The 72089-nt window shown below is 33.8% G+C and overlaps 2 long non-coding RNA genes across 4 annotated transcripts; both read right to left on the bottom strand.

Moving 5' to 3' along the window:
* Positions 1–14267: 14267 nt before the first annotated feature.
* LOC141580820 (uncharacterized) lies at positions 14268–50707 on the bottom strand. Of its 3 annotated transcripts, none has more exons than XR_012513170.1 (4): positions 49133–50707; positions 27882–28009; positions 21046–21131; positions 14268–17533 (listed from the first exon to the last, which is right to left on the bottom strand). It is a non-coding gene; the product is annotated as an uncharacterized LOC141580820 (long non-coding RNA). The 3 variants fall into 3 exon arrangements; XR_012513171.1 differs by lacking the exon at positions 49133–50707 and having other exon boundaries at positions 14268–15870; positions 16534–17533; positions 27882–28381; XR_012513169.1 differs by lacking the exon at positions 49133–50707 and having other exon boundaries at positions 27882–28381.
* Positions 50708–50713: 6 nt separating this feature from the next.
* On the bottom strand, positions 50714–62738 carry LOC141580819 (uncharacterized). The gene is made up of 3 exons (XR_012513168.1): positions 62635–62738; positions 54897–59220; positions 50714–51572 (listed from the first exon to the last, which is right to left on the bottom strand). It is a non-coding gene; the product is annotated as an uncharacterized LOC141580819 (long non-coding RNA).
* Between the last annotated feature and the right edge of the window lie 9351 nt (positions 62739–72089).

The following is a 72089-nucleotide window of genomic DNA, read 5'->3' as shown; positions in this document are numbered from 1 at the left end:
GTTCATGAGAAGTATTGGTCTATAGCTTTCCTTTTAAGTTATGTTTTTGGTTTTGGTATCAGAGCAATTTTGGAAAGCATTCTCTCTTTTTTAATTTTCTAGAATATTTTGTGCAGAATTAGTAATTATTTTTCTTTCCAGTAGAATTTATCAGTGAAACCATCTGGGTCTTGAGTTTCATTTTTGAAAAATTTTAAGCCACAGTTTAAATTTTTAAAATAGATATAGAGCTACTAAAACTATTTGTTACTGAGTGCACCTAAGTAATATTTCTTACATATAATTTGTTTATTTCGTATTTTTTTTAATTTACAGGAATAAATTTGGTTAATATATTATTTCATTTTCCTTTTAATACCTTCAAGATACGTAGTGTCACCTTTCTCATTCATAGCAGTGTTAATTTGTTTCTTTATTTTTTGCTTTTTCTGAAACAACCTAACTAGAGGTTTACTATTTTCTTAAAAGAAACACACATTTTGGTTGCACTGATTTTTTCAAAGGTTTCTCAGTTTTTTCTTTCATCTTTATATCTCTTTTTCTAATTCTTTTTCTAATTATTTTATGTGTGTTTTTTTGTTCTTTTTCTAGTTTTTTAATTTGAAAGCCTAAGTCACTGCTTTCACTTGCTATATGAAAATTTAGTGCTATAAATTTACCCTAAGTACTGCTTTAGCTGCTTCCTACAAATTCTGACATGTTGTGTTTTCATTCATTTAAATAATACTTGCTAATCTCCATTTGGATTTCTTCTTTGATTCATGCTTTTTTTTTTTTTTTTTTTTTTATTGCATTTTAGGTTTTGGGGTACATGTGATGAACATGCAAGATTGTTGCATAGGTACACACATGGCAGTGTGCTTTGCTGCCTTCCGTCCCCTCACCTGTATCTGTCATTTCTCCCCATGCTATCTCTTCCCACCTCCCCACCCCCCGCCCCTCCCCCATTCCCCCCCAACAGACCCCAGTGTGTAGTGCTCCCCTCCCTGTGTCCATGTGTTCTCATTGTTCAACACCCGCCTATGAGCGAGAATATACGGTGTTTGATTTTCTGCTCTTGTGTCAGTTTGCTGAGAATGATGGTTTCCAGGTTCATCCATGTCCCTATAAAGGACGTGAACTCATCGTTTTTGATGGCTGCATAATATTCCATGGTGTATATGTACCACATTTTCCCTATCCAGTCTATCATCAGACCTAATACCATAAAAACCTTAGAAGAAAATCTAGGCAAAACCATTCAGGACATAGGTGTATGCAAGGACTTCATGACCAAAACGCCAAAAGCAATGGCAACAAAAGCCAAAATAGACAAATGGGACCTAATCAAACTCCACAGCTTCTGCACGGCAAAAGAAACAGTCAGTAGAGTGAATCGGCAACCAACAGAATGGGAAAAAATTTTTGCAGTCTACCCATCTGACAAGGGGCTGATATCCAGAATTTAAAAAGAACTAAAGCAGATCTACAAGAAAAAAACAAACAAGCCCATTCAAAAATGGGCAAAGGATATGAACAGATACTTTACAAAAGAAGACATACAGGAGGCCAACAAACATATGAAAAAATGCTCATCATCACTGGTCATCAGAGAAATGCAAATCAAAACCACATTGAGATACCATCTCACACCAGTTAGAATGGCGATCATTAAAAAATCGGGAAACAACAGATGCTGGAGAGGATGTGGAGAAATAGGAACACTTTTACACTGTTGGTGGGAATGTAAATTAATTCAACCATTGTGGAAGACAGTGTGGCGATTCCTCAAGGACTTAAAAATAGAAATCCCATTTGACCCAGCAATCCCATTACTGGGTATATATCCAAAGGATTATAAATCATTCTACTACAAGGACACGTGCACACGAATGTTCATTGCAGCACTGTTTACAATAGCAAAGACCTGGAACCAACCCAAATGCCCAACGATGATAGACTGGATAGGGAAAATGTGATTCATGCTTTATTTAGAAGTGTGCTATGTAGTTTCCAAATATTTGGAGACTTTTTTCTGAAATTATATTGTTATTGATTTGGAATGTAATTCCTTTGTGGTTTGAGAACATACTTTTTATGAATGGAATCTTTCTGAATTTGTTGAGAGTTGTTTCATGTCCCCATATATTATCTGTCTTGATAAGTGTTCTATGGGCACATGAGAAGAAAGTACATTCTGTTATTTAGATTGAATGTTTCATAAATGTCAATTAGGTCATACTAGTTAATAATATTGCTCAAATTATTATCTCCTTGTCAATTTTCCTTCAATCTGTTATTGTAATAGTGAGATATTAAAATATATATCAGTTATATATATATCAGTTATATATTTCAATTGAATATATCAGTTCTTGCAATAGTGAGATTGAAATCTGACTATAAATGTGGATTTGTTAATTTTACCTTACAGTGAAATTTTTAATTCATGTGTTTAAAGTTCTGTTAAGTGCAGAAGATTTTAAGATTCTTACATCATTTTGATTATCTCTTTTATCACTATGAAAAGATCTATTTTATTATCTTTATAATTTTTTGTTCTAAAATCTGCTTTCTCTGATATTAACATAGCCACTCTAGCTGTTTTTATTATGATTAGTAAAATACAGATTTTCCATTCTTCATTAATTTGGATTAAATGAATATTTTAATGACTATTTTATTCCCTTTGTTGGGTTTTTTGTTTTTTTTTTTTGTTTTTTTTTTGAAAACTTCTTGTGTTTTTCATTTTAATGGTTGATTTAGGTTTTATAGTATACATATTTAACTTATTACAGTTTACCTTCAAGTGATATAATGTCACTTTACATATAGTATAAGAACCTTGCAGCAGTGTACCGTTTCTCCTCTTCTGACCTTCATACATTTATTGTCATATATTTTGCTCTTAGATGCCATATACCCCAAAATACATTGTTATTTTTGTTTAAATAGTCATTATCTTTAAAATAAAACATGTAAGAAATATAAGAAAAATCTAATGAAAAAAAAGTTTGTTACTTGTGTAGTTAAAATTATATATTTTTTTCATTCCTTTGTGTAGCCCCTTATTTCAATCTGGTATTATTGTATTACTTTCTGAAGGGCATCCTTTACTGTTTTGTAGTGCAAGTATGCTGCTAATGAATGCTTTTAGCTTTGTATCTCTGAAATTTTTTATTTTGTTTTTGTTTTGAAAATGTATTTTCATGGTGTCTAAAATTTTAGGTTGTCAGAATTTTTTTTTTTCCTTCATAATTAGAAAATAGTGCTTTTCTGGCTTCTTGCTTGCATTATTTCCAACAAAAAAAAAATCTGCTGGCATTCTATTCTTTGTCCCTTTGTTAGTAATATGTCTTTTTCTCTGACTGCATTTATGCTTTCCTCTTTCTCACTGGATTTGATCAATTATATTATGATGTTTCTTAGTATAGTTTTCTTTATATTTCTTTTCCTGTGCTTGGGGTTCGTTAAACTTTTTAGATCTGTAGGTTTACAGTTTCCATAAAATTGGAAAAATTTTTAGCCACTACATCTTCAAATATCTCCCACCCACTCATCTTTAAGGTTTCAAATTGCATGTTTATTTTCTTGCTTAAAGTTGTCTCACAGCTTTCTGAAGTAATTTTTCAGTTTTAAAAATTGTTTTCTTCTCTATGTTTTTTTTGGCTAGTTTCTGTTGCTATTCTTTATTCAATTTCACTAACTCTATCTTCTACAAAATCTGATCTGCCACTAATCTCATCTAGTGTAAACTTTATGTCAGATATTTTAGCTTTCATTTCTAAAATTTTGGTTTGGATGTCTTGTTTGGTTAGTGATTGTTATATATACTTGATGTCTCCCCTTAACTTTCTTAAATATATAAAATAATCAGAATAACTCTTTAAATATTTTTGCCTGACATTCTAATGTCTATGTCAATTCGGAGTCAGTTTTAATAAATTGATTATTCATTATTTATCTTGTTTTCCTGATCTTTGTATGTTTTGTAATCTTTTACTGGATGCTAGACATTGGTAATTTTACCTTGTTGATATTGAATATTTTGTATTCCTATAAGTATTCCTGAGTTTTACATTGGAATAAAATTATGTTACTTGGAAACATTTTGATCTTTTTAAATATTCTATTATAATTTTTAAGGCAGATATGGAACAGTGCTTAGTCTCGGGTTAATTATTCCTCACTACTGAATTGAGACCTTCCTGAGTCATCTTCTGAGTGTCCCAGGAATTATGAGTTTTTCCAGTCTAGCTGTGGGAAACACGCATTATTTTCAAAGCTGTGTGATCCTTGGCATTGTTTCCATCAATCCTTCTGTTTGATTCTTTCTCTGACCTTGGGTTGTTTCCTCATATGCAAGTTCACATCATTGATACTAAATATTTTCTGTCACTCTCTGGGGCTCTCTTTTCATGCAGATCACTTTTTTTCTGGAACTTCGTCCTAGAAAATCTACCTCCCTTAATCTCTCCAGACTCTCAGCTCTGTCTCCTCAACGTGGGGAGTAGGCTAGTTTCTGCCTGAATTCCCTGGTGTTTTCTCTCCCTGTAGCATAGTTTGGACATCTCTCAAGGCAGTAAACTATGTCAATAATAGGGCTTACCTCACTGATTTCAAGTTTCTCACTGTCCTGTGCTGCCAGATTCAGCACATTGTTTTGAAATTTTAAATAAATATATGTGTGTGTGTGTGTGTATATATACAATATACATATATATACGATATACGTATATATACACACATATATACATATATATATACTTAAATATACATATATAAGTATATATATGTGTGTGTGTATATATATACATACATATATACACACACAGATATACATATATATGTGTATATATACGTATATATGTATATATATATACACATACACATGTGTATATATGTATATATGTTTGTGTATATATACACACATATATATGTACATATATATACCTATACCTATATATGTCTGTATATATGTGTATATATACACATATATATGTGTACATATATATACCTATATATGTCTGTATATATATGTATATATGTCTGTATATATACAGACATATATATGTGTGTATATATGTATATATGTGTGTATGTATTTATACACACACCTATATGTGTATATTGTAAAGACAAGATAGAGAGATAAAACTTCCGAAAAAAAGATTAAATCTACTATTATGTGCAACAGTTAGAGGTAATGTATTTTTTATAGAATTCAGCCTGCATTACAGAAAGGCAAGAAACCTGAATAGAAAACAATATAATCAGTTTATATATATATATATATATATATATATATATATATACACACACATATATAAACTGTATATATAAACTGTATATACATATACTGATTATATTGTTATATAGATACAGTTTATATATGAATATATATGTATATATAAACACACATATATACATACACATATATATATACATATATATGTGTATATATACGTATATATGTATATATAAGTATATACACGTATATATATGTGTGTGTATATATATATAAGTATATACACGTATAAGTATATACACGTATATATATATATACACACACACATATGTGTGTGTGTGTGTGTGTGTATCTATTTATATATATGTATATATGTATTGCCTGGTTTTTAGTTTTTTGGATCTGGAATGTAAAGCTTGTCTCTATTATTTTATGATGCCTAGAGGTAGAAGACTCATTTTATTTGTTTTGTTTTGCTTTTGTCCGTGGAATAAAAGCAAGGTCATTGCAGAGAATTAGAGAAAGTGAAGGGCTTGAGGTTTAACAAGAGTAGTAAAGATATGAAATAGTTCTCTTGGAGAGTAGTGAAAAAATCTACTCCTAAAAATATTAAGATTTCTAGGTATTTATTGTAGAACTATGTAGTTTCAAAATAAGGGGATTTGTGGAAAGATTTAAAAGATAAATACACATAAATTACAACAGCTTGAGTCTCTTATGATAAACCTATTTTCATTTTTTAATCTGAATCCCAGTACTCGGCCTTGCATGTCCAATTTCACTCAAAGCTTAAATGAAAACAGATTTAATGACTTCAGTTACTTAAAAAACAAATGCTTTTAGATGACAGTATGCAAAGGAAAAAATCAAGTGAGCTGATGGCTTTAGCAAATATTTTATTATAAAAATATAACTTTAACAATCTGGATTACTAATGTAAAGGACATGTTGAATGAAATGAATGCCTTTAAAATGATTGCCTGCTAAGTTGATTGTGAAAAACTGATTATATTGTTTTCTGTTCAGGTTCTTTGCCTTTCTGTAATGCAGGCTGAATTCTCTAAGAAATATATTACCTCTAACTGTTGCACATAATAATAGTTTTAATCTTTTTTTCTGCAAGGTTTATCTCTATCTTGTCTTTACAATACCTTTTGATGAATTTATTTTGTGATTTCCTTATGAATTGTTTTTTTCCAGACATCAACTATAGTAACACAGCAACCTATATTAGCCCTTGATTTACATTTTCTTTGTTTTGGTGTCATTTGTAGTATTTCTAGACAATATTTTCACTTCGAGTTATTTATTTTATACCACTAAATCTAAGGACAAAGCTTGAACTTGAGAAAGTGTTTTTTGGGTGTAAGACTCTCACATCTTGTTTTTTTCTTAATCGTTTTCAACATATGTAATATATATTTACTAACTTTGCATAGGCACTGATACCGTTATATATTTTTTAAATTTTCTAAACATTTCTATGTATTTATTTTTAACTGACAAATTATTATAGTATGTATTTATGGGCACAACATGATATTATGATATGGCTACACAATGCAGAATAATTAAAGCATGCTAATTAATGTATCCATGACCTCACCTACTTATTTTTCTGGTGAAAGCATTTGAAATTTACTGTCTGAGCTATTTTGAAATATGAAATATCTTAACATACATTATTATTAACTATAATGTGGTCACCATGCTATGCAATAAATCTCAAAAACTTATTCCTCCTGTATAATTAAAACTTGGTATCCTTTGATGGATGTCTCCTCACCTTCACCCCTTCCAACTCTGGTAACCACCATTCTACTCTCTACCTATATAAGTTCAACTACTTTACATTCCACATAAAAGTGGAATTTTCCAAATTCTATTATGTCAAGGCAGACCAGTGATGGAAACAACAAGTAATATCATAATATATGATTCAGGACATCATGTAGAAATTATTTTTGTTATTAAAACAAGATTTATACAAATGAAATGAAAACAAATATTTTTTAAAAATCTAAAACAATCTACTTGCTGGATTACTTTAACAGATGATAAAATTTTTAGATATTCAGAAGAAAATAAACGATTGTGAAATGGAAAAGGAGTGCCTCATTATGGACATGCTGGTGAGAAAAAAAGTATAATATAAATATCATGGAGCGGTAGTAAGCAGAAGAAAAGGCAGTGGGGCAATGAGGTGAAAAGACACACTGTTGCTTGGAGGGGCATAGCTTGCAGGAGGGTTGGTTTAGCTGAAATAAGTTTGCATTCGGCAAACATAAGAGTAAAGGTGAACTTCGGTGAGATTATAAAAAGCCTTAAACTCTGGGCTAATGCAAGCTTCAGACTGTTTCAGAGGAGGCATGATTGGCCTGTCAAAGGCTATCCCCAGTATTAGTTGGTGAAAAAAAAATACTTCTTTTTCAAAGTAACAGCAAGTCATTAATTTATGCTCATGGGCGGCCAAAAGTTCCAGTTTGGTCAATCTTGCCAACTTAAAAGTGTTAGCCCAACTTGATCCCTGCAATCTCACCATGTGATATTTACTTCCCTGAATTCTACAAATTATCCATTAAATATATTACTTACAGGCATCTTGATTTAATCTTGGATTAGATGAACCTCAAAGAAAGAATTTTCCTTTCTTCCTAAATGTTCACCTCTATTATATTGAAAGCTTCATCTGACCATTTTGCTTATTTTTAAAATGCTTCTCTGCTATAATTATTTCCTACATTGTGACACAATCTAAGAACTGTGCATACATTGAAGAAGAACAAAGCAACCCAGAAATTGGGGAGCAAACTCAGTATGTGCTATAATTTTCTGCTCCGAAGAGATAAACTGATCAATGACATGCTACAGTGATTTTGCCAGAAAGCGTGTTTGTTGTTTTGGCTTTAGCACATTAAAACTAGCAATGGTTCAATAAAAAGGGGTCATGTTAAGAATTTTCTTACCAACTATAAAGTTCCTTGCTGGTTTCCTAGATAGATTTCCCCCAGGAAATCTGAGCTCAAAAGGGAAATTTCTGAACTCAAGAGAATACTCGTTCATTTGAAATACTATGAAGCAGCCCACAACACAGTGAATGAAACATCAAGAAAATGTAAACATCTTTATGGTGGTGGAATTCCCTAAATACAGTGCAAGGCTCTTCTGATACAAAACAGCTGCTTCATGTGTATCTACAACCAGGCGCAAGGAGAAAGTCTGCTCAGACACCTAAGTCATTTCAAATCAGTTTAAAGCGTCTTTGGCGCCCTTAAATATTAATGAAAGTCAACAATCAGTGAAGACTTTGCCCTACAGGGACTGTCACTGGTCAGCTTCTTGCTGTTTGTTTCTCAGTTAATCAAATTACTGTATCATTGGTGCAGTTGTACCCTTCATCATTAATGATCAGTGTCTTTGGAAAAAAAAGAGGATGTTCTTGGCATAATGACACATTAATCCTGTGGGAGACTGGAGGGGGATTACTCTTTTGCCCAGATTGCCCTCATGTGTGAGGTAGAGGTATAGATGAAGATCAGTGGCAGAAATCAACCTATAATAAGTCTAAAAGACACTTCGGGTTGCATTATCCCAGCCAGACAGGAAATACACAGGCAAAGAAGAAAAGGAAGCTATGAAAAGAAGAATATAATGATGTTAATTTCTTAATTTGTTTCCTCTGATGTAGGATCTAGATATTAGTATCATTCTCAGTATGTGTGCAAGTCACTTCAGAAAACTCACTCCTGCAGTAGAGCTAATTGTTACCAAAATGAAAAATATGTTCTGAGTGTTACTGAAACTACCTATTTGTACTTGGCAAAACATATCTTTTTGTCCAGCATCAAAATGGTTAAAATGAAGAAGCCAGGTTATTACACATTTCAATTCCAGAGTCAAATATAAAAATTTCTATTATAGGGACAATTAATTACATCTCAAAATGGCAAATGTGCATCCTTGTCAGGTAGAGTGTACTCTGATGGCCTTTCCTCAAACACTGAATGTGGAGATTTGATCTCTTCTAATGGTGCTGAGAAAAGGGTAATTACGCTATGGTCAAAGCTAATTTGCTTTCTGCCAGATGAACTGTTGTATTTTATTGTACGCTGACATTTTAAAGTAATTACGGCACTGTTGACCTTAGACAATTCCAGTTGTATCGCTGTCTACAGCTGCAGCGCTCGGTCTACCTTTGGCTGGCAGACAGTGGCTGTAACGAGGTAATGACACGGACAAAGAGCACCATATGGGGCTCCTTTGAGATACACAAAGCCCAGTGAAAGGAAACAAGAAAATTTTAACATCATCATTACAGTCACACATCTTTACAGCTATAAAGGATCCTGTCCAAGCATGCTTGCGTGTATGCACATACACACACGGGCACCCAAATAATCTAAACACTTTGCCTGCTTGTACCTTAGGTGTGTGCGTGGGTGTGTTTGAGTGTGTGTGTGCATGTGTGTGTGTGTGTGTGTGTGTGTATGTATGTGTGTGTTTCTTTTGTAAATGGCAGCATGCATCAAGAAGAAAAAGAGGTCAGGTAGAACTGAACGTGACGGACTGGTCTTCCAGTGACACGAGTTCAAAGGCTAAAGACTATTGATTGAGATAAAAGCCCAGGTTCTTATCTAATGTTAAAGACACTCCTTGTTGTCTGAAAGCTGTGCACATAATTAGGCAGAAAGAAGAGCCCTTCAGGCAGCAAATCACTATAAACCAAGCTTCATTAAAATAGATATTAGTTCATTTAAAGGAAGAAGTTATTATTCATTAATATATTTGAATGAGCTATCTGGCTGTCTTTTCTATGGTAAGAAAAAAAAAAAAAACGTGTTCAGAGTTTGGCCTGGTTAATGTATCCCTGCAAAGTTAGCAAAATAGATTAATATCACTCACAAAGAATAATGCTTCATCCTCTTCAAGCAAAAATGCACAGGATACTGAACTATGGAATTATTGCCAAGAAAAGGTGGAAGAAAACTGAGCTTTACCATCATTTTAAATATTTCAGTCTATTTATTTGGGTAGGTAAAAATGGACTATGGAAATGTGAGCTCACTTACAATAAGCCAAGGAGGTTGCCTCCAACATAGCTTATGGCCCACTCATGTGACAGTTACATGGAGCAAAGGCAAATCAAGGTATTTCCTTTTGAATTACATTTCTGTCATTCAGGGTTTCTCCCTTAGTAATTATTGGAAATGTGCATGAGTTACTATTTCACTGAAGAAAAAAATTAATACAAATTACATTACAGAGATGGTAGGGTTTCCTGCAGAGACCTCAATTTCATTTAAATTATGAGGATTGTTTTTCTCCTAAATTTTTGTTTCTTTGTTGTTTTTTTTTTTTTAATTTTCATGAATATTTGGACATCTCTATGCCAATAGATTTTGGCTTTTTTAAAGGAAAACTGTCCCTGGCAAAGTTACTTAACAGTTCCCATTCAAAACTGGAATTATATGGAATTAAAATATCTGTTCAAATGATCATTTCTGAAATGTTCATTTGGGAGATACATAATTTAAAATTTTTCTTATTTGTAGCCCCAGTAAGAAAGAAGTTCTAGAGTAAACGGACTAATCTCTGTTTAAGTTGTGCTTTACATTGCCTTTAAAACTTAAGATAAACTGATTGACCTATACTATATTCACTGTAAACTGCTTAGCAAAACAGTGATGCTTTAAAATATCCTCATTTAGCTTTTAAATTCCACTTGAAACTCCTATTATTATTAAAATGACTTAACTATTCTGGCACTATAATTTAGAAATAAATACATCCACTCAAAATCATATAAAATATCTAAACAACCCATTTTAGATATGGAGGAGTAGCAATATGAAAGCATTCTAGGTTTATGAACTGGTACACTAAGAAACTAAAAATTCCAATACTTTTTGTCTTTGTAGGTTGACACCTGAGTCCAGCAATAGGAAACATAGCTGGAAATATAAAGAACCAGCCTATTTGTATTCTAATTTGTGGTTTTAGATACAGTACCTCACACCTGGAAGCTCTTTGTTTTGTCTGTAAATAACCTGAATTTAAAACCCTCACTGTATTTATTGAGTTAAATAGCACAGAAGCCTACCATTTAATACTTTTGGAACCCCATCTCATACTTATTTCTTCAGGAGTATACATAGTGCTATAAAATTGGTATTTTTACTGTCTAATTTTATTTGCTTTCCAAGTCATAAAAGGTGCAGAAAAGATAACGAGGGAAAAGGAGAGTTTCCTAGAGATGCATTTAAAGAAAAAATAAAAAAAAAAAAGGAAAGAAAACTCTTGGTCATATTTCTCAAAGAGGAATGGGTGAGAGAGATACATGAGGCCAGAATAGTCACAGAAACAAAAAACGAATTCTGATAGATTGAGAGTAAGTGGGAGAAAGAGAGAGAGTGACAAGAAGTAAGAAATCACTTCCTTGAATTAAGAGTGAGCGATGTAGCCGGAGAAGCAGAGAGACAGATAGATGGAGTTTTCTGCACAGATAAAGAGAGAGTTACACCATGAAAGCAGAGAGACTGTAAAAGCCCATTGCATAATAAAGAAGGCATATTGCATGCAAAAGGGAACATTCATGGTGATATCTGCGACTTGAACCCATAAAAATCCCAATTATTTTGAAGCTGATGTATACAAAAATAAATGAATGAAAGAAACAAAAATAAAAGACAGGATGGCTCTGAGTTCTAATCCTCACCACTGATTTTTTACTGTTATTTATCCAAAGCTCAATATAATATGCGAACATCAATTCTTCTATTCTTTTCTGTAAAGTGGGATAGGCAAGGACGTTTTGAAAAATTCTGAAATAGTTGCTAGACTGGCACTTTAATACAACATCTCACTAATTCTGCTGGTTATTTAAGAAATCAGAATTTTTCAAAGGTGACAGAGAGGCATGTCTTGCCTATGCAATGAAGATCGTAAAACAAAACCAGAATTGGCAAGAAGGACAGCTTTCTGGAAGGTGGAAATTTTAGAGCAGGTACTTAATAGTCCTTGGAAAAGTTTTAGAGATGTTATGGAAGCAAAGTGATTCTCCCAACTCTACTTAAAATAAGCTAGTTTTCCATGCAACGCTATTTTGGGCCATAAAAAGACAGTGATTCTAATCAAGTATATAGATTCATTAAGGACCATACTAGATCGAGGTCAAATATGTGACCCTCCAATCTGAGCACACTTAGCTGAGGCAATACTATCTCATGATTACTATCTTGAATTTATTGTCCATGAAATAGGCTGTTGCCTGCTTTTCTATCAAAACAAATATAAAGACTAATCCAGCACGTAAAAATGTAAGTCAGACTATTGAATCTTTTTAGCTGGACTGGATATACTGCAGAGCCAAAGAAGTCTGCATAACATTGTTTTAATGTCATCCATAAAATAATGTATTTTCTCTCCTAAGGACCTATTGCATACAGTGACTTTCATTAATTTCAGGATATGAAAATCAGTCTTTGTATAGCTGTCTTTCCTTAAATGTTTTCTGTGTAGGAAAGTTTTAGAAAGCATCAATATTTTGACTATCCAGATCAAAATTGGGTCTGAAAACAAGAGCATAGAGTTCTGAGGAAAATATAAAACATTGAAAAATCAATGTTGTCAAAAAGAATGAGTGAAAAATTGAATATCAATGATTTGGAGAAAATTTTAGCATATCTTAAAAGGAAATATTTATGATTTTTTCATAAATGTTTAAGCTCAACAATCCTCCTATCAAGTAGACTTTTATTCGACAAATGATGACTAAAAATTAATTTGACACTGATTTAATTAAAATGCTAGGTTTACAGATTTAACATTTTTGGATTTAATGTCTTCATAAGGCATTTATAGAAGGGTAAAAAAGAGAAGTAATTTAAGATAAGTGAAACATTAATTAAATTAAACCAAATCTTTAATTATTCTTAATTTTTTTTTTTTTTTGCATGAAGTTTGGCCTTTAAGAAAAACTTTTTGCCTTTTCTGTCACAGGTAAATATTTTTTGCTATAATTCAGACAGCTACAATTTGCTATTGTGCCAGAAAACTGTTCTGGCATTATCTAATAGCTGGTTGCTATTAGATAATGCATTTTACATAGATTAGCCTAAATTAAGAGTCAGGAAGAACATCTTTTTTCCATTTTATTTTTTTTTTTCTTTTCTGAATGATGAGTAACTGTCAGTGTGTGGACACCTCTTTTCAAGGAATGTGTGAAGCTGTCACCCTGCTACGTTGGCAGGACAATCCAGATGTTACACAATATTAAATCTGGGGCTCAGCATCGTGATGATTGTCAACTGAGAACAACCTAATTGTATGACTGAGTCTTGGTAAAATGACAATTTTTGGAGAGTTAAAGGATGCCAATAGCTTTTAATATTTCAAACCAATATCTTTCTTGTGTTAAGTTTGCAATATTTCCTCATAGGATAATATTAAAAATATTTAAAAATCCATTCCGGAAGAGAATTGGCTGTAACTTGTGATCAGATTTCATTAGTACTTACAGAATAAAAATTCTTGTATTTTCGAGGTTTTCTCTAATCATAACTATCAAGTCTGAGGAATTCTGATCTGAAGACAATGTACGTGCCACACTGACATCAGAACCTGTTTATGCAGGTAATGGCTGGTTTAGGATACCTCTGAACTGTCACGTACCATTTGAATTAATGAGGCCATACAGGTCTAAGGTCCCGAAAAAGGCCTCTCTAGATTAGGGTCTATTAAACCTGCCACAAGCTGCTTAGTGTTATAAAAGTGACAACAGAGGCTCTTTGGTTTAGCATTCTTTTCTTTTCTTTTTCTTTATTTTAAATATTGAAAAAAATAATTTCCCATTCTATAGGAAACACTCTACTAACCTACAGGAATTTGAGTCCTTATAGGATGAAATTCCTATAGATTTATTAGACATTCAACAAATCTTTTAAGAACATCAATACTCTACACACAAAAAAATATCAAAAATAAAAATTAGGTAGAAAAGCACATTTAAGAAACTGCACAGTTAAGTTAATAAATGAGGCAGTTCATATCTCGCTTTCTTTGGTTTTTAAGATTATTAAAAGTTGCTAAACTTCAGCAAATTAAAATGATAGAAACCTTAACAAACTGGGCTGATTAATCAGGGATAAGCAGAAGCATTATCCATTATCTCTATTTAAGCATAATTCAGCATTTAGTCGGAAGAATAAAATATCATGGTACATTCGTATTAAAAACACCATCAACAAATGAAGAAATGATAATTAGCATTCTTTAAAGATCACTGAAGTTAATATCATTCCCCTAATGGTAACTTTATTGTCACAATATTGGGTTCATATTTTGGTGTGCATTTTTTGTTTGCTTCCTGTATGATTTTCAAACTCTCTTAAATGGCCACAGTTTTTCTGGACCATGACTATTATTCCATTAATAGACTTGTTTTTTTGCTTAGGAAAATTTGAGTGTAAAATCAATTTAATGCTCTCAAACCTATTAGGTGCTTACCCTTTAATTTGCTGCACATTATCATTAAATGGTCAAAATATGAGGTTATTTTTGGAGTGATTATTATGATGGTGATAAGGCCTGACACTTGCGCCACTTCAAACACGCAACCACCAACAGTTCCGTCACAACAAAAGAGCTCCCAGCATAACACATTTTAATAGTCAGAAGAGTTGTGAATTCACAGCTTTGCACAGCAGGTGTGGCTGCACATCTTTGCACCCCTAAACACACTTGCTCATCTAATCTGACAGATTAGACAATGGCACAAAACCCTCATCACCGATGTCTAAACAAAGACTTCATTTCGGAAGAGACAAAGCTTCATGCAGACTGCGTTGCCACTAATAACTTTTCTAAGCGGAAAACAATGTACATTTTAGTAATGAAAAACAAACTGCAGCAGGGAAGATGAATGTCTTGGCTTTTCTGACATTTTAAATAATTTGCTCTCCCTTCCCTTTTGCGCCTTTAATATTTACCTTCATATCAATCTTTATGTAATTTTGTTAATTAGCCATGGTGCTGACATCAGAAAAACGGAAAGCATCACAATCACAGGCCAGGACCTTCAAACCCATGTCGTAAGGGAAAAACAATTTTGCTATTCTTTATGAGTAAAATATAGTAGAAAGCAGCACCTTTCATTAGAACCAGAGGTAACTTGGACTTTGGGGTGCCCACACAATAGTGAAAATACACTCAAAGGGTCGTAACCTGATTTCCTAGGCCATGTCATCACAGCTGAACATTAAAAGTGATAGTAGAGATGTGCATATTTGCCATAAGGACCTAGACTGAGCATGAATACGCTCGGGAGGCTTATTTGGAAGCAGCTGCACTTATCATGAATCAGGAAAAGGAAATAGCAGCCCTGGTGTGCTGTAGGTCAGTCAGAAATGTCGACTTGAGAGATTCGTAAATCTCTGGCATGACTTCAACCACTGACTTGTAGAACCTCCTTCTAGCGTTTTCCTATCATTTAAAGATTATATAAGGTATATTGTGAGTGTGTTCGATGAAAATATTAATTTAGAGAGAAATCCTGTAAGTGCTCTGAAGCCGCGGCTGCTGCGGTGCAGTTACACTTCAAACAGGACAGGCTGCTGGTTTTGTCAACAGTAGGAGGTCATGGAAGGCTGCCAAAGAAAACAAACCTTTTTCAGTAAAATACTTTCAGTTCTAAGTAGTCACACAATATCTCTTGCACTGTTTTACTGCTGATATTTAAACTTTGATAGATTGTCTTTTGCTGACAATTTCTTGAGTCAGAAATCTTAATCATAAAATGAAGTGTGGAACATACACTAGTGAGACAATTAATCACAGCAAAGTCTGTCTGGCAAGTTCAAATAACTTTTTGGTGTTTTTGCTTTGGCATCAAGAGGGGAGGGTTATGGCAGGAGGGAATGGTGAAAGTTACAGGATGAACTATTTCTCCTTCGTCTTTGCTGTTGTTCCCTGAATGAGCCTTGACATATTTTAGTAAGGAAAATTCTGAGCCTTTGAGGAAAATGACAGAATTTTTCCATTGAAGAAACAGTTTTATTAATAATTATAATAAGGTGCAACGTCATTTTTATTGATTAATATGGCATAATTGATCCTAAAATAAAGGTATTCTACATCTGCCTCTTTGTGTAATTGGATACAATATTTAAAATATGAGAGGAAATACACAATGCATATTCAGATTTGTCATACACTTAATAACTTAAATTGGAAATTAATTCACTGTAAAATATTGTCCAGGTAAGGAATGGTAAAATTTTATGTAATCGATTTCCAAAACCACCTCTCACCTTTAAGGCAAGCATTCTTCTGGATAATCAGTTACTGCAATTTTCATTTGCATTCTCTGACTCTCTTTGATTTGAAAGATACCTCTTTTGAAAATAAAAATCCATTTAAGGCCTTCTATCCTGTGGTTAGAAAATAAAAAACATGGTGACTATAGTTATAAACACCAAATTCTATTAAATGGGTACAGGGTACTAGCAAGTACATTTTCCATTTTCATCACTGTAATTCATAATGAGATTTTTGTTTGACTCTTTTATTTTTACGTTAGTATTATTCAAGCTCTAAAGATGTATAAGAATATGTGCAAACTTAAAATAATATAAATGAGAATTTCACGTATTCTTAATTATATTCTGGAGGTGTAAGATATAATTAATATCATAGAGTGCCTGGAGTACCCAGGCAGAAACAAAATGAGAATTTAAATGTCAGTATTACATGAGTGTTGATGCAAAACTCACAGTTCTCTCTCTCTCTATTTCTCTCTCTCTTTCTCACTTGCTCCTTATTTTTTTTTTCAGAGTGCGGTTCAAGTGTTTTAATACTTATCTTGGTATCTTGACTGGTTTTTAAAGTAACCTGTTCATGGAGAACTCTGACACCTTCCGTGCAGGCATTATCAGCACAGTGCTATCTGTAAGCTATGCATGGCCACCTTTATTGTTTTACTGTTTTAAAAGCTATGTTCCACTTTAAAATTACATTAAGAATATAAATTTCAACCCCAAAATTATGATTCTGTACAACAGAGGTAGAATGTATGCTTTGTAGCACAAGATCCCTTTCATTTAATATTAAGCATTCATCCTCTCACATTTTTCTATTTTTGAAAACCATTTGAAATGAATAGACATACACCATAGGATTCTAGACCCTGTAGAATCCTAGGGCCTGTGGCAGACTGAAGCCTAGCAGCCTCTTGTACAGACACTGCCAGCAGAATATTTGAAGTCGATGCAGCTTAGGAAGAGGCTGATCTTCACAGAAAAGGCAGAATTTCTAAAAAAAAAAAAAAAAAAAAAAAAAAGTTTTTAAAGCTATTTTACTCCTAATCATAGACAAGCATTAAAGATCTTAAAACATGACTGTGATCAGGCAATTTTTTTCTGGCATACTTTTTAAGTGAAGACTAGTGTCTGCACAATTTAGGATGAAGGCTTGACATTCTCATACATCCCATATGGTCTCCTTTTGAAAGGTATCATCTATATGATGTTCCTGAGTACCAGTCTGTTCTATTCGTTAATATAGCTGACATTAATGGAAAAGCACAAAGATTATTCTGAATTGATGTGAAATATGCCTGGTCCTAGCTGTTTTCTGGCTTGACTGAGATTGGCCATCATGTATCCAGATTCATCCCTTCATATTAGTTTACCGACAAACTCTTACTTTTTCTTCTACTTTTTATAAGTATCATTGCTTGCTTCTAACCACACGTGAGAAAAAAAGTTGTCACTAAGTACTAAGGAAACAGAAAGAATGAAAGATATAACATTCTTAACCATTTGTTTTCTTTAACATAATTAGTTAAGAGTTTTAATTCAAGTTTTAGCTGTCAATCAACTCTACTTAGAATTTCACCATTTGGTCAGCATAAGATATTTAATATAAAGTTCCGATACCATTTATTTAGTATTAAAGATATTGATTTCACAAATTGAAACTGAATTTCTAATCGTTTACCATTAAGAAATATTACACTGATGTGATAGAATATAGAGTTTTTGGATATTTCACTTAATACAACTATAATACCAAAAATCTTCACTGTAAAAATTTTGCAATTGTTAATTTGGTGGATAATTAGCATTCTGTGATTGCTATCATGTGACAGAATAAATATTGGGCCACAAAGAAAGGGATAGCAGAAGGGAAAACTACAGTGTGAGAGTTTGGGGATACAGTTGGCAAAATCAGAAAACAAGGAAGTTTATTTATCTGCTGATACCTGCGAATAAAAATCAATAATTTCTGCTGCCATCCTATCACATAGATGCACATTTCCTCATATAGTAAATAGTTGTAGATCATTAATTAGAGTTCAGGTATTATGTTTTTGGCTGAGGTCAGCAGGCTAAGCAAGATATAGTCCTTATCTTCAAGAGAAACTTAAGAGTTTAACTAGGAAAATTCACAGCAGTTCCTGGAGCCCCAGTAAAGCATTTATGACCCTCTGTGGTCATGGTCTGCAATCCCAATCAGGTCCACAGGGCTGCCTGAAAGTTCTTTGATTGTTCTGGTCAGCTCTCTCACCCATTCTTCTCAACAAATGTTTCAAAGCCAGTCCCCTCTCTTCAAACCATTTACCCTAACCCCAATCCCTCTACTCCCGTTCAGTAGGAAAAATAAAAGTCATCAAGAATCAACTCCTTTCACTTGCTGATATCCAGCAGATACCTGTGCCAAGTCCTTTCCCCTCTCTCCTGCCACTTTCATTACTGGACCAAAATTGCTGTCATCAGTGCTGCACATGGATAAGTTTTAGTCTTTCTCTTATTTGACCTTTGTGTAAATAGACACTTGCAGGACTCCATTGTTGTTGAAACATATTCTTCCCCTTGCCTCCCCCTTTCTCTCAGGCTTTTCTAAATGCTATACTTTTTCTCAAACGGCTTTGCACATTCCTTCTCTGGGAACTTTGCCTGGTTGCTTTCCTTTGCTTGTCTCTTAAATACAGATTTTTAAAAAAGTGTTTCTATCTTTAAAATGTATGAAAGAATTATTATAAAGCCTGGCATAGCAAGAATGATCAAGATTTTTGTTTGTTTGTTTGTTAGGGACTAAACAGATTTTTTTTTTAAATCCTGTCGCTTTTCCTCATATTTTTCACTATATTTTAGGCAACCACAATATTTAGTTAATGACCATTGTGTACACGGCATCAAACTATGGAAGAACTTTCATTCCTGTGTACAGGATTAACTTTTTTCTGTGCATTAAGTGCTGCTCACACTAAGCCTTTGCAATCATTATTAGCATGCAAGAGTTCCTACCTGTTATGCAACAAAGCAACTTTTCATTTAGTACCATTGCGGATCATAGTCTGTGCTCTCTTCATACACATTTTCATAAACCTTCCCAAGTATTATGACATGCATACATCCACACACCTCAGTATCAAGGTTAATACCTCAAGAATTTGTATAGATGCTTTGGAAACCATTGGTCCCTAAAGTTTTCCATAAAAACTAAAATATAATGTTACTTATTAAGTTCATTTTATCTGCAAGAGTAGCTTAGTCTGAAAAATATACTGAATATGTGTTAAGTGGCCCTACTTTAATATATGTAGCGTACCCCTTTTCATTACGTTGAATATTAAAGATATCACTTCTGTGCATGCTGCAGCCATGCTGCAGTGGCAGTTGGACTGGGGCATGGCATCCTGCAGCACAGAAACTGTCATAAAAGCTTTACTAAGAATGTTTGCATAATTGATTGTGAAGTATCCTCAGTTGCCATTGGTTTTTTACTTTATTTGTGAAGACAGGAGTTCTTAAATAAATAAATAAAACCATCATCTATACAATAACTATTAAGGAAGTACAGATTTTGAGTAACATTAACTTTATGCTCAGGGCTTGCACGGCACCCAGGCAGGTTTGCTAAATTAAATAGGTTTTAGTCTTTTACTCTTGAAATGTTCTTGATAGATTCATCATCGGGGTTATTTATGCTTCCTTGTGACAGCAAAATATTGAACTGTAAGCGTTAGCGGAAAGAACATACATCGAAGAGATCATGAAAATGATGACTGGCTTCTCTGCAGAACTAATGTTCTTGTGAATTATTTTCCTTACAGAAAATGTTATTTTTTCCATTAGTAAATTAAGAAAGGAAAAAAAAAATTAAAGTAAATTAAAATTAATGGGGAACTTGATCTTTTGTAAATCTTTAGAATTTGGAGATTTACCCACTTGCACATGGCTTGTTGACGAAGAAAGTCTTACAATTATGTGCTATGACAATGGAGTGAAAGGAAGACTCAACTAAAATCCCTCTACTCAATCACTCTACTCTTTTACAGGCAGTACCTATGTTTTACTCTTCTCATTCACCAGGGCCTGCCAGCAGAGAACGGGGCTGGGGAGGTGGGGGCAGTGGAGAAGTAAAGATATAACCTGCTGGAATGGAGGTATAGACATTAGAGAATGTGTTTTCCTGTCTGTAGTGGCATTTGACAGAAAAATTAGAGCAGGCACCATCTTCACTTTTATCCTTCCCCTCAAATAACCTCTTGTCACACTATCTTCACAGGGTATGGGGACAGAATAAAGAGGATGCAGGATGGTAGTGATGGGGGTTGGACAGGGTCTTGCTAGAGCTCCAGATATCAGCTTCACAGATCTTGCTGCTTTGCCCCCTTTGAAGATCTCTATTGTACAAAAGGCTTGTCAGTATCCCTGATAACTACTAGGTTGATCATTTAACCCTCTTATCACTTAAGAGCTATCTCTTCCCTCAATGCTGAATCATCACAGCGAGCAAGAACAAGACATGCCACGTACATGAAAAGGGGGCACAATAAATATGATGTTTAGAGGAAAGCAGGAAATGGTAGTTTTCATTGATCTTCAGAGTTAGAAATATAGGCCTGAAAGGAAACAACAGAGATGTGAGAACTCTATTTTAATAGCTGTAAAATTTGAGACATGATCATGTATTGAACAAGCTCCACTGCAAACTGAGAAATATACTCTATTAGAAAGAAATTGTTAGGCATAATTTGGCAAATAATCAGCACTCTGGATAATTTAGGGGTTTGTAGATTCAAATTTTAGATTGTTAGAAATTATCTGTGTTCATTATACAAATAAGAAAATTGACTCAAAGAGGCCAAAATCCCAAACTACTCTAACAATGCCAGAGCTGAGAACACTTTCTCCATCTATCTTAAAACTCAGTCCACCATGTCACATCCCCTGTTTCTAAACCTCAACTAGGTGTCCTCTGAATTGAATCAAAATTACAACCTTTACTTAGGAATGTTTACTTAACCATGGCATATTTTACATAGAATACTAATAAATTATTTCATATAAATATTACCTTCCTCCCTTTTGACAAAATTATTATTGTAAAGGTTGAATACCTTCAGAAAGTAGTTTCTTAAAGCCATAAAACCACTAAGCTACCTTTAAAAGTAAAGTGATAACTAGAAATAATTTATTCTTTTGTACAGAGCACTTCTATGTTATGAGATGCTATGAGAGTTTGGGAAAAATGATTAGGTTCTACCTAAGAATAATCTATATACAGTGTAAGGGTGCTCTAGCAATTTAGAAAAACCCTGGCATGGGGAGAAAGGGCAAGATATCTTATCCCCAGAGTTACCACGTAACATGATTATACTAATAAATGTTTAGTTTTAACAACAACGACAAAAAATTAAAAGACATGCAAAGAAACAGAAAACTATGGCTCATAGACGGGAAAAAAGCAATCAATAGAAACTGTCTCTCAAAAAAGCCCACGTATTGGATTTACTAGACAAAGACTTTAAATGAGCTATTTTAAATATTTTCAACGATCCAAAGGAAACCATGTTTAAGAATTTAATAAAAGTATAAGAATGACATTTCACCAAGTAAAGAATATAAAAGAGATGTAATATATATATACATATACATACGTGTGTGTGTGTGTGTATACGTAATACGTAAAAAGATTCTAGAGTTAAAAATTACAAAGATTGAAATGAAAAATTGTTTACAGGTGCTCAATAGCAGATCAAAGCCAGCAGGAGAATAAATCAGTGAACTTGAAGATAGGTCAATTGAAATTATCCATTCAGAAAAACAGAAAAAAAAATAATTTTTTAAAATATGAAAAGAGGTTAAGATACTTGTGGGACATCACCAGGTATAACAACTTATACATGATGTGAGTCCCAGAGAGGAAATAAAAGGGACAGAGTACTTAAATAAAATGACGGATGAAAAACATTAATTTACACATCCAAGAAGTCCAATATATCCCAAATGGGATATATTGAAAAAGAGTCTCACATCATAATCAAACTCTTAAAGACAAGAAGAAAGAAAGAATCTTAAGAGCAGCATGAATGATAAGAAAGGTGACTCAACACATACAAAGGATTATCAATAAGATCAAGAATTGATTTCAGCCAGGCATGGTGGCTCAAATCTGTAATCCCAGCACTCTGAGAGAACAAGGTGGGCTGGTGGATCACCTGAAGTCAGGAGTTCAAGATCAGCCTGACCAACATGGAAAAATCCTGTCTCTACTAAAAATACAAAAATTAGCCAGGTATGGTGGTGCATGCCTGTAATCCCAGCGACTCAGGAGACTGAGTCTCAAAAAAAAAAAAAAAATTATCATCAGAGGCTAGAAGGCAATGAAGCAACACACTCAAAGAACCTCTGGGCTCAAATAATCCTCCCACTTCAACCTCCTAAATAGCTGAGACTACAGGTGCGCATCACCACAAAAGGATAAATTTTAACTTCTGGTAGAATCCAAGTTGGTCTTGAATTCCTTGTCTCAAGCAATCCTCCTGCCTTGGCCTCCCAAAATGCTGGCATTACAAGTATGAGACATAGCACCCAGCCCAATCACACTTATAATAGCATCAAAAGGAAAAAAAAATGTACTTAATAAAAACTCCAACCAAATAAGTGCAAGATCTGTACACGGAAATGTATAAAACATATGGAAAGATGCCCTTTGTTAGTAAATTGCAAGACTTACTAAGATGGCAGAAGTCCCCAAATGATATACAGATTCAATGCAATCTTTCTCAAAATTTCAAGTGCCTTTCTTTGCAGAAAGGGACAGGTGATATAAAAATTTCTAGTAAAATTCAGGTGATGTTAGATAGCTAAGACAATCTTGAAAAATAAGAATAGTTGGAAGACTCACACTTCCATATTCTGAAACTTACTACAAAGCTAGATAATCAATACTGTGTAGTGCGGGTATAAGGCTAGATATATAAATCAATGGCATAAAATTGAGATTCAAAAAATAAACCCATTCATCTGTAGTCAATTAATTTTCTACAGAGGTACCAAGAGTATTCAATGAAGAAAAATAAATTTTCAACAAATGGTGTTGGAAAAACTGGATACTCTTGTGCAAAAGAATAAATTTGTACCACAACCTAACATAATATACAAAAATTATCTCAAAAAATCATAGACCTAAATGTAAAGCCTAACATTATACAAATTTTTTAAAGTAATAGGCATACATCCACAGGACTATAGTTTTGGCAAATATTTCTTAGGTATGACACCAAAAGCAGAATCAACAAAAGAAAAAAATAGATAAATTGGACTTCTACCTAAATATAAAAATTTTGTGCATCCGAAGACACTATCAATAAAGCAAAATAATCATAGAAATAGTGAAAATATGTATAAGTCATCTATCAGATAACAGTCTAATATCCAAAATATAAAAATAACTCTTACAACAGAGTTATTTTTGCCCAATTATAAAATTGGCAAAGGACTTGAATAGGCCTTGCTTCAGTGAAGATAGGCAAATAGTCAATAAACACAAAAACGCTTTATATCATTAGTCATTTGGCAAATGCAAATCAAAGCCACAGTGAGGTACCACCATATACCTACAAGGATATGGTCATTTTAAAAAGAGAAAGAAACAACACGTGTTGGTGAGGATGTAAAGTTGGAAACACCATTGCATGTGGGAATGTAAAATGATGCAGCTGTGTAAAAGAGTTTGGCAATTCATCAAAAACTTAACCAGAATTACTATGTGTCATAGCTATTCTTTTTCTCTACATATATACCCAAGAGAATTAAAAACATATATGCACATAAATATGTGCACAAATGCTGGTAGCAGCATTATTTCCAATATGCAAAAAGTGGAAACAATCCAAATGTCCACCAACTAATTAATGAATAAATAAAATGTCATATATCCATGCAATTAAATATTATTTGGCCAAAATTAATGAAGTACTGATACACACTACAACATAGAGGAACCTTGAATGTATTATACTAAATTAAAGAAGTCAGTCACAAAAGACTATCTACTTTATGATTCTGTTGATATGAAATGTTCAGAATAATCAAATCCACAGAGACCGGAAGAAAAGAATTGTTTGACAGGGGAAGGGGGAAACTGGGAATTGGGAATTGGTTGTCATTGTTAATGGATATAGTGTACCTTTTAGGGGTGAAGGAATTAGTGGTAATGATTGCACAAAATTGCAAATATACTAAGATCCACTAAATTGTATAGTTTAAAATGCTGAATTCCATATTATATGAATGTTTTCTCAATAAAAAAGATTGAAAAATAATTATGGAGCCTTCATCCACCTGGATTCCCAAGTGACTATAAAAATCAAAATCTTGCCAACTACATAGAGAATAAGAGGGAAATTAAATTTGTTTTGAGCCACTGAAATTTGGAGTTATTTTGTTACCATAGCATAAATCAGTCTATCTAACTAATATAGCCAATGAGTAGGAAATGTCTACAAATTACTTTAGAAATTCATGCCCTTGGTGGCATGCACCTATAATCCCAGCTACTCGGGAGGTTGAGGCAGGAGAATCATTTGAACACAGGAGGCAGAGGTTGCAGTGAGCCAAGATTGCTCCATTGCACTCCAGCCTGGAATACAGAGCAAGACACAAAACCGGGCCAGGCGCGGTGGCTTACATCTGTAATCCCAGCACTGTGGGAGGCCAAGGCGGGTGGATCACGAGGTTAAGAGATCGAGACCATCCTGACCAACATGGTGAAACCCCGTCTCTACTAAAAATACAAAAATTAGCTGGGCGTGGTGGCACGTGCCTGTAGTCCCAGCTACTCGGGAGCCTGAAGCAGGAGAAACTTTTATTTACTTATTTATTTTTCTATGACTTTACTTTTCTCATCATCTTAGAGGACCAAAGCAGGAAGATTAGATACTGAGTAATTACCTTTTTATACAACAAATCACTTCCTTTTGCTATTTTGAAAAGTAAACTTTTCAAATAATCCTAATATCCTTAATATTGATGTATGAATATCACTGTATGACATTTAAAGTGAATAAAATTGACACAAATTGAAATTGCAGCAGGTTGGTGAAAGACTTACTATATACACCTGCTGAACTTCAGTTTTTGCAAATCACTGTATGATTTCAAAATATATCATTTTTTCTACTTCCAAAATCTTTACCTGGCACAATAGTACTATTAACACATTATTAGTTTAAATTTTCCTAAGAATTATCATAGATGTAAGTGTGTTTATGTTAATTATGTGAGGTTCACATGAGATTGATTGGTAGCTTAATTTCTTTCTTAAGGCTCACAGGAAGATTTCTTCTTGGACTGTATATATGTAGATGAGGATTCTATGCCTCAAAATGGTCAAAATTATGTCCTGGATTTTTCATATATCCTTGAAATGGCTTTGCCAGTGTCACAATTTTTATTCCCAACAAAGAATAAAATTTTCTTTATCTGCCGTTAGTATCTGTTGTTGTAGTCATCTACGTGACAAAGCAACTGTAATAAAATATTTAAATATAAACTTGTAATAAATCAGTTTCAACTACTCTTTTGCTTAAAACACATCTACGTGCTTAGACTAATATCCATAAAACTTAACATAGTCTACCCAAATCCGCGTGTTCTGGCTCCTGCCTGTACTTCTGATATTACTTTCCTCCAGAATCATGAGCTCATTCAGGCCTTAGAGCCATCCCTTTTCTAGTACATTGTTACCTTCACTCCAGATTTCACATTCCTGGCTCTCACCTTTGTTATCATCTTTTCAGAGAAAGAATTTTCTCTCGCAATCCCAGGAAAAATTCTCCAAAATACTTCAAATAACATTATACTATTTAATCAGATTAATTTAGTTACATAAATTGCCTGAGTTATTAGTTTACTTGTTTATTGTTGGTATTAATATTATGCCTCTAGAATAATATCAGTGAGAGCAGATGATGTATACTATGTGCCTAGAAGAGTACTAAAATTGTGGAATGAATAAAATAAACAAATAATTCATTGGATAACTCTGACGTGTCACATTATGCATTAAGTTTGATGCTCCCCACTCGACTACCTAACACAAGCATAGCTTTGCACACAACTTTCTCCAAGTTGTTCAGTAATTCCTTTGTGAAGATTAATCTTTGACATTCTCAGATCAAAGGAACCTCTACAATCCAAGTCACTTCTGAAATATATTAATAACCATTCATTTGTACCATTCATATTGTTCAAATCATGACCAAAGTCTGATTTCGGACCATGGGTTGTTGCGTGGAGTGTGCTTGTTTTCCTGGACCTCAGTGAGCATTCTCTATGCTTATCTAAGGGCAGGATTTGGCCATGTGTGGCTAGTTGATCACAACAAACATATGGGGAAAATGGCTGAGAATGCTCAAATATTGAAACCATATGTTACTGCATGGGAAACTATGCCTTATTAAAAAACAAAACAAAAACTGAGAAACCAGCTAGAAACATACAGTTCAGAGCTTTTGCTTTCAAAGCTAGTACTAGCACTCAATTTATTAAAGACTTTCTTTTAGATGAAACAGAATCTTTACATCTCAGACCAGCTACTTAAATAAAAATATCTCCTTTGACTACAGAAGGTTACAAAAATCAAACATCTTGCAAAATTTTAAAAACTGTTTAAAAGTGCCTTGAATCCTGTGAGATTTTTAATATTCTATTTTAAATTCCATGAAGACTCCATAGATTTTATATATGCTGTTTATATAAATTGGAGGTTTTAACTATTTTCTCAATTACTATCACACCATCTTCATAAGAAAATGGAGCAGAAAGGAACTTGACTGTCATATTTAGAAAAGGCATTAGTCTTGTAATTAAAGACTAAGAAAATTTATATCAGAATAGCATTCTTACCAGAAGTGATGCTGGGTATCCGTGGAAGACCTTAGACTCATGCACATTTTCTTCTGATCCTCAGATGTACCTTACTACCATCCTTCATCAACTCTAAGGTGCCATTAATTGTAAAATACACCACCATTAAGAAATAAAAATGCTGCCAATTTAACTATGATATAATGCTAAAATATAATCTAAATTCCTGATTTCAAAGAGTTTAAAATGTGAAAACATATGCATGTTCAAATCAATAAAGTATGGTGGTTATAAAAACTTGAATTTTGGCTTTTTGACTTAAAATAAAACATCAAACCTAAAGCACTTAAAGAAATTCAAAAAATTTGTTGTTTTTGGTGCTCTTACATTCTCATTTTCATTTTTATGTCTATATTCTTAGCTAAGAAGCTCAATGCTTCCACTTTATTTTCACCCCACACCACCTCCCAGCCCTTTCCACACTCACACAGCCCTACCTGCAGACAGTGCTTTCTGAGCTTCCTACTCCAGGTAGGGTCAGTACTCCAGACTTTTCCATATAAGTTCCTCCCTCTTCATTGTCACTGTTATGTATTGATCTAGTAGATTACTTTGGGCTAGAAAACTTGATAGTCAAAGATAATTGCATGTTAGCATTTTAACAATATTTGCATTTTAACTCTGGAATCCTAGATTCACAAATTTTAGATCAAATAAACCAGTCTTTTATAGTGTGTTTTCAAGTATAATTTCAGGCTGCATTTTGAAATACACAGACACTTAACCCATGCAAATTATATCGTCATTTCCATTCATACCTACAGGGAGGCAATATATTATAATACAAAGAATATGATGTTTATGACTCACTGAGACCTTGTTTTAATATGTACTATGTGATTTAGAAGTTGCTTAATATCTTTTAATTTTATTTTCCTCACTGTTAAAGTGAAAATCATAATAAACACATTCCATAAATTTATAAGCATTAACAACATCTTAATTACATAGGATATTTTCTAACATATAACTATTGTCCAACAATGTAAAATGATATATAGTGGTATAATTATATAACATGTAAGCATATATTATATACATGCATATATAATATATGCATATGTGTATTAGTTTATTCCCAGACTGCTAATAAAGTCATACTCTAGACTGGGTAATATATAAAGGAAAGTGGTTTAATTGACTCACAGTTCAGCATGTCTGGGGAGACCTCAGGAAACTTACAATCATGGTGAAAGGGGAAGCAAACATGTCCTTCATCACATGGCAGCAGCAAGGAGAAGGGCAGTGCAAAGAGGGGAGAAAGTTCTCCACAAAACCATCAGATCTCATGAGAACTCACTATCATGAGAACTCACTATCACATCATGGGAACAGCAGTGAGGTAACTGCCCTCATGATTTAATTACCTCCCACATGGTCCTCCCACAACATGAGATTATGGGAACTACAATTCAAGATGAGATTTGGTTGGGGACATATCAATATCTTACAGGTAAATATATATTCATTTATACCTTCTCTCTTTTGAAACTTCCGTCATATTGTCAAATTATGCCTAAGCAACATTAAACACCTAACCTTGACTTACTTTAATATAAATCACTAGCTGTTCTTCTGATGGTTTCCTATCTAACTTTGTATGTGCTATTTGTGCACACATCAAAATCTCTACCTAAGGATGTAGGCAACTATAGAACTATTTCATGTCATGTCATTTTTTTTTGAAATTATTTTATTTGTCCTCACATAAATGAAATCAATATTCAATATCACTAATGTATTTTTGAGTATTTGGTTACTAAGATTTTCTTTCTATGTGATTGTTCTCTTTTTTTGTAATTCAAAACTGTATTGCTTTAGTAATAGCACAGCCCTACAAGAGACCATTAGACCTTATGAATCTGTTGATTTATTAATTTCTCTGATAATTCTCCTCTTTCCTAATTTGCTATTTTACCTTTATTCTCTATGTATTCTGTTTAACTTTGCCTTAAAAAAAAATGGAACTCCTTTCTCACGTTTTCATCATCTCTCTTCAAAATTTCAGGGTATCTTCTCTTGTTCCAGACTATAAATCCAATGAACATGCACCTATTTCTAACTTGCATTTTTAGATAGTTAAGAATTAAAACATATTGATTAAAAATTAATTTTTATTCATCCCATAGTTACCTGTATCTTTTCTGATAAAGGTCTATAAGTAAATTATTTTTTCAACATGTTTATGTTCTCTGAAATCTGAAGATGTTTAAGCAAATACAAATGCTGAACATTTTAAAAGAAACATATGGTCAATTGTAGCAAAATTTTATTGCATGGAAATTCTGCTACCTATGGAGAGGATATTAGATATTGAGACACAGGGGAATCACCAGAAATGAAGGAGATTGGTTTTGACCAGAGACAACAATCAGAACTTTCCCAACAAAACTGGCTGTACAATGGCTTTCTTTGGAATTAGACAAAGTAAGAAGAGAGCATAGGACACAGATTTAAAGTGTGATTTGATGGCCATTCTGATCTATATGGAAGTAGTATGATGTTTAGTACAGCTAAAGGAACCAAGAGAAAAATGTGAGTATGGATGCAAATGTGTATATACCTCTACAGTTTTTATCATACTGCTTTCTGATGTATCCCTTCTACTTTAAGCCTCAAACTGGTAAGAATAAGCTGACTAATAATATAGGAAAATACCTTGGTATATTTTTATGTATGTTCCTTAATCTATATAAATAAGTAAAACCTTTCAGCTTTCTTTGTATCCAAAACAATATTTGCCTAATTATCAGATATTTAAAAACACTTTTTGGAAAGAAGTGTAAGTCAGAGCTTTGTCTGCTAAGTGACATTAAAAAGCTATTTGAGAAGACAGGATATATCATTTTTAAGTTATATTTTAAATATGATGAATTTTAAATATCTGCAGTACATTTAAATAAATATACATAATAAGCAGATAGTGATGTATTATCAGAGCTGGAGGAATAAGAAAACAAAGCAGTTTATGTATGTTAGGGAGGCATACATCTAGTGTTGAAATTCAGTTATGAGGCTATATGAAGTTTTTACAGCTGAGAGACTATAGAAAGATTGACAGGGAATTAACAGAATTTGAGCAATTATTCACATTTCATGGCAAAAACATAGAGAAAAACGTCAAGTTATTTAGAGAAAAACTAAAACTATATAGATGATAGGAAGAAAAATGAAACATTGTTAAGTAACATTGGAAAAAAACAAAGCAAGAAAAATGCAAAGAAAATGTTAGTGACCAATGGTGTCAGATTCTACTGTGAAGTGTAGAGGAATGAATATTGAAAAAATAGAAATGGACTTGTGATTGGTGACCTTGAGGAATTCAAATTCAATGCAATTGTTGAGGTGAGATAATATGTTTAGTAAGTAAAGGAATTAAGAAAAAGAGAAACAAGATGGAGCAAGACTGCATAGTAAAGTGAAATCATTCAAAAAATGGACAATACTGGGAAACTACGTAGACAAGGGTAAATGTGCAGTGATTAGGGAGGACTTCAACATTGTAGAAAGAAGAGGATAATTGATGGAGGAGAAAGGACAAAATTGTGGACTTGACAGTCAGTTTAAATGTTAATGGAGAGTTCCTCAGTGTGTAGGAGCAGCTGCGGACAGGAGCTCATGATATGTCAGCTTTAACTAGCACCGCTGGGCTGATGAGTCCCAAATACTGTCTCTTGTCTTGACCTCTCTCCTGAACTCCAGTTGAGTGGGTGGGCTTGTCACTCAGGGAAACACCACAAGTGATTCAATGATGTTCCTATCCAACTCATTCTGCTATTATTAGTCTACAGACACACATCTATTTCTGTCTGCCAATTTTTCTCTGTTAGCTTCACCATACCCCTACTTTTCTTTTCACACTTGCCTTCCAAAAATACGTGACTTAATACATTGACAATGTCACTGCATGTGATTTGAGACCTAGAACCTAGAAAAGGAAAAATGTTGAATGGATCAATGAACAAATGAATGGATAGATAGATGTTTAGGTGGGTGGGTGGATGGATAGATGACTACATCTATTGATCACATATTATCTACCAAGTACTATTCTAGTCCATTTTTATGCAGGAGTGAACAAGAAACATTTTTCTGCCTTAACCGCCAGATACATACAAAACACATATATTAAATGTTCACTTCCAATAAGTGCTGAGAAGATAAATAAAGCCTAATGAGAGCACTGAGAATTGAAGACTGCAGGAGCTATTTTCAACTGGTTGATCAGAAAAGACCTCCATGAATAGCAGACATTTGAGCCTAAAACTAAATGAAATGGGAGAACAAAGTATACTTGATACTTGGGGAAAGGGTTTAGCAGGTACAGAGAAGAGTGAGTGTAAAGATCCCACAGTAAGAATATACTTTGCCTGTCTGAAAAGCAATGAAAAGGCCATGGTACCTTGATTAAGAAGCCTGAGGAGGAAAATGAGACCAGAGAGACAGTGGAAGCCCAGATCATGAAACACCATTTTGACCAAGATGTAGGTGCTAGATTTAGGAAAAAAGACAGAATTTCCACTTAAATTTGAATTTTAGATTATCATCAAATATTTTCAATATATTTATGTCCCTCATATTGTATCACACATAGGCATTTAAAAAAGTATTTGTTGTTCATTTGAAATTATTATTTAACTATATGTCCTGTATTTTATCTGGAAACTTTAACATGCTGACATCTTTGGATTTTATTCTAACAAGGAATTGTGCTGAAGTACTTTGAATTAAGAAGTAGAATAATTGCTTGTATGGCAAATAAATAATACAGTGTTAAGGACAATTACATGAAGACTGGCAAGGGGGCTATTGCTAAGTCAAGGAAGGAGATGATGGCAGCTTGCCAGAGCTGTGGTGGAGAACAGAGGGTAGCAGTAGAAAGTAGTGAGGAAGTTACCAGTGACAGATTAGATTTGTGATGAAAAAGAAAGAAAAGAGTCAAAAATTATTCCAAGATTTATTGCCTAAGTAACTAGTAAAACAGAGTTGACATTTCCAGAAATGGAGAAGAAAAGAGGAGAAAAAAATTGAGGCATAAGATCAAGAGTTAAATAATTGTATTGATGTATATTTTCCCTACTGTAGATTTCATCCATTTTAAGAACAGCATTTCATGATTTTTAGTAAATTTAGAGTTGTACAACCACCAAGACAATCTAATTGCAGAATATTTCCACCACCCCCAAAAAATTATTTTAGCCCATTTGCAGTAATTCCTTATATCCACCTCAGCCCCTTGGCAACCACTAAATTACTTTCTGTCTCTATAGATTTGTCTCTCCTGAACACTTCATGTAACTGGAATCTACAATATATAGTCTTTGGTGCCTAGTTTCTTCTACCAAGTCATGTTTTGAAGTTCATCCATGTTATAGCATATATCGTCTTCTAGTTCCTTTTGATTGCAGAATTGTACTCCATTGTATGGATATTTCAGGAATTGGATTGTTTCCAGTTTGCAACTATTATAAATAATGCAACATTGAACATTCATACACAAGTCTGTGTATAGATGTATATATTTACTTTTCCTGGGTAGATTCCTTGGAGGAAAATTTCTGGGTTATAAGGTAAATTTATGTTAAAACTGGTTTTGAACTAATCTCCAATAAAGATTTTGAGCGGATTCCTGCTATGTGGATCTAGAGTTCAGGAAAAAAAGGTAAATACAAAATTGGAATTTAATATTATAAACACTATTTTAAAGTCATTGCACTGAGAAAGGTAACATAAATAGTGAATGTCATTAGAAAATAGAAAATGTCTAAAGATTCACTTCTAGCACACACTAATTTAAAGGTTAGGAAAAGAGGAAGCTTGATGAAAAGAGAAAAGGAGCAAACAGAGAAAGAGTCTATGCAGATGCTTTTTGTGTTTTATCATATCTCCTTGACCAGTTTTTAGGCTCAGCCGAGCTGTGGTGGACACTTTCAGTACATGCTAATAGCCTTCCAACTTTTTCTGCTTTACTGTCTCCAGATTTCTTCCAAAGTGGAAAAGCTTACTCAGCTCTGTGATGGTGTATGGAATCAAAGACCACAGAGGTAATTCTTGTTAAGGAAAGATGGGACACAGGGATTATAAAGGCCTCAGTCTCCTATTCTTTGGCAAGATAATTCTGAGATTGGCTTAGCCCATAAACAATCCTGGTGATTTTGCTGTAAGCAGTTTCAGAATAACAAAAAGGCTGACTGGAGTTGATTCAAGGAAAAATAATGGAAAGAAAAGAGAGGAAATTGAGATGCATCTAGGATCTATTTCTAGGAGTTTTGCTGCAAGGCAGAGGAAAGAAATGGCATGGTAAGTAGACAGAGATAGGCAGTGAAGACAGTTCAAAGGAAGGATTTGTGTTAAAGGCGGAGGATGTTATGCTGCATTTGTACAGTTGAAGGGAACAGTAAAGATGCAGGAGATAGGAGAATTGCTGGAGTGATATCTGTGAATAGATGAGAGATGCGATGAGGGTGCAAGTGCAGAGTTTTATCTTAGGAGTACAGACTTTATCTGTTTTAACAGGGGAAGGCAGAGCTTTTAGATATAGTTATGAATATATTGGTACATTTAATAGTGGAAACAGGTGCTTGCTTCTTGACTAGAAGAATAAATTTCCATCCAGATAGTGGATAGCCACCTTCCGTTTAAACCTACTAACAAGACTGAATTTTTATATTTTAAAATAACCCGGTGTATTTCAGACAGTCCTAGGGTACCACAATTTCTTCTTCATAGTATTGAGCCAATGCATAGACAGTAGAGGTATAAAGTCTTAGGAATAGGCGGTAGAGGCACATTTGCTACATAATAAGAAACAGCAGTTACAGCAGATGAGGAGGGTAGGGTGAATATCATCTATCAGCAAACACTAAGATCAGAAAGTACTAATGCAGGAAAGCAAAATCCCCAGGGGAAAAGATAGTTTTGGCAGTCACAGGTGTTAACAGACAAATTTAACCACAAAGCAAGGTGCAACATAACTTCTTCAGCGCAGGTAAATCTATTTTATTTTATTTTGCATTTGAAATTCTCATTCATCTTTTTTGAGTTGGGTACTGACATAAAGATCTTGATGACAAGCCTTATTGGAAAGATGTCTCAAGTAAAATAACACAGTAAATTGTTTTAATAAAGATTGAAAAACTGATCACTTTAGTTCTGTTTCTGCCAGTATCAAGCTGAATAGTAATTCTTGTCAACTCTAAAGAAAATAATGACTTATGTTAACATTTAATGGGTACCTGCTGTGGTTTGACGTTGGTAGGAGATAGAGGTAAAAATGTCTCTTTTCTGATGGCATCATTTCAGCAAAGCATTCTTTAAAAACTCTAAGAAAAAAGTGTATGACAGCATAATAGTATTTGATGATTTTATTTATGAGGAGTCAGTGAGGTCATAAAGGAGCAGGAGTTCCAGGACAGGGGTTTTAAAACATAAAGAAGTTGAGTAAGGAGGAAAATTTCAGGCAAGAAGCCAAAGTCCCTTCATTCCCTGTAGACTTAGTCTTGTGTCTATACAGTTGGACTATACCAGGGCTTTTCAAATACTTTTCATAGAGTTCTTTGTAAGCCACATTAGCTGGAGAGAACATCAGGGAGAATTAAGTCAAGATTAGTGATCAGAGCTTTATTCTCTCACTTATACTTTAACTATAGATATCTTTGGAAAATTAAAAGAGTTTCATTAATTTAAAAAATTATTTATGGAAAAATCACTGTTTTATATGATTTCAAAATTTCCTGATCAAACATTCTATGGAAAGTCTCTAAGGGCCCATTGTATTCATTGGTGTGATCCAAAGCCGAAAATGTGTCCTGGGGACTGTATCACAGATGCCAATTTTGATGATAGGTAGTGGGAAACGGGCAAAAAGGCAGCAGTGGTCTTTGCAGGGACAACGTAGACAAAGGCACTGGGTGACAGTAAGAGAATCTGCTGAAACGTAAAGGCGGAAAGGAAGTGAAAATATATTGCAGGCCAGCTAAGATGCAGACAAATGCCTAAGATCCCAAGTTATCTCTGAAATGCCAATTAGAATATTCAAATAAAACACTATGAAGTTATAATTATAAAATATGTATACATCTATACAGACATATTCATGTATTTACATGCATGTTTTACACAGGCATCCATAATTTATAAAACTCTAATAAAAGAGAATAGTGAAAATGTTATTTAAATGTGTGGTCCATGCCCTTTAATAGCAGTTTGGACAAAATATTTAAAAAAAATTGTTCAACACAGCTTATGATACACACCCAGAATAATAATGATTATGAATGATAATTCTAGTATTCCTTTTATTTATCATTTAATCCAATATGAAAAGTCAAATCTGTCAACTGAAACTTTGACTTTTCCGCCCTGTACACAGTATTAAACCTAATTATAAGTTTGCTTTTTCTTGATAATCAATTCTCCTTTGAACAAGCTAGCATTTTACCTAAAGAAGTTCTCAAAGCTATGAATAATATCTCTAACAAAACAAAGTTACAAAAGCTTTCTTATTTTAAAAAAATAGGCAAAGCACTTTTTTTTTTATTATTTTTTTTTGAGATGGAGTTTCACTCTTGTTACCCAGGCTGGAGTGCAATGGCACGATCTCTGCTCACTGCAACCTCCGCCTCCTGGGTTCAGGCAATTCTCCTTAGGCAAACCACTTTTTTGACACACATAGAAGTATGATGTAGATTTCTGCTTGCATAAATAAATGCCTTAGTTTTCCATGGTTTGCTTGCTCAGATTCTATTTTTTGATGCCAAAGACCATATAGTCTGTTTTACATGAATAAGTCAAAAAAAAGGTGAGAAATTCTGTTCTTAGAACTCCTAATTTTCCTAAGAGTAATGTTTTTTCATTGGTGTTGAAGAGAATCAAATCCACCATTTCCCTACTTACCTTGCTGAATATCACTATCATGCTACAAATATCATTTCCTAATGAAAGTAAATAGTTTCCTCTCCATTTTTATTATACTTGTATAATAATTGAAGGCTGACTTAAATGTGGCATGCCACTGTTGTAGTTAGCTTACAGCATGTCTTCATACCCCACAGTATACAAGCTGTCTCTTTATAAATGAAATGATGTCCCATCATGAGTGGCTCTAGGCATTTCTTTTATAAAACACAATTTGCAACAGAAGCTTAGCAATTACTATATTAATTTATTCTCAGGTTCTGGTCCACAGATCATTACCTTATATCAAGAGATCATAAATTTAAAATGCCTTGCATAGTTTTTATCATAATAAAATGTCATTGTACAGGTTTATTTTGTATATATTCCTTACATCATTTTTTTTCTGATTAGATAGCAATAAAATAATTATCTTTAAGAGATTTTTATATTAAATACAAACTAATTTTGGTTTATCTTATGTGTATACAATTAATGTGTTTATCTTTCGAATTATGGTCCAAAAAGTGAATTTGTAATGTATTTTATAAAAAACATTTACACTTTAGCCGGCTCTGTATAAATTCAACTGGTGCTACTGTGTTTTGCAGCAACACTAACTTCGTGACTTTGAAAAGTGTTCTTCACGTTGCTTTTTATATGACATCAATTTCACTGTACATCAGAGGTGACTGAGAAACATATTTTGTTGGTTAAAAATATTACAGTAAGTGGCTGTCCTCCATGTAATTTTCAAATGAGAATCAATCAAATCTTGTGTGGCGATGTGCAAATTTTCAGTCAATTTTAACTGGCTTGGCTCTTCCGAAGGTTAAGGTAGTTTAATGGTTGAAAGCACATTGCAGTGCATCTAGCTGCAAAAGTCAAAGGCTAGCGGATAAGGATTTTATTTCCTTTTAGCTGTTGCCATGTCTGTTTTCTGTCCAATCTGCCTCTTGCTGCCGTTTAACCCATGCTTTTAAAGACAAGAGGGGTTGAGAACTTGAGGGCCTCTGGCTTCATTTTAACAAGGCATCGCTAGCACTTTGGTACATAATTTGTCATAAATGTCAGAGGTCACTGGGTGTTTGAAACCTACAGCCAGCAGATGGTCATTATGACAGCAGTTATGTTTCAAAGGCAAAGGATGTTTTGTGGTATTTACTTTAGTGTGTTAGTGTTACACCTCAGAGTATATCTGAGAAGATCCTAGTTTAAATCAAATCATACTTGTAGTTGTCTGCCTAAGAAGCAGTAACAAAAAACTGCTTTCAACAGATATTCTATTTGGTTATTCTGATATAAAATAATTATTTTTCAAATAATTGAAAATACACCAAATAATTATTTTTCATTTTTTACCTCATGTTCAAGTGCTGATAATGAATTTCCCGGCTTCATATTTCTGAGAAGAATTATAAAAATAAAATTAAGAAGCAAATTAGTAAAATGTGTTAATGTGAATTTCTATATCTAGCCTAGATCGTTGAAATTGTCTAAAATCAGCCGGGCGCGGTGGCTCAAGCCTGTAATCCCAGCACTTTGGGAGGCTGAGGCGGGTGGATCACGAGGTCAAGAGATCGAGACCGTCCTGGTCAACATAGTGAAACTCTGTCTCTACTAAAAATACAAAAATTAGCTGGGCATGGTGGCACGTGCCTGTAATCCCAGCTACTCAGGAGGCTGAGGCAGGAGAATTGCCTGAACCCAGGAGGCGGAGGCTGCGGTGAGCCGCGATCGCACCATTGCACTCCAGCCTGGGTAACAAAAGCGAAACTTCGTCTCAAAAAAAAAAAAAAAGAAATTGTCTAAAATCATAACAGCTATAGATGAATTTCTATGCTACTGCTAAAGATCATTACCTAATAGCATCATCAGATGAAATGAATAAAAGTAACAGATAAGATTTCTCTATACCTCTAAATTTAAATGTTAATAATTTGTTCATTATTTTACTCTATTTTTTTATTTATGCTATTTCATACTAAACAATTTTCAACAGGGCCTGACATCTAAAATTGAAAAGCAAATCCAATCATATTTTTATAGATATTCCCAGCAGAATTGGTGAAGAACTAATCATTTATGTTAAATGAAGGGGTACATGATTTCTCAAAACTCACTGAATTTTAAGACATGAGTTTAGCAACAAGAACCCCTGTTCATAAACTAGTCAAGCATGTATGATAAAAAAGACAAAAACATTCTTAAAACTGATTGAATATAAAAAGTGAGAGAATTCTAGTGCTGCCCTGAGAGAAGTGTACTTCTGAATGTCTGAGCCTTCAGAGAATGTGAATGATTATTTCCTAATACAGCTGATTAAAAGGGCTGGGAAGAGATGCTGATATAGCTGTGGGGCCTGGATCTACCCACATCGCTGTGGGAGCACCAACTCTGTTAAAACTCAAACAAGCTTTTCCTGTGAGATTCTTCACTAATTTTGCTAATAATTTCATCTCACCAAAGGTAGAGGGGCTAACAAGAATTGTTACTCTGAACTTCACTTTGATATATAAGGAAGAATTGCTTAATGATCTAGCAATGACAGCAATCTTGGGGGAAATTAAGACGTTTTATTGTTAGAATTAAGTTTAGCTGCATACAACAGAAAACCCAAAATAACTAGTTTAGTGCATGATATTTCATTCTTTGCTAAAAATGTTCAGAGGTCAGCTCTCCAGGATTAATGCAGCAATATCACAAATTAGTACAGATCCCACACTCCTTTCAGCTCCTCATTCAGAACAGAACAGGTTAAGAGCACAGAAGAAGAGCCCAACTTCACCACTTCCTAGTTATTTAATCTCTGGCAAGTCACTTCATCTCCCTCTGCCTCAATTTCTACATCTGTAAATAGATTTATAATCACTAAAGGTAGATTACTTTAATGAAAATTGTTAGTTGGAACTGTGGAAAGTAATTTGTAATAACTACTCAAAAGTAATAGTAGATAATATTTAATGAGTGCTTCTTATGTTCAGACTCTATTCTTAACCCTTTGCTTGTTAAGTAAGGTACCAGTTGTAAAATGCAGGATCAAAACGCCAGTCCAGGCAATTTGTCTACTTGATTCCTGAACTTAAGTACTATTTAAAGTGAAGAAATTGCAATCCCTACCTTGTATGATTGCTGTGAAGCATGTATAAATTAATATATGTAAAGTGTGAAGAAACATTCTTGCTACATAGTAAGTACTAAATATACTGCTGGCTATTAGTCTTTATCTTCTTTATTACTACTGCATTTCTGATGTGACCCTCTTCAACATAGTCCAAGATGTCTGCTAAAGCAACCAACCATTTCATCCTTTTTAAAGAAACTTATGTCACCTTCCTTTAAGGACACTTTCTGCACACACATAATCTCAATTTACATTAAATTTGTGAAAATTTAGGCCCAGGAACATGCCTTGCTACAAGAGGCTGAAAAATATAGTCTTTATTATGTGTGCTGGTAAAATTTGTTAACTTTCTTACTCAGAAAATAAAGAAAAATATTAAATACTGGGGAGACACAAGTAGCAGTTTCTGCCATGTTACGTAGGAGTTCATAAAAGTATAAAAAAGGGTCTATTGGAGATGCTCAGACAGACATAGGTTTTTAGGAGAGCATTTATTTAAAAAGTAGCAAAAGTATAGGCATGTTGTGATGTCTAGAACTTCCTCCTATGCCTTTCTACCCCAAAAAATGTTTTTAAAGAAGAAAGGTTAAGCAAAACAAAAATAAAACCTATGTATAAATAAAGAAGAAATATCTAAAGGAACAAAAGCAGAAGGAATATCTAAAGGAATCACATGAATGTTTTGAAGAGCTCATCTTTACAAATAGAAGATAATGTCACAGACCTCTAAGACTAACAATAAGAAATGAACATCAAAGGAGAGAGAAAGTTTTAGGAATAATACTGAAAACAAGAAAGTCAGATTTAGCTGTGCTTGATATACAAAGATAAAAAAAAAGAGAGAATCACTTGGTTTAGGAAGATGATGGTGAAACTCACAACTCTCAATTTCTTATTCTTTATCTTCAAGCTTCAATGTAAAGACTTGATATTGAGAAGAGCATAACAAACATCATTAACACAATTCTAGCTACCTATTGTGCCTTTCCTGCATGACGCTTTGCACATGCTGTTTTTCCAGCCTGGAATACCTTTCTTATCTTCTTCACTCAGCTAACTCCCACACAACCTTTCAAGAAATCAAAAAGCTTTCTAGTTCTAGAAAGCTCCAAGTGAGTGAGAGAGTTTCAAGAAGACACTCTTGTGAGATGAGATCCAAGATGTTTCTCACACAGGGGCAGGTTAGGGCCAGCTGAGGTTAGCCCAATAGGTAAGATTCAGAATTTTAGTTCTGATGCCAGAGCTCCTCCTAAGCAAGGAGGCCAGAAATGGGTAGCTCCAGCACATGAGTCAATGCCAAAATGGGGACAAAATGGGAGACAAATTCACACATCAAGTCCAGTGAGCTGAAAACAGGGCATAAGTAACCCTTCATATTAGGTAGAAATGTCACAAAAATAGAGCAAAAAGTTAATCTAATCTGAGGTGTAGTAATTTCCACAAATGTCTTTGGATGTCTTCAAATGTCTTTGGATATCTTAAGTTGTCTTTTCTACTTGTCACCTTCAGTTTTCTCAGCTATAAATAGATTTCAGGACAGGTTATGATAGTTAACTAAGATAACACATATAAAGCACCTGCTTTGTTTTTGGCACGAAGTACTTGTTCCTACTATGTAGCTCTAAACATCATGAATGATTGAATACCTTGCCTGAAATAAAGAGTGAAAATGAATCAACAGTTTACCAATTTTCAAAAAGAAGATGGAATTATCTTCACTTGAATAACATGCATACCCAAAGTTGAAATAACTATACTTTCTTTCTACGTGACTTCCAATCAGGTCCTCCTTCTGACCTCTCTGTCAGTTTCTTCACATTTTTGTCTCTGTCAATGTCTTCACCTTTCTAGGTTACACAGGCTCAAATACTTAAAGTCCTATTCGGTTATTTTCACTTCATCCATGCATCCATTAACTGGTCAAGGTTTACGCAAATTCTAAGTACTCTGTGTCACTCACATCTATTTTCATTAACAGAGTTCCAGTCCTCATTCCTTCTCTCCTAAACTGTTTAAAACCATCCTACCTGCTCTTTCACCTCTTTTACCATCCCCGTAATCATGCGTCCTCCAGAATTCTTCCTGTTGAATTTCATCTCATTTACTTTAACTCATCATTTCAATCTGTCAGTATCATTCCAAATCCTAATTCTGTCATCTACAACTTATTATCCCTTCCTCACTATATCCCTCATTTTTGCTTTCTATCATATTTTCCAAATTATGTAATTTAAAAATAGCAATAAGATGAAGTAAACTATTTGCCCCACACCATTTGAAACAATTTGCAAGACTTATACCATTCAAACCAACTTAACAAAATAAATATTTATATGTTTCCTTCCTTCTCCAAGGTAGTACAGTGTGACAAGAGTATTTTACAGTCTTGCCAGCCATATAAGATGTTTAAAATTCTAGATTTTTACTTAGTAGTTATTTGAAAACGTATTTTAAGTTAACTGAGTAGGCAAAATGGAAATATATTTATAACCAGATTATGTTTTAACATTAACGAGATTATTGGTAAAAGCAATCAAGCTCTGTGTTCAGGATATGATGAGTGCTTAACACATTACAATTTTTAAAAGTCAAGCATAATGCTAAATCTGCAGAGATACAAAGAGTGAGACACAGCTATTATTGTCAGAAAACTTACAGCCCAGTTGAGAGAGATTATCAATGTGATAAGAAAAAATGCACATATATTCATACAAAGAGCTGAGTGTAATAAATCCCAGTGAAATTCAATGGGATTCAAAGCAGGGAGAGTTCACACCAGTCTTGAGGATAGACACCAGTTGATTGTTCTTGAAAGGGAATTAAGGGCAATTGATTTGAAAGGAATTGGTGAAGACTTTTAAAGAGGGAGTTAAATGATTAGAGCTAAACTTTAATAAAACTCGACAGATAAACATGTGGGTTATATCATAGGTTTAGGGAAAGAAAGCCAGTTAAAAACATATAAAAAATTGCATTTTTCTGTTACTTGACTCCTAAGCTGCGTTTGAAGCTGTTGACCTTTACTTCTTTTTTGATTGTGTTCTCATTCTCTTCTTTCTTCTTCAAGTTACCTCTCTCTCAAGTTCTAGTCAAAAATCTTGTTATTTTTCAGTCTTATTTCTGACTTCCTTTTCTCTACTCCTGTCTTAACCACTAATGTCTCCAAAGTTCTTTATAAGGGTTCTTTCATATCCTTTAACTCTTTTTACATAAACTCTTTTTACATAAATTTATCCAGATCAAGGCTTCAAATCCTGTCTTTATCTTGGCAGTTCCCAACACTAAGTATCTTTGCAGAATGCTCTTTTGACGTAGAGATTTGCCTTTACCTGGCTCTTAAACTTCCACAATTGAATATTCAAATACCTCTAACTCAAGAAGAGTTAGTCACCATCTTTAAAATGAACTCTCATTCATTCATTTATTCCACAAATAGTTTCTGAGCTTGTATTTTGAGCTATGTGCCAGGTGAAGGCATTAGTATTTGGGCTTCCCAGCAAACAGAAAGGTCAATCCTTCTAAAATGATATTGAATTCACACAGCCCCTGGATTTTTAGCATTGTAATTCTGATCTTGACTCCCCTCTACTAACTTTTTCTTTCTTTTTTTTTGAGATGGAGTTTTGCTCTTGTTGCCCAGGCTGGAGTGCAATGGCACGATCTCAACTCACCACAACCTCTGTCTTCCAATTTCAAGTGATTCTTTTGTCTCAGCCTCCCAAGTAGCTGGGATTACAGGTGCGTGCCACCATGCCTGGCTAATTTTTGTATTTTTAGTAGAGATGGGGTTTCACCATGTTGGCCAGGTTAGTCTCGAACTCATGACCTGGTGATCTACCCACCTCAGCCTCCCAAAGTGCTGCAATTACAGGCGTGAGCCATTGTGCCTGGCCTACTAATGTTTTCTAATCCTTCATTTGCTCTTTAATGTCTTCAGGATAAAATTCAAACTTCTTAGAACAACATTTTAGAAACCAGGACAAATAAATGATCTAGCCCATCCTTACCTATTAAGATCTTCCCCCTCCCCCATATTTTGCAGTTTATGTAACTTTCAATCACATATGAGCAATGCTCTGGCCCAGTCTTAATCTTTGCCCTTGTTATTTCCTCTATCTGAAAAGCTTTCTCCTCATGATTTCTTTCCCATCTGGCTAATGCCTACTCACTCTTTGAAACTCAGAATTGGCTCTCTTCCACAATCATTCTTTAATTTCTTTAACCCGTATTATGTGTCCATCTCTAGATTCCTATGAACATTTTGTATACTCCATCATAGCACTTGCCGAAATCTATGATAAATATTGACTTTTTTAATCTCAGTCCAAGTCGTTTCTGAGCTAATGGAAAATGGGACTTTGCTTTTCTTCTCTCATTCCCTGTGCTACTTGTTATTCTTTCTCGGTTCCAAATTCATTCTACTTTGCCCTGGTTTGTAATACTACATATAGCTGGACCATGCCAAACTTCCTCCTTTGCCCAATGACTCTGTGTTAGACCTGCTAGCAGAGAGATCTACAGGGGCATAAGTAAATGTTACAAATAGACTTTCCTTAGGTACCAGACCACCCATATCCTCTGACTGTTCTCTTGGCCGCTTGGTAAGCCTGTTGTAGGGACCATGTAAGGCCTGTGCCCTCCAGCAAGTCTCTCAGCCACTCAATGGGACATTCCTAAGGCAGAGTGACACATTGCCCTACAGGTTTCTCAACTCTTTTATGGATCATTTTTTTCTTCAGCAAGTTTCTTAACCATCAGGAGGCCATGTGTTTCTGTGATAGGCATACTTTCTGCCATAAGGTCTGAGTCTTGGCGTTAAGAGAGAATTCCTCTTGTAAATTCTTAGTTTCTTCTTGTTCCTTCTCCCTTAGCCCTAGATATAGCAGCTGCTTTCTACATTTGCTATTTCACTTGGCTTGGAGTCCTTTTAAAGTCCTATTTATCAGTTAACAATTCTTTATTTTAAATATTCCCTGTTCAAATTACTGTTGTGGTTTTCATCTCCTGGATGGACTCTGACAAACATATTTCTTGGCACAATGCTGAGTACAGATTGAGAGCCAAATAAATTGGGGTTTGGATTGCTGACATAATGATCATTGAAAGGTGCTAAAAGTCTAAACTGCTAAGTCAGCTGGAAGGGCTAGATGTGAGGATCATTGAAAATTCAGGCTTTACGTAAGATGGTAGCCAATTATAGTTGAGGGGCAAGATGGACCCAGTGACAACCAGAGGCAAGATATTGAGGCTCAGACACTGGGAGGACGGCCCTACTGTTAAAAGAAAGAAAGAGACAACTAAGCAGGGAAATGTCTTTAGAGAAAATAAAGGTAATTTTCATTGACTTATTTTTTAAACAAAATGCTTATTTCTTGAGAGAATAGAGTGTTTTGGAGAGGATGGAGAATATGTGATCATATGAATCAAGTTACCCCAAATGCTAAAATACTATCTAAAAAGCTCAGTAAATTACTTACTGGGCAAGATGTCTCTTTCTTCTCACATAGAAGCTCAATGTCCGGCTTTTGGCCAAAGAGCTCCCACATGGTGATTTAGGGACCCACGCTCCCTTCATCTCATGGCTCTACTCTCTTTCTCTCTGGGAATCCTTGGTTAGTGCTTCTGCATCTGCTTGCAGATCGGGGAAGAGAGTGAGAAAGAAAAGTGGCCAAACTCAAATACCTGTGACATGATGAACTGGGAAAATAGAGATGAAAGAAGAGCCCATACCACCTCAGTCTTTTTTGATTATACTAAATATCCAGGTTTGTGTGAAGCAATTCCAAATGATATTGATATCATTGTGCTATAAGCTGTAAGAGAATTTTTTTTAAATTTCCTATTTTAAGAAATAGTTTTTTCTTAATCATGGCTTATAATTTGGGCTTGTTTGTAAAATTAGTTAATTATCTTGTTATCAAAGCAAGGGCTCTATTCAGTGATTGCCAGTTGTATTCCATGTAAGTTAGAAGAGTTCACCTCTCTAAATAAATGGGTGCTACTGACAAGGACTACTCAACTTGTGAAAGTCCACACTGCAAGCATCCTTACTATAATTTAAGGACAAAAGTCACCTAGCCAAATTTTTACAACTCAAAGGTAGCAATAATAACACTTATTGAAACTTCACTACATGACACACCATGTCATGAATGAAGTATATGGATTATTTTACTTAAACCTTACAACTACCAATAGAAATAGTTTTAGTCCTTACTATGACAGTTGGAAATGTACTTTTTTTCCAATGTTGAGAACAGACAGAACTTCAAATCTATATTCCACTTGAGCCTTTTTCCTTTCTCCATTTAACTCCACGGACCACTATAGTTTATAGAGACTTCTCTGGAGAGTTACCATTTGGAGACAAGTTGTGGGAAAAGAGCATCACTACTTTGCCTGTTGAGAACATGCTTTTGGTTTTGCAAGTAAAAATTCAAAATTAATTTTCACAAATAAAGACTAAAATAAAAGTTCGTCTGCTGTATTACTGTTGTAAATATAATATTTTAGCAGAATGAGATCTGATGAATATTTTATGTATAAATATAAATAATAATGGCTAGTTCCTATAAAACATCTACATAGTTTCCCTTTGAAGTTGGAATTAAATCTAAATTCTTTAAAAGGAATTTTCTGTTTAATATGGCTCTTGAGCCATATCTCCGAATTTATTTTGAGTTGTTCTCTCATTTGCTTATTTTGCTTCAGTTGTAGTGGTTGTTTTGTTTCATTTTCCTATGAATTCTAGAATTTCCCAGCTCTTTTTCATTTCAGGGACTTATCACATAGCTGCTTCTTTTTCTTAGGAAGTTCACTCTTTCAATCTTCCCTTGCCTGTTCCTTCCCATCTTTCAGTCCTGACTTAAATTTCACTTCTGAAGAGAAATCTTTCGTGAGCACTAGATTCTAGCATTTGTGTTTCATGACACTCTTTTAGGTTATTTCACAGCATTTATCAAAATTTATTACAATATATTTATTTTGTGTATTTATTTACTTAATGTAAAAGCCTGTACTATTAATTCAATCTTATATTCACTCATTCAACAAATCTAGAGAAGGAATGAAAAGGATAAGATTATAATTGAATCCAAAAAGGCAAAAATTTTAATATATGTAAAAAAATTTGAACAGATTTGTTCTTGTTTGTTCTAGCTTGCATTGTTATGCAATAGATTATCTCATAAATTAGTGGCTTAAAACAACAACCACTTTATTATACCTCAGGTTCTGTGGGTTGAGAATTTGGATGCAGCCTGGCTAGGTGAATCCGTTTTTCCATGGTCCATGGATGGTTGTCACTTGGTAACATTCAGCTGATGGATGGGCTGGTCTAAAAGATCAAAAATGGCTTTACCTGCATTTTTAGCACCAAGATTGGGGATAGAATATGGAGGACAAGGCTTAGCTGTGCTTGTTGGGTGAATCCTCTCTAACACAAAGGTCTTAGGACTTTTTATATGGCAGCACAAGGGTCCAAGGACAAGTATCCAGCAAATAGGACAGAACAATCACAGCCTTTTGTAAACTAGTTTTGGAAGTCCTAAGTGTCATTTCTAGCATATTCAACTGTTCATAGTAGTTGAAAGCCCAGCCAGATCGAAAGGGAGGAGAAATTGACCCTACATTTCCATTGAAAAGTGTCAAAGAATTTGCAACCATGTATCAAAACCTCAATAGGATTTATATTCTCAGATGCTATGATAATTGAGCTCTGGATAAAAGACAATTTGAAATCATAGCCTTACTCCTAGGGGTATATAAGAATAATGGGAAATTGTCCTATAACAGTTACAGTTCAAGAAAGAAAAATATATTCCACAGAGTGTAAATACATCTTTACATGGATATCAGGAACATTCAAGAAAGAACATCTCTTTCTCATTCTTGTCTATTCATAAAATATTCTTCATTTTTAGATTCCAGGTTAAATGTCAATCTTGTAATCTAAATTAATCATCAATCAAGATTAAATAGTAACACTTTTAATTTGAAGTCTTTCCTAAATCTTCCAGAGAGAGCAAATCTACTGCTCTAATCTTCTTCAAGAATACTATGAAAGTATATTCACTATATGATTCATTATCATATATTCAATGATTCCATATTTCTTTCTGCTAGATTGTGTGTGCATAATAATCATAGGGCAAGCTTTTGATGTGGCCGAGTACATACTCAATAAATGGATATTCAATGAGTAACTTTTAAAAAATTTTTTTAAGAACCAAGAGATAAAAGTGAAAATAATGAGTACTTCATAAAGCATAAAGCATAGCAGATTTGATCCGTAAGTTTAGCACAGAAATATGAACCATTAGTTGATCAGATTTTTGTGAGCTATGGAGTATATTTATAACAGCATTACCAGGAGTTTGAGACCAGCCTGTGCAGCATAGTGAGAATATCTCTAAAAAATAAAACAGATTAGCCAGATGTGGTGGCTTGCACCTGTAGTTTCAGCAAATCAGGAGGCTATGGCAGTAGAATCACTTAAGCCCAGGCATTTGAGCTATGCTTATGCTCCTAGGAGATCTTGTCCACAAACAAACAAACAAACTCTTAGAGCAGTAACTGGCATATTGTAAGCATTTATCAAATATACTCCATGGTTCTTTGTACTTAAATCAGAACAATTGACACAATTAGATATGAATATGCTCAACTTTTTTTTGTATTTTCATATCTCAGAAGTCAGCTATCTTGTCTCATGCATCTTGCTATCCCCTATATCATTTTAAAAATACTTTATAATTAAAATTTGCATTTGGTTTACAGAGTTCTTTTCATGTTTATCATTTATATTCTTTCTAATGATGCTTAAAGGAATGGTCAGATGCTTCCACCGTGTAATCTGAATATAGAATTGTCCATTCAAAAAGAATAACCTTTTAGGAAATCTTTATCAAATAATTTCCCAAGTAATTTCTGAAATTTTGGGATTCTGGGAATTGCATACAATTTTGAGTAGGATATTCATTAATATATATATATATATATATATATATATATATATATATATACTGAAAAAGGCACAAATAATAAATGTCACCTTGACTAATTTTTATAATTTGAATGCAGTTGTGTAAGCAGAACTATATTACATATTGATAAATTATTTTATAATTAAAATATTTGTGTTATCACATCTTTTCAAGTGTCAAATTACCTTTGTTTTGGCATTTACATTTTAAAGTCAAAGGCAAATGCCCTTCAAAGCTAAAAGAATTAAATTACTAAAATATAGTAAGTATACTTGCACTTTCACAGTCTTACCATATGCATAATTGGGAAAGGTGTCTTGTGTCAGAATTAAGTATTTGCTTTTTTAGGTTTATCACTTGTTATCTCAGAATAAAAATCTACCATTTCTATAAGGCCTTATCAAATAAGCTGTAAGCTATATAACACATGCATTAACACATAGTAATATAAATAATGATAAAAATATGCTTATATTCTACGCTTGGATTTTCAGTAATTAAATCCACTCAATGTATTAATAGTGTTTTCCTAAGACTCTAATCACCACTCACAACACTGAAAAAGTTAATAATGGAATTTAAATGATACTTTGAAATTGTGCTTGAATCCCTCATGGACATTCAAGTTTTATTTCCCATCAAGACAACTACCTAGAGAATCTTCAAGATTATAAAACACACATACCTTGATATTTAGTGGGGGAAAAATTATGTTTTTTTCTTTCTTTTTTCAGTAGTTCCTCCTTCCAACCTGCATTTGGTCAAGTTTTTTCTCCTCCTATACTGGACAGATTCTGAATGCTACCTCTTCAGACATGGATTTCCTTTTTCCACATAAGAGCAAGGAAAATAAAACGGTACTCAAAAAAGATATTCTGCCTAGAAATTTAAAATCAGAGTAAATTAAATTGTGTTTGAGTTTGCATCTCACATGATGTACATGTTCTCTCTACAGCATGAGTCTTAAAAAATAAGACTTTTCTTCAGACTTAATTAAACAGGATCAAGTTTCAGCCATAGCATTCAGTCTTGGACTTCAGAATGCTTCTTGTAGAAAGTACTAGGGAAAGAGAATGTTCAGAAAAATAAGGAATTGCAGATAGGTAGCCACTAATTAATGAAAAAGGAGCCCTAAATAACTCTAAATATTTAGGCTTGATAGTTTAAATGTGCTTACAGGGGTGGCTATTAGTCTGTTTGAGAGATGGTCAGTTCATTCAGGGTACAATGCATGTCCCTCAGAGCCACTGCTGTGAAGAGGAACAAAGAACCGGGGCAGCCTCACCCCAAACCCATTCTCCACTGCAACACCCCTTGTTCACAAAGCCCCTTTCAACTGTTCTTTATTCTAGGTGTTTACTTTTTTTGATTCAGATCTCTTTTTGCTATCTCATGCATTGCATTTGTAACCCTCCAGCAGGCTGGACTCCAGACACAAGCTACCCACAAAGCCTGACATAGAAGAAAACAAATCTCAAGACACAGATTCAGTAATTTTGTATAAATGCTTTTTGAATTTTTAACTTTTTACAAAATAGTAACTAAAGGCACCCTTGTGCATACTAAAATAAAGCGCTTGGAGAGAAACATACTGTTATAACAAGGGAAAGTTATAGTATAAGCATTTGGAGGATTCTTTCATCTTAATATTTCAAATAATCACATATGGGCAAATGTTACCACCTGAGTAATATTAAGAATGGTGGAGCCAATATTTGTTGTTATAAAATTGCCACATTGGGTTTTGAGTTTGATTTGTAGGTTTACGTTTTTGTAATTCCAAAATTCTTAAATCTTTGAATGTGAAATAAATGAATGTGTATATTGTATTATACTATGGAAATATTTGGACATATAATATTTTCCTAGAATATGTGGTATATATATAAAGTTATACCTGAAAAGGAGTGGGCTGTGGATTTTCAGTTAAGGCTTCTTCTAAGTTATTAATTTTAAAAAGAACCAATAAAGCAATGAATTTCCAGTGTTTTGAAAAATATCATAATCTGGTCAAAAAAATCTACAATGATATTGTCATTTACAGTTGGAAATGTCAACACTTGCAAAGATTTATTACACAATTATCTGGGACATTTATATAAAATAGAATAGATTCTATTCATTTTCAACATTTGAGAAGAAACTACAATATAATTTGATAGGCATATTAAATAAGAAAACTAAGTAGTGGTAAAACCTATGAGAAAACTTTATTTTTAATTTGAATTAATATACAGGTCATTGAATCTAATAAAATTTACTGACTTACTATTTCATATTTTTACTTTATAAAAACATTGCTAGTTTAAATTTGTTTTAATAAAAGGCATATTTCAAGCCTTGTAAGAATCCATATCATAGTAATCAAGATTTATAATAGCATTATGCAATTTTAATGCTGTGGATTTTTTTCAGGCCCTTTGATGTAAAAAGTTAAAATAATTTTCTCATATCAAGGGGAAATGTTACTATTTCCCAGACTACAACTTTTACTTTAGCAATATGCTCACGTTCAATCTACTATTTACACTTTTATTTTAAAATTGCTTAAGATTTTATCTCCCTAATCGGTAATAAAAAGAGTTACATAAACACATTTTTAAATTTCTTCATTTACTTTAAACGTGTAGCTCATGTATGTATTTTTAATTGGGACGATCCTGCTCTTCCAAAATTTCAAATACTTTGAATAAAGTGCATGCGCATGCAAGCGATGATGACCCTTAAAAGCAGTCATAAATTTAGTCGCTGGGAAATGAGAAGGCTTCACAGATGACTTAATTTGCTGTGGGAACCTGTGCTTCCTCCATGTGTAACCTCTGCATTTTGCTGTCTGTGACCTTCAGCAACATCCACCTGCTGGAAGCCATGTTTGATTCTCTGACCAGGGAAACGCCTGCTTGACAGCAGAATGGTATCATAGGACAGTGTGATGGAATTTTTCTTTCTCTGTCATCATTAAGGGGGTTCCCCCTATGGTGAGAGGAATGAAAAGTACGATTTAATGTTCTCTGGAGAGTGGCGGGGGGAAGAAAGGCTCAAAGCTTCACATGCTGCTTTCGGAGTGGGTCATTTCAGTCCTTGTGGCGAATGGGATGTCCCAGTGGAATTTGCCATAGACTGGTCTGAAAAGAAAGGGATTAAGACCCTTTTAAGGATGGAAATGTAACAAAAGGACCACTTTTATGATGTAGCAGCATAAAATAAGGGCTCTATTGTACAACTGATTGCTAAAGATCTTTGAATTGGGTAGCCTTGCCTGGTAGGCCCTGTGTCCTGAGGGTTTAGAGGCTTGTACAAATGATATGTCTATACTAGAATCAGAGTTCTGCTCTCATTTAGGGGCAAGTAAGAGATTATCAGTTTGTTCCTACATGATTTTTTTTCCACACCTACCGAAAAGTGGCCTGTAGGGAGATTATACTCTAGTGAAAGTTGCTGCTAATTAAAACAAGTAATTAGTGTTCCTCCAGGCTTTGCGGTTTCACTCACTTTTGCCCGCCAGACAGCATTAGTTTAAAGCAATCCAATTTCTAGCAATAACACACTGTAAAAAAAGTCATTTAACAAGTATATAAGTGTAAGGTTACAGTTCAGGCATTGATTTATCTTTTCTAGGCTATTTAGAAATACTGTAGCAAAGTTGAAGAGTAAAAAGTTAAATAGCTTAAAAAAAATTAATGTTAAGGAAAGAAAAAAGACCACATGCTTCAGTCCATTCACACACACACACACACACACACACACACACACACAAAAAAAAAAAAAAAAAAAAAAAAAAAAAAAAAAAAAGACAAGCAGAAACTGGGAGCATATAAGACTTCCTAAATTGCATTAGGAAACCAAAATTGGATTTAATGCTGTTTTCTCATAGAACCCTCACTTAGCATTTTGTAAACAGATCATTTCATTAAGTCCTTTTGTTTCTTCTCCCGCCTTTGCTGAAACAGGGACTTTTTATTGACTGATTCTCATTGAAATGAATTGGAGCAGTAGAGTTGAACACAACACGCTATTACCTCCTTTTTTTCACAATTCCAAAATGACTAGCATGGTTTTATTTTGCATATCTGGTGGGAGGATTTAGTTAAACTAGAGAGATCTTGAGAGAGATTAAAATATTTAATTATAAAAAGATATAACAGAAATTAATATTTTAAAAAACCCATACCTACATTGAATCATGCCCTGATAAATTCTTGTCTAATTGCTCAGTTTTTGTAACCTGACATCCTTCTATAATTGCTGCCTTTGCTGCTTAAAATGATCTATTTCTGAGGTTGGTATCATCAAAGACATGTGTGCTATTGTGCAAGCAATTCAATATAGCTCATCATTAAAATCAGCTGTAACTCTACTTTCCCTTTAACAAATGAATTCATAATACTTTAATTAATGCAAAATTTTCAGATTTGTGGGTTCTCCAATGCCTATTTTTTTAAATGCTGACTATTCCTCTACAAGACAAAACTTTGCTATGTATTTCAAAGAGTTCTATTCATATAAATAATATTGTATGTGTGAAAAGTCACTTATAACTGTTAATGCCACAAAAATATTGCTATTATCCCCTTTTCAACTAGTGGATTCCAAATTTAGTCATCTTTATAAATTGATTACAATCAATTATTAAGTAGCCTGAATTTTATCATTACAGATTAAAATAAGACTGTACACTTATTTATATTTTAAATATCAACTTTTAAAATATAAAGATTTTTTAAATAAAATCTGGCAGCTTTTTAAAATTAATAAAATAAATTTTCATCATATGACTTATAAACTCTTAATTGTATTTTAGAGTTTCAATATACACTTTTCCTTTCTTCAAATTTATTTTCCATATTATTTAAAGAAGACTTTGGGACATCAACCTAAAAAAAAGAAATTTTGCAGTAAGGGTCAGTAAGTAGACTTTATCTGAGTCTCTGCTTAACTTTTAAACATAGATGTGAGAAGAAAAAATACTTGCTGATAACTTATTTTCCTAAGAAAGAATATGTGACATAATGAATAGGACTTTCGTGAATAAGTGTATTTCCTGTATAGATCATTTTCCCAATAGAAACTTACAGTTTGAGAAATTCTAAAATCAATTTATAATCCTGGCAGAATGTCAACCATAGTATACTGAAAATGTTTTCTTTATATTATACCTTTTTCCTGATAATGCCAGAGCTATGCTCAACTGGCATTTTAGGAGAGTTTTGTTTTTGTATTTTGTTTAATGGTAGAAAACCTTCTTTCAAAATTAGTCTTTGACATATTTGATTTTCTGAAATTGAATTCAGACTACATCTATCAAGTCTACTTTTGAGCTAAAAACTTGTTTTTTATTTCAGAGTTGATGAGCTGGAGAATGCGACTGGTAGCACAGGCCTAGGGCACCAGAGGGCAGACTGTACAGAGACCTGTAAGAATGGTCAGAACTCTTCATGGATCGTGATGGAGCCATCAGGGACACTATAATAGCATTCATTTTATGTATTAAGCCACATTTGCACAACAATTCCATTATAATACAAATACAATCTTTAGAAGTAATTTTAAAGCAGCAAATGTATAAATGCCAAGTCTCAAGTAACAGAAAACAATTTTCCTAGGCCAAATGTCTTTTGTAAGAGATTTCAATGGTCATTTGATTTTGGTTTAAAGATCATTTGACCTTATGATTCACCCGATTCTTAAATGCACATTTCAAATATAATTGTCTTCATTTAGAGTTGAAGTTTAAAAAATAAAAACAGCGAAATTACCCTTTGTGATTTGTTCTACAGCTGTGCAGTGCTTCTGTCTAACCTTCTAAGTACACAATTATTACTATTAAAACTGATGTCTCCAAGAACTCAATGTTAGTTTTACTTAAAAAATTACACACCAAAAAAAAACGGCTTATCCAATTCCTTGTAATATGGCTATTTAATCTAAGTTCACCCAGCTCAGCCATACAGCCTTTTGAAAAGAGAGATGATATGATCTTTATATAATGTAATAAAGATCAATAGTGTTTATGAAATTTGATAAAATTAAATTTCTTTGAATTTCATCAATATTTTACTAGATATAATGGTAAGTATAAACTTTTACTGTAACAAAAATTTAGGAGTTTCTATAAGTGATAAAATATGTAAAAGATTGGACAATTTATTGAAGCATGCTATCTAAAAATTAGTCTTGTGTCATTCCATACCAGAAAACACCTCTGCCATCTGTAGAATTTATCCTGTATACAGAACTGAGCAGAAAGAGTAGAATTAGCATTTATGACAAGCTGCAAAATGCCAGACATCAGGCCAATCACTTTACATATATTGTCTCATCAATTATAACAATTTTGGAGATAAACACTCAGCAGCTGAGACAGATTAAGTAACATGCCCCACAAAAGTTAAGTATAGGAAATTTATTTTAAAAATCAACATATTTGTTGAAAACTCTTTACGAGGTACCTGCAGTGCACCGGCATTGTGAGAAGCACATTGTGGGCAGCTGTGGACACGATGCATGAGCACCTTGCTGTCGGAAATGTACATCCTAGTGAGGAAAGAGATGCTATATACATGTAGACAAATAGGTAAATAAATATGCAATATAATGATACTTATTAAGATATTTAATAATTGTTAAATAAATTTGTTAACTAACTAATGCTAAATTCCTCCAGATTATTTTGACTTTTTGAGCCTAAATTTGGACGTTTACATTTGGTTCTATTGAATTCTGTACATTTTAGTTACTTTTTCTCATACTTTAACCTCTTTTTGATTCCTGATATTTTCATTCTCTGAAAAGGTATGGTCGTGCAGACCATACCATTTGTGTCATGCAGACCCACACCAAACTGTACTCACCTTTTCCAGATAAATTTTATTCTTAAGAGATTTTGAAACCTACTTCAACCTTCACCTTAGAGAAAGATTTTGGTGCCAATTGGTTCCACCGGCGTTTGTCCCATGCTGTCTTGACTTGCCCCTTTTTCTCCTATGTTACTCATCTGATTCTATTTTATGATTAACCCTTTGGTTCCTTGCATTTCTTCATCTTCAGTATTACAACTACCATTCACTAATACACTTCGTTACAATTGTATGTCATGTAATCCTTCAACTGACATACAAGAAAAATTACTGCTGTTATCACCATTTTACAAATTAGGAAAATGAGGTGCAGAGAGGTCCTGTTCTCACGAGCATTCATCCAGTAAGTGATAAAGCCAGGATATTTAGAAGAAGCCAGCTCAGTGATGTTACTCTTAATTTCATATTTCAGAGTCTTTATAGCACTGAATCCATCTTCCATTTTAAAATGAATGGCCATGGAATCAAAACTCTTTTTCTCTCAAAAATTTTAAAATGTTACCCTAAAGTTTAGGGTACAAGTTAAATTCTGTTCAATGCTTGTTTCCATTGTTGTTATAAATTCTGTGTTAATAATATAACAACCTCTTGCATTTCCAAACACAACCTTTCCAAATCATTCTTCAATAGAAGGAAGAATGACAGAGTAGAAAGGGCATGGGCTGTGCAGTCAGCTAGGGTTGCATTCAAATTTAGCTCTTTTGTTTTAGCTATGGCACTTTGGGCGATTTATTTAATTTCCCTCAGGCTCAGTCACTTTTTCTTCTCATTAAGGATAATATCTGCCTGGGGGGATTACTATGGGAATAAACTTAACACAATTAAAATGGTTTGGCACATGCTTTGCACTCAAAAATTCTGACTTTATGTTTACTTAAAATTAAGATTGGACTTGTGATTCTTTTTATTATTCTGTAGAAAGTTCGAGAGAGATTTTTTCCCAAAAGTTGAGTCATTTTATCAGATGCTCTGTTTTTAGCTCCATGACTTACCATAGTCTGCATAAAGTCTGCCATATATTCATTCATCATTCATTCACTCATTTATTTAGCAAGCAAGGCAGCAATCAAGTATACATAATAGAATGATTATGTCAGGCTCTGTGCTAAACAGTGACTCAGAGGTATGTGAGAGTAATCTAGAAGTTCACATTCATATAGTGACAGTGGTATGGGAGAAGTGCACAAGGGAGTGAAGTGTATATTAAAATCTGAATGGAGACAGCATTATCCAGACCTTCTCTCTGCTAAGGTGATCTGTACTCAACAGTTCCTTACATTTGGTTTCATCTACAAAGTTACCTAAATGTCCTTATAAGATCCATTCTTCTCTGAAATGCTATGCCACTATAATTGGGTCACGGTTGGTTGTCTTTTTTAATTCTTACATAAATGACATTGACCACATTTCTTCTGTAAGATTTACAGAATTTATTGGAAATAGAATGACTAATTTGCAACCAGTATCACTTTGCATCCTTTATACTAGGTCAGGTTTGTACATAATATAATATTTTCAGTGCTGGCCAATTTACCTGATATCTAGCTGGAAATGTAAATTTTGTAACAGATCATTTGCCTTATTTTTTTCTAATAATTTTTTGGGACCTCCTCTAACCCCTTTTCTTTTTTCTTCATTATTCCCTTTGCTACTCAAAATATCTAATAGGATATTTGGGCATTCCCCCACCAAAATTCTGTATTAAAGTAATGTTTTTTAATATATATCACGTTGACCTGAATATGCTTGGTTATATACAGCAGAATACTCAAGTGACTGCAATGTGAGACACATTAACACACACCTGAAGACACAGTAGAACTTCAACCATGATATTCTTGGGTTAGAACAATTTGGTATACTGTTGCTTTCTGGGAATAACATTGCATAAGCACAGACAGAGCTTTGGTGGCAAACTACCACAGTCAAATTTACAGATGACATTAAGAAGGCTTCAAGTGTTGACCTTTTCTAGCATTTTCCATTTCCAATGTCTGTTATTCTTTTCTTTCAGTGCATTTATACCACATTCTTTTTTTATTATTATTATCACCTGCCTCTATCCTAGTTTGTAAGTCTCATGAAAAGAAGAAAGTTCAGTAACTATCGTGTTATCAGGATGTTCCTCAAATAATGAATGAATGACATGAACTGGTAATATAGCGCTGAAAATATAAGAAGATTTAAATGTTTTACTTAGTATCAAACAGTATTTGGAGAGACAATTTCTAAAAAAAATATGAGACTGGCATTCTAGAGCAAAGGGGTTTTATAATTGCATGACTTTAAGCTGGAGGCAAGAGTCCTAATTCCCATATGTGGCTCTAATTTAGAATACATCTTTTTGCCTTGAAAAAAAATGTTTACTATCATGGAAAATTTGTTGCTGTAGCTGTAAAATAGTGATCAAGCTGTAGAATGAAGACTAGGAAGCTCAAATTTTCTTTCATTCCAGTCTTTACAACAATGATTTTATTTATTTATGAGTGGAAGGCTATGGCACTGAGAATAGAGATATAGATGCAGAAAAGAAAAAGGTATAATCACTGCTCTTGAGCATGCTCTGGCAAAATAGGATAGGAAAACCTGCAATTCAAGCAGAATGTGTGAAGGACTAGTATCTAACTAAATGTAGCACAGAATTATGCTCCTAACAGAGATTGGAGCAAGGGAGGAAAAATGGATCAAAGTAAGTTTCCATATAGAGACAATTAATAATTTGGGTTTTTAAAAAGTAAAGAGGAGTACTGCAGGATGATCAAAATGGTGAAATTCCAACATGCTCACAATAATCTTTTTATCATATGGACTAGAACTTTCGATGAATTAATGTTCATTCCAGCAATTTAATTCCTGATTAATTTATGTGCTCTTTCTCCTATACTAAAGAACAACCTGCAACTTATGAACTTTAAGGGTAAATGCAGATAACACTCTTGTTTCTTATTTAGTTCATGTAACTATTTCAGCAGCACAATGAGAGCAATGAACCATATTTTGAAGCCTCTGCTCCCTCCAGGTAAAGATTTTTCTCTTTATTTCCTTAATGATTTCAAACCTGCAAAAGTGTCAACTGTGTTACTGATGACCAGCTTCTACTGGCTAAATTCAAACTCTTTCATATATAAACTGTTATGAGCATAGCCAACAAAATTGTACTCAAAAGAGATTCAGTATTCCTCCACATTTTTCTATTTTTAGGACTTTGCTTGCTCCACACACAATTGACCACAATCTCCTCATGGACAATTTTTATAGCCTTACCTTTAAAAAATTCCTTATTTTCCTAATGTTTTCTGATTGATTCTCACTAGAATTTAAGCTCTAAGAAAGCAGTATTCTCACTTTTTTGGTTCACTGACATATCCCAAACTCGGAAATAGTGCCAGAAGCATATAGGCACTCAATAAATAGTTGAAAAAAAAACACGTTCATTTTCCACTTTGTGGGAAAACAAGTAGAGACTACTAAAAAATGAAAATGCATTTTTTATTCTTTCTGTCCTTTTCAGTAAATGTCAATTTTTTTCAATGATATTATATGAGAAAGATTGTTTAGCATTACGATAGAGATACATGTTTGTTGCAAAAAAATTATAAATAAAACATGTATAATTTCACTCTACCAAGATAATACTGTTGATATGTGAATATATACGCTTTTAGGGTTTTTTCTATGTATATAGATTGGATTAATATTTAATTAGATAACAGGTATACAGTTGGCAACATGATAGAATAAACAGTGGATACAGAAAAGTTTAACTGAGATCAAAGAAAGAGACACTTTTTCACATGCTAAGTGAGATTTTAAAAAGATCCACTTTAACCTTGCTAATTCAGATTGTAAAGATATTAAAATCTGGTTACTTAACTTTCCTGGTAGGACGTATGACCTCATCAATCACTTCAGGAATCTGAAAATTGATTTGAGAGGCTATCTTAGAAGGGCTGTCTTAGTTTAGGTTACTTTAACAAATTACCTTAAGCTGAGTAGTTTAAACAACAAACATTTATTTCTCACAGTTCTGGAAGCTGGAAATCTGAGATCAGGGTGCCAGCATCATCTGGCGTGAGGGCCATCTTCTAGGCTGCAGAAAGCCAACTTCACCTTGAATGCTTCCGCTAGTTCTCTGGTCTTTTGCTCTAAGGGCACTAATTCCATTCATGAGGATTCCACCCTCATGACCTAATCACCACCTGTAAGCCCTACCTCCAAAAAGCATCACTTTGGGGATTATATTTTAACATATGAAATTTGGGTGGTGGGGAAACATTTAGTCCATAACAAAGATGAAGCAACACCTTAATTTATCCTTCCCACTTAGGATGACAGGGTTAACAAAGAAAATAGTGTGCCTGGTTTTTTTTTTTTTAATTTTAATTTGCTGTTATAGTTTAAAAGCCATTAACCAGTTATTCTTGTCTCATAATCATTAGAATTGTTGTTGATTAATCAATGAATGCATGTTGTTTCAAAAATAAATAAACCCACTTGATCACTTTTCAACATAATTTATGAAAATTGTGTTTATGAACTTGCTGGGCCCTATAATTATAGAGACTTACCTACCAATTTAGTGAGTTGATAAAGACCTTCATTTTTTTTTTCTCATATGTTTGTTAATAAAAATATGTGGTCTTTAATCATCATTTTGTTCTTAATTCTCAGTCTCAATAACAATCTATATCTTAATAGTGGTTATTTCAGTAAAAGTAAAATCTCGGAACATGAGTTTTAAGTGTACAACAAGTCTACTTTCTTCCTCACATCAAACATTTAACTTTCCTCCCATGTAAATATTTACTGTCTTCTAAAATAACTCACATCTTTTTCAAACTTCCCAAAAATGTATTTTTCTTCTTATTTCTATGAAAGCACCAATAGTTGTCTTGAAAACATGACTGAAGCTCGCTTGGCATAAAGAGCACTGCGATTGAAACCCACGGGCCAAGATCCGATGCCTTGTTCTCTATTTTTTCACCATATGACATTAAACAAGCAACTCATTTTTCCAAGTTTCCCTGGGCCTGGGACTTGACCAATGAGAAAAGTAGATGAGATCGACTCTAAAGACCCTATCGTTCTTATAGTTTATAATCCTATTATAAATCACTTTATATTACAAAAATCTTTATGGTTCTGTGTGGTTAAATGTATTTTATGCTTTAAATTTGTGTTGTCATTATTTTTTTTCTGCATGTTTTTCTGACTACTTTGGTTGACAGAGCCTTTTTATCTGTCCTTTGCAATGTGCATAATCTTTAGCAATTAAGTTAGTCAAACATATAAATCATGACTTCCTTCTTACTAAAAATTTTGATGTGAAATTTCTACAACTAGAAATCTGGCTATGAAAGTTTCATAAAATTCAATTTTTCCATTATAATTGGCAATCTATTTACTTTAGAATTTTTCTAGTGGTTTAGACTGCCTGAACCAACAATTTAGAGCAGCCTCTAAAAAGCAAAGAAGGTGGCATTTATATTTGTGCTGGACTCCAGTTCACAATGTGTGTTTCACAGTGAGTCTTAGCACGAGACATGTGATTGAAGGATACTCCTGTGAAACAACCGCTCAGAGGGAAGTGGGTATGATCCGAGTCCTGTTCAGAAAAGACAGCTGTCCACCTGGGAAAACCCTCAGCCTAGTAGAAATGGTCATCCTGTGTGTTGCTGTGCCATCCAAGAAGCTCAAAACTGAATGTACATGCAGACAATATTAATCCTTTGAAGCTTCAAAGGGGCCACTGCTGATTAAAGATAGACCCTAGTCACCTGGTCCCATTAGTTCATGAATAATGACCTTTTTAACAAGACCCTGGAGTCAGCTTTAAAATAGAGCACTAAAATGGAATTTAATAAAACACAGAACCTGGAAAATTGAAAACAGAAAAAAAGCTAAGGTACTCTAACATTACAGGACTTGAAAGCATTATTCTTCTTCTGCCATATTGAGCAATCTGGTTCTAAATGACCCAGTAAAGAGAAAAATATCAATGATAAGGTAATGAATATTTTTGTGGAATGGGTTACTGTACTTTAGAAAATGTTTTGAGGTCTTTAAAACATCAAAACAGAATAATTCAGTTTTAATGTCATAACAAATATTACATTAAAAAATGTAAGTTATGACAGGGTGTAGCTTTGTATAATTTGTGGGTGCTTAATACATACTTAGTGAGAATGATGAGACTAGTGATCATTTTGATCATGATAGTATATAAAAATAGAACATATCCCTTCTGTTTATGTGATACTTATTTACCACAGTTTAAAAATCTCAGTATTTTAATTAAGAAATACATGTTAATTTAGATCACCAGAATAAAACTATAAATCTAACCTAATTTTGGGGATTACCAATATGAAGAAAAACTTGGTTGAGGGCTTATTTTATTCCCTAAAATTTAGAAGATTAAAACCAATGCTAATTTAATGTGGTCATATTATTTCCAACCTGAATTTCAAATAAATTATATGACCTATTTCAAAACATACACAGTTGTTTGCAACACACTTTGAAACAATTACGTAGAAAGTTTATCTGTGTATTCTTTGAGTAAACTGGTGCATGTTTCCTTTTTGTTAGTTTAAAATTATGCCCATGATTCAAAATAAGCAAATAAAACTTCTAGATTTTAGTTTAGTAAACAACTGTGAAGATTAACCTCTCAGAACTATTTTACATTTTTCCTTGTTTTAGTTCTTTCCTTCTGTTGCTCTTTCCTTTTTTCTTTCTCTTACTTTCAATTGCATGATAAATTCTGGATTATGTCACACTAAGGCTTCAACACTACATTTAATGAAGTTCTTGAACTTTTAACCTTTGAGTTCAACAGACTTGAAAACTACCACCAATATCTATTGCACTTTTTTTTTTCTGAAGTTCTGTGTCAAATAGAGTGAAGGTCTTTAAGTGTAGGGGACTATTTACCCAGGCTCTTTGCAAAAACAAATGGAAGGCATTTCATTTTTTACTGGTCTTTTTTTAAATGCTGGAAGAAAAACATGCTGGTGTTCCCTAGAACAACCCAATCCCCTATCCTGCTCCTCTGTTGGTAATTGGTCTACAAATAAAAAGCTCCTGAGCATCAGCTTCCACCGAAAAGTCATTTATTCATGACCAGGTATGCAGCTTCCCAACAGAAAGGATTGTTTTTTTCCCAGATCATCTTGTATCTTTCAAACTCATCCTGTCTATTCAGCCATGCATTCTGCCTGCAAGGCAGCACAAGCAGCATTTCTTAGTTTCATAACCAAACAGTAGCAATGCTTTAAAAGGAATCAAAAGGAAGGAACCTTTTTTTAAATGCAGGATTTATACTTACCTTTTCCTCTTTGTGTCATTAAACAGTTATAAATGTTGGCTCAAACTCCGTCCTTCGATAGGGAATCAAAAAACAGGCAGTTCTCTGTCTTATTTGTTGGAGGAATAATTTGATGAGCAGTGAACACTAGAGGGGGAGCTTACCCGTTCAGGAGCCTGAAAGCTTCAGAGCCTATGGGAGAGGATCAGAGAGATACTAGAGCTACTGACTTAAACAAGGCAAGCTAAGATTTGGTCAGCAGTGGTTCAGAAGTCAAAAGGTCAAGAATGGTAGGTAGCCAATTTATTGTCAGTTTCCAAAAAGGCAAGAAATCGCAGTGAGATTGAGAAGTTTAGCTGCTGCTTATACCATGATACAGAATATTTAAAAAATCTCTCCAGAGGCAGCTGTACCATGAGGAGTAGGATTACAGAAGCTTTTCCCCCCTTGACTAGGACTCTCATTTAAATGTCTAAGGAATGATAAAATGAATTATCATAAAATTTTGGCAAATTTGATGGCTCAAGCCAAAGAGGGAAATAGGCATTCCAATTATTAGGTTGTAATAAGACATGACATTTAAAATGAGTTTACCTGGCAGTTAGACCGTTGCTTTTTACCCCTTGATTTAAAAACATTGGGATCCTTTTCTTTGGAAAGGAATTAACTTATTTCAGTTTCTCTTCTCTCTAGTTTAATGATTATGAATCCTATTATACCAATTATGCATTTCCATCCCTTGTAACTACAGTCTAATTGCTTTTCGCAATTTGCCTAAATTTGAAAAAAAAAAAAAAAAAAAGCAATTTGAAAGCCGGTAGAATATTTAAGTAGAGATACTTATAATTTTGGTAGAAACAATGCAAGTTGCTCTTCTATTTGTTATCAGGCTATTTTTTTTTTCTGTATCATCTTACAAAACAGTAATAAGATGTATTGATTTAGAAGAACAAACTGTACTTTTCAAAAAGAAATAAAGCAATAGGAAGAGATTAACCAAAAAACTGAAAAACAACATTGATTTTCTCTAATGCCACTCACCCCTACTTCTTTACCAAATACAAACTTCTCTTTCAAGTAATCTATCTGTTTAGCCACATGAGCAATCCAATTTATTATGTTTATATTATTTACTAAAAATGTTTGGCTTTACAAAGATAATTCAATCACAATTAGCTCTTTGGAAACATCCTGAACTTCTAGTTAAAAAACAGAGTCTGTGGAATTTTAAAACTATGTTACTATTAATACTATTAGAAAACAGATATTTCTGTTAAAAAAAAAAACAAACGAAGAGAAAATAAAGAGGTCTTTAAGAAATATGCTTAGCATGATTTTAACTTTGTCAGATTCCAACTACTAACTGGAAAGAAGTCACCTGACTTTAGAAAGTGAGCTCTGTATAGATGGCCTGATAACTGAACACTTGATTTTACCTAAAATTACTTGAATGATACAAACAGAATAATGTTTTTTAATGAATTTTTTCTCAACAATACATAAAAATGTGGATGTTTCTTTGCTTTTTAGGGGATTTCCTAGAACTGTGATGACTAGATGACTAGATCTTTAGAATTTTCTTCTGATTCTAGTAGTGTGATCCCCAGAGGTTAGTCAAAAGCCATTAGTCATCTCCCAGAGACCTGGTTAGCAACAATTGCTTAGACAGTTAGAGCAGAGGAGTGTGAATTAAATGAAGTTATTCTAGGGTTTATATCTGTAAGTTTCTGGATTTTATATCATGGAAGCCAACTGTTGAATTACTAATAAAAATCCAGTTTGAGGCTGCTAATCTAGCCCTCTAATGAATTCTTTATGCTCTGCCCACAGGTAACTGCAAATTATGTGGGTGACCAAGCAATGGAGACATACCTTGAGCTTGGAATACGCAGTTTTGGGGTTAAGCAATTTGGAAATAACAGGAACTGGCCAAATAAATGTAACATTTCCTTTGTATCATTGGAACTAGAGCCATTTTGATCACCCAATAGAAATGTCTAGCTAATAATTTTGGTCCCATCTAGAGAAAAAAAAAAGGCTACCTGTTAAAAAAAGATATTTCTAAATCATCTGTGAATATTAATTAAACTGTGCTGGAACATGTCAATTCCTAAGTCAGATCCAAAAATAGAATGCAAAGAGAAAGGGGACAGAGCCTCTGAGTAAACATAATATGCTTTGAAATTATAGCCAACATTAAACAGATTTTTCCTGAGTCCCTTGACCTGTGCAGTGCTTGAAATCTTTCTGACAAATTATTTCCTTTAATACCAAAAACATTTTTTTCTTTTAATTTTTAAAATTAAATGTACCTAAATTTAGAATTTTTCTCTTATTCTAACTTTATTCCTATTCAATTTCAGTTTCTCCATTTTCATTTTATTTTGGCAAGATGAAAATAATTAAAATATAAAACAGGATATCTCCAGGGCATGATAGATGATGTCTATAATCCCAACATTTTGGGAGGTCGAGGCTGGTGGATCACCTGAGGTCAAGAGTTAAAGACCAACCTTGCCAACATTGTGATACCCAGTCTCCACTAAAAATAAAAACTTAGTTGGGCATGGTGGTAGGTGACTGTTATCCCAGTTACTTGGGAGGATGAGGCAGGAAAATCCATTGAAACCTGGGAGGTGGAGATTTTAGTGAGCCGAGATAGTGCCCCTGCACTCCAGCCTAGGTGACAGAGTGAGAATCCATTTCAAAAGAAAAAAGAGAAAACAAGATATCTGGCATATTTATTTTACGCATTTTATTTATTATTTTAAATATGTTTCTCCTATATACTTTGCTGTGCCACAATTGCAGAAATGAAAATATTACAAAAAATCATTAGTTAAGTCTCTAAACATCATTTTAGACACATAAATAAGTTTGAGACCCAGAAGTATAAAATAGAGAAAACACAAAATGATTGCTGTTCTCATAAATTGTCTAATAGAAAATTAACTAAGTATTATGTTTAGTTAACAAAGAAAAAGTAATAAATTTTCCTACAGATGTTATTTAGAAGAATATATCAGTGTAGATGTCTCTGATCATGGCTAGCAGTCCAGAATGAGAATTCGTATCAACATTCTTTCTTCCAGGTTTTTGAAATATCATTATCAACATTTCATAAAAACAAACTTCTCCTTTTTTTCTGTGGATTATTAATGACATATTTTACTTGGAAACACAAAATGAAAGTGACAGAGAGAGGAAGGGATATGTTTATAAAGGAGAAAAGTAACAAAAATATTCAGAATCTACAAAAAACTTACATTTACAAGAAAAAAAACAACCCCATCGAAAAGTGGACAAAGGATATGAACAGACGCTTAACAAAAAAAGACATTTATGTGGCCAAAAAACATATGAAAAAGAGCTCATCATCACTGGTCATTAGAGCAAAGCAAGTCAAAACCACAGTGAGATACCATCTCATGCCAGTTAGAATGCAGGTCATTAAAAAGTCAGGAAACAACAGATGCTGGAAAAGATATAGACAAATAGCAACGCTTATATACTGTTGGTGTGAGTGTAAATTAGTTCAACCATTGTAGAAGACAGTGGTGATTCCTCAAGGATCAAGAACAAGAAATACCATTTGACCCAGCAATCCCATTACTGGGCATATACCCAAAGAATTATAAATCATTCTACTATAAAGACACATGCACACATATGTTTATTGCAGCACTGTTCACAATAGCAAAGACTAGAAACCAACCCAATTGCCCATCAATGATCGACTGGATAAAGAAAATTCAGCATATATACACCATGGAATACTAAGCAGCAATAAAAAAGGATGAGTTCATGTCCTTGCAGGGCCATCAATGAAAGTAGAAGCTATCATTCTTAGCAAATTAATACAGAAACAGAAAACTAAACACTGCATGCTTTCACTCATAAGTGAGAACTGAACAATGAGAACACATGGACACAGGGAGGGGAACATCACACACCTGGGACTGCCCAGGGGTGGTGGGCTAGGGGAGGGATAGCATTGGGAGAAATACCTAATGTAGATGAGGGTTGATGAGTGTAGCAAATCACCATGGCACATGTATACCTATGTAACAAACCTGCACATTCTGCACATGTATCCCAGTACTTAAAGTATTTTTTTAAAAAAAGAAAAAAAAAATATATATATATATACAAATTTACTAAAGATTTGAAATCAAATGATGAATTTGTTTCTTTACATAGAATTGTGTTAGGAAATGTGGTTCACAAAGTGGAAACGCGTATGTCTTTAATAGTAAATTCTCACGGAGGTCAATACATATTTCATTGATTGATTCAATAAATAAATATTGAACACCTACTACATAGTAAGCGCTATATTCTAGTTTGGCTTATTTTTCTGAACACAGCAAGAAAAGTGAGCAATTTTCTGAAGCTTAAAACATAGTAGAGATTCAGGTCAACAAATGCACATCTATGACAAAGCAAGAGAAGGTTACTATTGGATATAGAAGGGATCCCTTCACCCTGATTACATTAATCTTGGAAGACAGTCAGGATAAGAGGTAAAAGTAGCCTGAATGAGTGAAAAAAAAAAAAAAAAAAGCAGAAGGAAGGCGGAGAGGATATGGAAAAAACAAGACTATAATTAAAGGGAAAATGAACAAGAATGCAATAGAGGAAAGAAAAAGGAATGGGGTGAAAGTAATAGATCCCCAAAGGCCATAACATAAAAGGAAGTTGTTAACCATGTTATGAGTGTAACTTTATCCAGAAGTAATGGAGAGCTATTGAATGGTTTTAAACAGCAGAATGATCAAACCAGATTTGCATTTCAGAAAGTTTACTCTCACAACCATGTGGGGAACAAAGAGGGACAAAATTTAACGCAAGGAGTTCATACAGGAGAGAGGACTGTCGTCTAAACTAACACGGTGACAGCGATTATACATGGAAGCAGCCCTATCTGATAGCTATTTAGAAGGCAGAATGGGCAGAGGCTAATTCTGGCTTGGATGTAAGAGAAAAGGGAAAAGTGGCAGTCAAAGATAAGCAGTATATAAATCATACTGAATTATTTCAATACTACACTTAATTTACTTATATGTGGTAATCCACTACATACCCAAATATAAGATAGCACAAAGAAGAACATGGCAAAAGCAGAAATTTACTTATCTAAATATTCTCCGTAATATCAAACACCATGATGATACTTTGACATACAATCAATTTTTCTCAATTTTCTGGGAGGAAAATTTTTTAATCATTTTTTTTACGATACTTTTTAAGTTTAAAGAAAATTGCTATGTTTTATATAAAATTACATAGAACAAAAATGCCCAAAAATATGAAAAATTATGACCTATGTAGTATCATCAATGCTTGCCAAATGATGAATTACATTAAAAATACCCAATAACTTACAAATAAACGTTTTTTTTCCCAATCTTAATAATGACACAGGTGAACTCAAGAAAGCATTTTATGGAGAAATATTACAATATTTAGAAATTTTTGTTTGTATAATTATTTATGTAAGTATATGTTGGGAAAAACAAGCAAAGGAGAAAGGACTTACAGAGTGCCTACATAAATTGGTTATGAGTAACACATAAACAAGGAACAACAAACCGTGGAAGGCCGCAGGAGGCCTCTGAGGAGGAAGGCCTCTCCATGCCTCATGATCCAGTGCAGGATGACCTCGGTTCTGTTATCATAAACATGGTGCTCAAGGACGTTAAACCCCTTTGTAGCACTATGACGTAGCCAGACTAGGCTCCTTGTAAGGCCCACGTTCCATCAGCTGTATATAGATAATAAGCTAAAGATAACCACATGTTCTTGTTTTGTGAAACTCCCAAACCACCACTGTTTTCAATCCTTAGGATGACATACCAGTTCTGGCCCACTGATTCACTTCTGACTCACTGATTCACTCCACCATCTCTCCACCCCTACCCTATAGATCAAAGTGATTGTAATCAATAAATAGTGTGGATGATCAGAGCTCAGGGCCTTCACTGTTTCCTTCAGAGCAGTAAAGTGATGGCCCCCAGGTCCCACTGTCTTTCTTAATCTGCCTTTTTCTCATTCCTTTGTTGCCACCGAACTCGGGGTACTCACAGGTGATGTAGGGCTGGTTCCCTACAAGTATAAATTAAAATGTGTGCATTAATCTTTTAATTTGGTTATATTTATCTATTGACTCATTCAAAAACTATCACTTTATGCAACATAACATTTATGCAAATTTTTTATGAAATTATAAAATTCAAGAGAATTACAGACCTACAACATTCCCTTATTCCAGGTTTATTATTTTTAAATGTTGCTAGAGAGAGAAAAAAGAGAGAGAGACAGAGACAGAGACAGAGTCAGAGACAGAGAAACAATTTAGTTAGTACCAAATAATTCACCTCCATTCTGAAAAACCAACCTGGGGAAAAGATGAGAATAACCAGGCAATAGTGAAAGTAGCGATTTGCCTAGAACATTTGATCCCAACTTATGCAGTTTGACAGCAGTGTGTTTTTGGTTCTGTGAGAAGAAAAGTGAAAGCAGAATCCGCTGATCTGGCAGTTTCTTTGATTTCATAGGAAACATCTCAGTGGTTTAAGCAAAAAGTAGAAGTAGGGCATGGGGCAGGAGGCAGGATGGGAGTGTGGAATATTATTTGTTTCCTGCTCTTGATTTTGGTGTCTAATACTCTTATGAATTTAAAAAATGTTTTCAGTGCCCTAAAGTCAGAGCAAAATCAGTATCCTTTGAACAACTTCAGTCACACCAGATACTCCAAGAATCAAGATGATTATGGACAGGTGGGGTGTACCATGGACTTGCTAGTTGTCCAGTTGTTGACATTTTATAAGACTCTTAAATACAATTACATCTGAAATTTTAATTTATAAATATTTATAAAATATAGACCCAAGTACCTCTGGAGTGCTGGTAGGAAGAAAGGTGGAGACTACTGGCTATGAAAAATATAATACGAAATATTTGTCTTGTGGAGGAATTATCATTCTAAACTTTATTAGGACAACTTCTATATTATATAAACAAAGTTCCTTATAGGTAAAACACCATACGTCCTCACTTTTCCAGTATATTTCACATTATTCCTGTTTCTTGGTCTTATTAGTAACAGTGCCATTTTGTTCTCAAACAGTCTAAGCTTGGTTGATAAAACACATGGTTACCCTACTAACAGAACTTTAGCGTTACAGATGCTTGGGTAGCATTAGCATATAGTATTCTAGGGTGAACCTCATATTTTCAGACATGATAAAAGGACATAGAGTTCAATATCAAACAGTGATGTCATACATTTTGATATTCAACTGCTTCTAAAATGTTATTAATAAAGATAAGAAAATCACAAGATAATAAAATTATATAAAAATTGTGTGAACAAGGCATTAAGTATGTATGCTTTGTGTAACTGGTGAAAAGAAACTTTGGACTACATAACGTTTATTCGTTGTTTTCATGATTGCATTGCATTTTAAAAATTAGAAAAAGTCAGGTCCAAAAGTTTCTCTGACTCAGGTCTCCATGAATGGTGAGTACTAGGGATTTCTAGTCTCACAAAAAGTAAGATTAATGTTTGACCATCAGCACACTATCTTCTGTCATTCTGCACACAACTTTTAACTTTGTAATATAGTTTTGCACTAGGAAACTATTGGGAGCTTGTACTCACATTACTCTCAGCTCATCCAAATGAGCTCACTTGGTTAAATGGTGAAAATTAGGAAGCAAGTTTTATGAAATTTGAAAATCTTAAGTGAAATTGATAAAGAAATAAATGAAGGTGCCCAGCAAAAGACCCAGTGAAATCAGTGGCTTACAAAGTGTTAAATGTGTTTATTTGCACTTTGAAAGTTCAAATTTCCTCATACATTTTCATACTGATGGAGATAAAATGCTAAAGTCTTAAATCCCTCTATGCCATGCTGAGTTGCTAAGGGCTGTTGAGTTTTTGTTATTTCTCCTCTCGAGTTAGCTCTGATTACGCCTGCTGAGTGAAAAATTTGTATTTGCCGACAGAAATAGGAACCACCCCACGTACACTTGCACTCAGCAAATGCTCCAATACATCACAAAGATTTGCTCAACCCACCTTCAGAGGCCAAATCGAGCATGTTATTTTCTGTTTAGATCTGATTCTGGAGCCTATCAGTCAGGAGTGTTTTCCAATCTCTGATTAAAGCAAGGCCTACAAAGCTGGAAGTGTTCACACACAGTCTCATTAGAGCACTGGATAGAATGACCCAGGCCTTCTAGCACAAAGCTCTGAGTGAACTTCAAATATGAGAGTGCATCAATCAAATCCAAGCAAAGCTTTTATGTCATTTTTCTACTTTGCCTTTAAAGTCCTATAGGAATGCCCTTTCCAGCTGTACAGCTGAAATGCATTCAATAGAAACAAAAAAGCAAAGACCCCCCCCAACCCCCTGACCCCTCCAAATGGGTATAATTCTTACCTCCCCCACAAAGCATTAGAGAGTCTTCTGACATTCTAAATTATTTAGCATGTTCAACAATACAACGGAAAACATATTCGCATCACTCAATGGCTCTGTATTAATTATTAGTGCCCATTTGAAAGAGAAACCAATAAGGTCAAAGGCAATGAGATTGCATATTGTATGTTTTAAATAGAAGTAGCTGAGAGATTGGGGGGAAAATAAAGCAGCGCTGATGGAGCTTTCTTATGCCCTGCCCCCAATTCTTGCTTTTTGATGTTGTCTTATATCATTAAAAAAACAAAAAAGCAACAGAATAAAATAAAAAAGGATCACCAAAAATCTTGGCAAGAAAGATGATAAGGCATAAGTCTGAGTAAGAGGAGTGAGACACTTAATGTGTGTTTTACATGCTGCTCAGGGCACTAGAGTCATTTTCAAAAATACATTTTTTAAATGATACATATAAAGCCAAACAATATAAATTTATCCACTAATATCATTAGAGGAAAATTCATGGGTGCAGTCAGTAGCGATTATTAAATTTAAGAACTTTTGCCACAAACATTGAGCCGAAAAATGTTATACCACAACATCAGTATGAATTGAATAAAATATGCTTACAAATCCTGAAAAACAAAATAATTTAAAAGAGGAAAATAAATCTTCACTACAGAGTAGATAAAGTGTCCTGAATTTTATACCTCTTTGTGAATAAGTGAATGATTCAATTAGGGAAAATAATCTATCTTGATCCAATTAGGAAAGCAATATACCAAAAATATAGTGCATGTTGTAATACAGGGCAATTATATCACTTATTCAAGGGAATTCCCTGTATGTGTACATTTGTTTCCATTTCTAGTATTTTTAGGCAAATACTAACCACAAATAGCATTTCATCCACTCAAATATATTGCAGCATGTAAAAGAGTGTTTGAATTTAGAGCAATATATATATATTTTAATTTAGCATGTGTTTCTTTATAGGGCTTCAGATGTTTGGAAGAATTATGCAGATTTTATAAATGAGTAGTAGAGCATTAT

This window comes from Saimiri boliviensis, chromosome 1 (assembly GCF_048565385.1).
Source record: "Saimiri boliviensis isolate mSaiBol1 chromosome 1, mSaiBol1.pri, whole genome shotgun sequence".
Taxonomy (NCBI): Eukaryota; Metazoa; Chordata; class Mammalia; order Primates; family Cebidae; genus Saimiri; species Saimiri boliviensis.
The sequence above is the reverse complement of the archived record's forward strand: the minus strand, read 5'-3'. Positions and strand labels throughout refer to the sequence as shown.